At 34.3% G+C, this 72089-nt stretch overlaps 2 protein-coding genes across 2 annotated transcripts; one reads left to right on the top strand and one right to left on the bottom strand.

Annotated features, from left to right (window-relative positions):
• The first annotated feature begins 28396 nt into the window (after positions 1 to 28396).
• On the top strand, positions 28397 to 36978 carry LOC113706526 (uncharacterized). Its single transcript, XM_027228449.2, has 8 exons — positions 28397 to 28772; positions 28873 to 28941; positions 29144 to 29173; positions 32427 to 32459; positions 33198 to 33268; positions 34421 to 34502; positions 36419 to 36511; positions 36623 to 36978. Exons 1-8 carry the CDS (start codon positions 28665 to 28667, stop codon positions 36671 to 36673), a joined length of 537 nt encoding a protein of 178 aa, XP_027084250.1. The 5' UTR covers positions 28397 to 28664; the 3' UTR covers positions 36674 to 36978.
• A 9622-nt stretch (positions 36979 to 46600) lies between these two features.
• LOC113705553 (abscisic acid 8'-hydroxylase CYP707A2-like) lies at positions 46601 to 49296 on the bottom strand. Its single transcript, XM_027227446.2, has 6 exons — positions 48957 to 49296; positions 48511 to 48829; positions 47945 to 48331; positions 47566 to 47844; positions 47311 to 47429; positions 46601 to 47163 (listed from the first exon to the last, which is right to left on the bottom strand). Exons 1-6 carry the CDS (start codon positions 49157 to 49159, stop codon positions 47070 to 47072), a joined length of 1401 nt encoding a protein of 466 aa, XP_027083247.1. The 5' UTR covers positions 49160 to 49296; the 3' UTR covers positions 46601 to 47069.
• Positions 49297 to 72089: the final 22793 nt, after the last annotated feature.

Below are 72089 nucleotides of genomic sequence, written 5' to 3'. Positions count from 1 at the left end.
GATCCAGTTTTCTTGTGCGTCCGACAGTAGTTTCAGCATCCTTTGTGCTTAATCTTTGAACCTGTTTTACTTCATTTTTGAAAAGATCTATTGAGAGATCATTAGTAACATCCATTTGTTTTGTAATCATCAAAAGTTACGGACTGAGATAAACAATCTCCCTCTTTTTGATAATGACAAAATAATGGATGAAGGAAAATAATTGAGGCACAACTCCCCCTTACTTAATACATTCAAGGAGTAAATACTCCCCCTTAGAATAAGGTCCTTTCACAAATAGATTTCTGGATACTCCCCCCAAAAATGACTCCCCCTCACGTATAGTTTACATGTCCATTTCTCCCCCTTTTTGTTATCATTAGATCAACCTGAAACTAGTATTCAAGAGACAATACTATCAACAATTTATCAATCATTGACAATAAATCTCAGAAATCAGTGACCAAACTAAATTAAGCAACATTCATCCAAAACCAAGGGATAATCCACAAAAGCAACATTCAATCAAAATATAAAAAATAACCAAATAGTTTTACAGACCAGCATAGGAAGAGAAGTAGAATTCTTAATACAGAACACACGAAATGTTTAAAGTGCAAAAGATACCAAGAACCTATTATGAACTAATATTCTAATCATGAAGTGCATTTGCCTAGAAGTGCCTAAATGGTGATCTTGGACGATTCAGGCCTCTTCCTTGCTAGGCGAAACTGAGCAGGATCCACTTCTTCCTCTTCAGCGTCCTCATCATCATCCTTTTCAGTTTCTTCTTCAGTTGCTGGAGTTTTTCCATTGTCCTGTGGCTGAGAACTGGAGGCACGATACACTGGAGTAGTTTCAGTAGTTGGCTCAGTTCTAAACTCCTTTTGGTGTGCATTCTCATTGTCTTGAGGAATAGGAGGCACAAGCAAATTTCTTTTGTCAATGAAGGTTGCCTGTTGGTCGGGTGACATGGTCATCATCAGACCATCTTCAAGGAGTAAGATGTGTTGTTTGAGATCTTCAACCAAGGAAATGACCGCAGAGTTGGATAAAGAGGACTTAGAGGCTGTCTTTCTAGGTGAATAGTAAAGGGTGACATATACATGGACTGATCTCGAGGAGTCCTAGAGGTGACAGGAGTTTCATGATAATTCTTTCTCCTAAACTCCATGACACTTTTCTTGTACCACCAATAACCCTAAAAAAATTTCAGAGAAGTTTTGGAGAAAACAGTTGATGTACTTTTTTTTTGTGATTTTTCAGTGAAGGGAATTTCAAAATGAGCAAAGATAGGAGTCAGAAATTTTTGATAGAAAAGTTTCCTACCGCTATTAGTGCTGATTTTGAGCAAGAATTTGCACATAACAAAACCAAAATCAATTCTAATTTTTTCAAGAAAGTAATAGAACAAGTAAAACTCCATTTTGTTGGTATCAGTCCTATGATCATCAGTAAGAACTAACAGATTTAAAATTATGAAAAAGATGATCAAATTTTGAGAACTGAGATCCTCTAATCTTGCCTCAGCAAGATTATTAAAATGAGTTTAAAAATAAGTCATCAACTTAGCAACATGAAAATGATGATAGGCAGAAGGAAATTCTTCATATGAAAAGAAGTTTGTAATTTTTTTTTTAAAACCATCTTCAATTTTAGTTTCCAGAACAGTGTTGACAATGTCAGGGTTCAACTCTATATCAACAGAATTGGCATGTGAGATTAGATCAGTGTGTGATCTACCCTTCCTAAGGTTGGCAAAAAATGGATAAAGCATGTCAAGATAGTATGTGTTTGGAATGGTTAGAAAATGAGTCCATTTTTTGAATTCAAAAAGCTTAAGAACTGGTTCAAGATCAAGTTTACGAAATTCGTAAGGGATGATAGTCCTCTGAGTGATGAAACATTTCTACGAGATCTATTCGAATCTCTCCCTGGCATCATCATCAATGAACTTGGGTAAGGGGGCAAGTTCCTCTGCAATTTGAGTCTCAGGTTGCTCTTTGGCAGGACACTTTCTCTTTCCACTGCGTTGAGCGGTTGGCACAGTGTACTACACACTAGACCTTGTCCTTGATGACTTCCTGGTAGAAAGTTTAGCAGTTTGCTGTTCCCCAACATTTTGCTCTTCAGTTTGATGATCCTCCATCTGCTCGACAGATAGCTCAACAGATGGCTCACCAGTTTACACATTTTGCTTCTTCTTTGCAGACTGTTTCGTCTTTCCACCATGAGTTTCAGTTCCCTTTTTGGATAATTTGGTGGAAGGTTTGACAATCTCAACATCTTCATCTCTAAGCCTGAATGTGCGTCCGACTCCAGCAGATCCACCCCTCACTCTCACCATGATGCAATACAGTGTGTTTTTATTGTAGAGTGTAATGCAAATATATAATGAATTGAACTTTGAGTGCAAATAAACTACAAAAAATACTTGTAACGTCCACAGAGAGTGAATTTTGAGAGGTTAGGGTTTCGGGTAAGAATTGGGATTTATGGAGTAGTTGGCAGTTAAAGAGAGTTATGAGGGGTAATGAACGGGCAATAGGAATATAATGGTGCTGGACAACCCAATTTCTTGGAACTTATTTTAGAAGAGAGATGAATTTGCATTTTGAAAGTAGGAGTAGATGAAGAGTTGCATCCGAGACAGGTAAGAATTATGAATTGAATGAACTAGAGGACTTTCTTATAAGACGCAATTTTTGAGTGTCGAACGGCCGAATGAAGTGAATCGTCCGACACAACCGTCCGAACCAGAATTTTCTGAAAAAAATGATCAAGAACACTGTCGGACGTCCGTTTTAACACATCGAACGTCCGATAAAAAGTGACCGTAGAAGTTTTAGAATATTTTTTTTGAAACGCCCAATTTTGTTCTCAAAGACACAAATTGATCCAGTGGTAAGGCTTTTGGGAGAATATCACCAATTTGATCTTTTGAACAGACATATTAAACACAAATTTCACCATTATGGACAAGATCGCGAATGAAATGATACTTTATGTCTATATGATTTGTCCTAGAATGTTGAATGAAATTTTTTGTCAAATTTATGGTACTAGTGTTATCACAATACATAGGCACACAATCATACATTAATCCAAAATCATTCAATGTGTTTTTCATCTACAATAATTGAGCACAACAAGCTCCGGCGGCTACATATTCTACTCGATTGTAGACAACAAAATAGCATTTTGTTTCTTGCTAAACCAAGATGCTAAGTAATTTTCAATAAAGTTACATATACCCGTTGTACTTTTTCTATCTATCCTACAACCACCAAAATCAGCATCCGAGAATCCACATAAAGGAAATTCATGACACTTAGGATACCATAGGCCAAAATTTAAAGTTCTTTTAGGTATCTAAGAATTTTTTTTACAACATTCAAGTGAGATTCCTTTGGACAAGACTGAAAATGAGCACACAAGCATACAACAAACATGATATCAGGTCTACTAGCAATTAAGTAAAGCAAACTACCAATCATACCTCTATAGTTCTTTTCATCAACTTTTATATTTTCTTCATCCTTGTCAAGCTTTGTAGATGTGCACATAGGTGTTCTAACTTGTTTTGAATCTTCCATTTCAAATCTTTTGAGCAGCTCCTTAGTGTATTTGGCTTGATTAATGAACGTTCCTTCTCGGGTTTGAACCACTTGGAGTCCAAGTAAGAAATTCAATTCTCCCATCATGCTCATTTCAAACTCATTTTGCATAATTGTAGAAAAGTCCTTGCACAAACTCTCATTAGTAGCACCAAATATAATATCATTCACATATATTTGCACAATTAAAAGATCATTTGAATTATATTTAGTGAAAAAAGTGGTATCAACAATGCCTCTTTTAAAACTATTTTCAACAAAAAAATCACTTAAGCACTCATACCATACTCTTGGAACTTGTTTTAATCCATACAAAACTTTTGAGAGTTTAAACACATGATTTGGAAAAGTTTCATTTTCAAAGTTAGGAGGCTGATCAACATATATTTCTTGATCAATAAAGCCATTTAAGAAAGTACTTTCAACATCCATTTGAAATAGTTTAAAATTCTTGAAACATGCAAAGGTCAAAAACATCCTAATTGATTCTAGCCTAGCCACGGGTGCAAATGTTTCATCAAAATCTATTCCTTCTTCTTGAGCATATCCCTTAGTTACAAGTCTGGCCTTATTCCTTACTGCCTCACCTTTGTCATTCATTTTGTTTCTAAAAATTCACTTGTGCCAATGATAGGATGATCTTGAGGTCTTTCAATTAATGTCCAAATCTTGTTTCTTTCAAATTAATTTAGTTCCTCTTCCATAGTTAAAATTCAATTTTCATCTTTCAAGGTATCAACAACATTTTTAAGTTCAAAATTATCTATCAATTATTTAAAGAAGGAACGAGTTCTGACTTTCTCTGATGGATCACCAATGATGAGTTCTTTAAGATGGTTTTGAATAAATTTTCAGGCTCTTGGAAGATCGCTAGGTGTACTAACATTCCTGTCATTGTCTTTCAGCGTTGGACTATCTTGAGATTCATCTTCCTGTGAATCATTTTCTGATGAAGTAGTGCCTTGATCAGTGATTGTGAGCTTCTTTAATTCTTCTTGAACACCTGCATCATTATCTTCACCACAACTTTTGAAAATATCACTATTAGATTCATCAAAAGTAATGTGTATAGTTTCATTTATAATCAGAGTTCTTTGATTATAAACTCTAAAACCTCTTTTATTTTCACAATACCCCAAATAATGTGAGTATGTACTTTATCACACTTGTTCTAAACTCGACATTGTTTACATGTGAAATGATATACGTGTGCTTGACTTGAATGTCGATTGGACATGTTTTTCATCGGCTATATGATGTACTTGGGATACCAAACTCCATTGGCTAGTTGGTCAAATCGAATCAATAAGGGTTTGATCGAGATAATCGATGTACCATGGGTCCTGTATCTTGCTACTAGCTCTGGTATACACGAATATTACCCCACTTGATACTTGTTTGATGTACAGGCCCGATAAAAAGGGGATGATCAGTGGACGGAAACTGGTGTAAAGTAGTGTTCTACTGGATCTTGATATTATATTTTAAGGTTGATGGAGTGTCAATGGTTGCGAGACAAGCGGCCAATGCAAGAGAAATTGTATCCTTTCACTTGAAAGTGCTACTTGTTCCTTGCTTGTCTGCTATTGATTTGCCTAGTTATTGTTTTCTTACTTGCATTGAGATTGCTACTTTGTTTACATGTTTCTTGGAACGTCACTAAGTTTTGACTCACCTTATTAGTTTGTTTTCCTTACAAGGGGCATGAGAACAAGGACGTGTGATTGGGAGAAGACAGAGATTTTGTCTAGACCCCTTGACTTTTGTAGTAGTACTAGTATTTTTCTAGAGTTAGTATCTCAACTTGAGTTTGAATCCTTTGTTACATTTTAAGTCTATATGGATATTCGTAGTAATCGAATGTATATATGTTAAATTTAACTGTTGCTGCTCCTCTTATTCTTGAAGTTATGATTCAAGTTTTTAAAGGTTGTGATTGAGTTCTGACGAGAATTATGCAGACAGTTTGCTAAATCCAAGGGTACGCATCTAGGGGGAGGTGAGTCATCATAGGTGATATCAGAACCTAACTTTGAATTAGTCTGAAAGAATTGAGTGAGGGCCTTGTTTAGTGACGGTTTAAGTATGAGTATTTAACTGTGAAACCCTAAAGTGTTAGGTGGTGAATCTTGTTTCGTTTGCCTCAGTTTCTTATTGTTTTGGTGCTTGGTTGTAATGTAGGTAATGGAGGGAGCCAGTGGAAACGAGAGCCCCGAGCAATCTCGACGAGTTCTTAGCTACCAAAAACATTCAGGAGAGCCTTTTTTCTATGGGTTCCAGCGTGTAGGGTTTAGCATTGTAATTGTTGATGAACTTACTCGTATCCTAATAGGGGGTCCTCGTCATAGCAAACGAGAGAAGAAGGTTGGCTAATGCCAATCGTAGGGCCCAAACGGAGATTGAGCGCCTGAGGGCAATGCTAAGGATGCAAGGGGATAGAATTCAAGAACTTGAAGTTTCTATTCTTGAGGAACATGAGCGAATTAATGCTTTTTGAGAGCAAATACAAGAGGTCAATGATCGTCTCGTTTGGGTGGTGAGAGAAGTGAGGGACCGAATGGAAAACATCTTAACTGAGAGTGGGGTGCTCGTTGACGAGGTGGTACAAGTGAACTTAGTCAAGAAAGGTTAAGGGAATGTGCCCCCTAATGAATCTGACCTTGAACTTGAGAAAGGTCAACCTGAACCTGAATGGGAGGTGGAATCGGCTAGTTCAGTGATGAACTAAATAAGAGATCTAGGTTTTGTGGTTTTGTGCAGGGCAGTTAGGATGTGTTATAAGGTAGTTGAGACAACACATCACTTTTCTTATTTTGCTTTTGTTATTGACGTGTTAAGATTGATGCGTATAGCGCTTGTTTTTGTTTTGTGTACTTTGATTTTGCTATGTGTCCTTGACTTTATTATGTTGACATGTACAGTATTTTATAACCTAGTATTTAAGTTTGTTATGGTAGCTATATATATAGTGTGTTTTATTTTAAGTGTGTTTCATTATTTTGATTTCATAGTTTGGAAATGCCTTTTGCTTAACTTTATAGCCACTTTATTTTTGCTTATGTATATGTAATCTATTTTAAAAAGGGTATGGAGGGTAAACGAAATCGAGAACGTGGGACTAGTCATGGGCGTGGGATTTGACAACTATCGGAATCGAGGGATGAAAGAGAAGAGGCGGCCGAGCAACAACGTGAACCACAGGCCGAAGCAGGGGATCAAGTAGCGACGGCTATACAACGAATGACCAATCTCCTAGCACGGTTGGTAGAGCAATAGGGTCAAGTTCCTGTTAACCAACTTAGGGACTCCGAGATAAGAGAAGATAGGGTCTTAGAACGTTTTCAAAAGTTTTCTCCTCCTAAATTCTCTGGAGGGTCTGATCCAAAGGTGGCCGAGAATTGGTTGAAACAGATGATTAATATTTTTACAACTTTGAACTATACGAAAGAAAGGCAGGTGACCTTTGTTGTATTTCAATTTGAAAGATTGATCCAAATATGGTAAAACATGATTAGGGCTAAGTGGAAGAAGGAACAAATGGCGTGGATTTGGTTAAATTTTGTACTGTAGTTTAATGAAAAATATCTCCCACCCTTAGTCCAAAAGAAGAGAGAGGACAATTTTATCAAGCTGCATCAAGGAGCCTTAAGTGTATCCTAGTATGAAATCCAGTTCACCAAATTGTCCAAATTTACTCCTAAATTGGTGGTTATGGAGTCGAGAGTGCCAACCAAGGTATATGCCTTAGACCAACACCAAGTGCCTGATTAGTCTGAAGTGGTAGAAGGTACGATTCCTGTCTTCCATCGTCTGGCTAAGATTTTGATAAACCTGATGCAACTCATTCTTTTGTGAATCCTAATTTTATGTGTGGGATTAATATAAAAGTCGAGAGACTATCATATGACTTAGAAGTGAAGACACCCACATATGATCAATATTTGCTTGCTAGTGAAATATATAGAAATTGTGAGATTTAGATTGGCGAGCAAAAATTGGTAGTATATTTCATAAGTCTAGTTATTAAGGGATATGATGTCATTATAGGAATGGATTGGTTGGCCTGATATTATGCTCGGTTAAATTACAGAACAAAGGTGGTTGAGTTTTACATATTAGCTGAAACGACCTTAAAGCTAGACGTAAGAGGAACTTTAGCCTTATCTACCCTTATTTCAAGAATTTGGATTAGAAAATTATTGAGTAAGAGGGCACAGGGATATCTAACATTTCTAGTTAACATCCCAGAAGATAAGATTAAATTGGAGGATGTGCCGGTAATAAATGAGTATCTCGACATTTTTCCTGATGAATTAGTGTCATTGTCTCTCGAGAGAAAAATAGAATTTAAGATTGATTTAGTATCTGAAACTACACATATTTCGAAAACTCTTTATCGGATGGCACCTACTGAATTTATGAAATTGAAACTGTAACTGTAGGATCCGTTAGAGCGAAGATTTATACAAGAAAGTGAATCACCTTGGGGCACTCCAGTGCTTTTTGTTAAGAAGAAAGATGGGAGTTTGCGATTGTGCATTGATTATTAAGGTTTAAATACAGTGACCGTTAAGAACAAATATCTTTTGCCCTACATTGACGAGTTATTTGACTAATTGCAAGGGGTTGTGGTATTCTCTAAATTGGATCTTAGACAAGAATATTATCAATTAAAAATTAAGAAGAAAGATATGCCAAAAACTACTTTTAACACTCGATATGAGCATTATGAGTTTGTAGTGATACCTGTTGGATTAACTAATGCTTCGGCAGCATTTATGTATTTAATGCATTAGGTGTTTAAACCCTACTTGGACCAATTTATCGTGGTATTCATTGATGATATCTTGATCTATTCAAAAACTAAAGAGGAACATGAGCGATATTTGAGAATGGTATTGCAAATCCTAAGAGAGTATCAATTGTTCACCAAATTTAGTAAGTGTGAGTTTTGATTGGAGAAAGTATCATTTCTAAATCATATAATTTCAAAAGATGAACTCACTGTGGATCCAACCAAAGTAGAACCTATTGCCAAGTGAAAACAGTCAGAAAATCCTACTGAGATTCGTAGTTTCTTCGGTCTAGTGGGGTATTACCGTCAGTTTATAAAGGATTTTTCAAGAATTGCAGGATCTCTAACAGATTTGATGAAGAAGCAAGGTAAATTTATTTGGGACACTAGGTGTGAAACCACTTTTCAAGAATTTAAGAAGCGATTAACAATGGGACCAATGTTAGCTCTACCGAATGGGAAAAATAGTTATACAGTATATACAGCTGCTTCGAGGGAAGGTTCGAGGTGTGTTTTAATGCAAAATAGAAACGTAATTGTCTATATCTCTCAGAAGTTAAAACCTCATGAGTAAAATTATTCGACTCATAATTTAGAACTCACAGCTATTGTATTTGTTTTGAAAAAATGTCGGCATTACTTGTATGGGATAATTTTTGAGATGTATACGGACCATAAAAGTTTTAAATATCCATTCTCTAAAAAAAAATTAAACTTGAGGCAGTGTCGGTGGATGGAGTTTTTAGAAGATTATGAATATACTATTATTCATCTTGGAAAGGCCAACGTAGTAGTTGATACCCTAAATCGAAAGGCTCAACTAGCAAGTTTAATGATAAAAGAATAAAACCTATTAAAGGATGTTAGTGAATGGAATCCTCATCTCGAGCAACATAAATTTATGTTTGAAAATATTATGGTGAAATCGATATTATTGGACAGTATTAAAGAGACTCAAAAGAAATAACCAACGGTCCTAAGATGGCTAGAAAAGGTACAAAAAAAGGAACTACCTGGTTTCAATCTATGTCCTGATGGAATCTTAAGATTTCGAAATCGAATTGTGATGTTAAGGGATAAAAAATTGAAAAGGGAGATTTTAGAAGAGACTCGTCATTCTAGGTATACTGTGCATCCTAGTAGTGGCAAGATGTACTGAGATCTTAAAGGATTATATTGGTGAGATAACAGGAAATCAGAGATTATCCGATTTATTCAAACATATCTTACTCGTCAACACGTAAAAGTCGAGTATAAAAAATCGTCAAGATTGTTACAACTTTTAGAAATACCTGAGTGGAAGTGGGAGCATATTACGATGAATTTTGTGTCAGGTTTGCCGCGAACTCACGGAGTTCATGATGCGATTTGGGTGATAGTGGACCGATTCACTAAGTCGGCACATTTCTTGTCAATTAATATGAAGTATTTTTTGGAGAAACTTGTCAAACTCTATATGGATGAGATTGTGAGATTGTATGGGGTACCAGTTTGTATAGTGTCTGGTAGAAATCAGCAATTTGTATCTTAATTCTGTCAAAAGTTACAAGAGAGTTTAGGGACTAAAATGAATTTTAGTGCAGCCTATCATCCTCAAACCGATGGACGGTCATAGAAAACCATTCAAACCGTTAATGATATGTTAAGATCATGTATCGTGAATTTTGGAGGAAGTTAGGGCCAATACATTACATTGGTTGAGTTTGTTTATAACAATAATTATCACATTATTATTCAGATGACACCATACGAAGCGCTTTATGAACGAAAGTACCATACACCAATTTATTGGAAAAAAAATATGAAAGAGAAAAATTTTGGATTCAACAGCAATATCATGGATTGAAGAAGCATATGACAAGATAAAGTTAATCCGTCAAAGATTTCAAACAACCCAAAGTCGACAAAAGAATTATACTAACCATCGAAAAAAGGATTTAAAATTTGAATTGGAGACAATGTATTTCTTAAAATCACTTGTGACGACCCCACTTCTCCCAATGGCGAACCCAAGGGTATCGGCGGGCCATCTGCCTAACTCGCGCCAGGACTCAAAACTTAAAACAATAAAAGCTAGAAAATCCAATAGTGTACTATACATACTAAATACAATCCCAAAAGAGTTATAATTACATTCCCCAAAAGTGCCTGCTCATACTATTACATCCTTATAATTACATCCTTATAATTACAACCCAAAACCAAAATGTAGACCCTAAGGAGGGTCCTTGTACAAACCACCACAACAAAAACAAGCATCCTAATTGTCCAACTATTACAAGCAAATCTAACTATACTAGTGTATGTGCCAAAAGTCCCCGCGTCGGCCCCTGCTAAGGAAAACAAAAGGAAAGGGGTAAGCTATATGCTTAGTAAGTAAACAGGGGCAAAAGCGTAAATTTCACGTAACCACAGTTATACAGTAAGAGTAAAGCAAAAGCAGAAAAATAACATTCGATAATAAGGATACGGGTGGCTCCAAAGCCAATTCATGTGCCATGCGTGACCTCCTGTCGACACTCCGTCGACCACAATTAAGGTCCGTAGAACTCCACTTGTACACCCACCGAACACCTTATCACCCTCACTGGCCAGTCACCTCACAAACTTGCCCGGGCGAACGAAATCACAAACTTGAGCTTGAGTCACAAGCTCGGGTCACAAACTTGGTCCACATACTCGGGGAACCGGATTTACAAACTTGGTGACCTCAAACCAGGTTGGACTGACTTCGACCAAGCCCTAACCGGCTCGAATAGTCCATCTAGGTCATGAGATCGGGCCTAAACTCACAAACTTCACGAAATTATTCAAAAGTCACCCCGAGCAACAAGCTCAAGGGTTTTAGTTCCAAAATTGCTCATATACACAAGAAATGGACAAATATGTGCGCAAGTTAGGGGTTAGGTCGAGTGCGATAAAGTACACCCTCGCCTAGGTACCCTCTTCATACATATCGAAACACATAAGCAACTAACACCCAAGAGCGGCCTGAATACTTACTCAACGAACAAAAGAGCAAAATACGAAATTCGTGCCGCGAGGAGTAGCTAGTAGGCCCCACCGGCTCCACCTAACTCACCAATGTCTGAAATAGAAGATTGTGTCACAATATATCACAAACGGCTACTAACATATTTAAAACAAGCAAAACGACAAAATCGGCACATACGAGTGCGGAAACGGCACACGGAAACGGGAATGGCGGCCTAGCCATTTTGCCGTCAAAACTGTTTTGAGCCTAATCGAAGCTATGAGTGTCGGATCAAGGTACATGAGGTACCGTTGCGAAGCTAAGAGAAAAGTCTATGACTTTCATGAAGACTCCTAACTCCGGATCTGAACAGAGATGGGTCGAAAGTGCAGAAAACCGTTCCAGGAATTCGCACTCCAAAGTAACGGACAGGGTAAGTTTGCTGAACTATAACTCCCAGCTCACAAATCCAAATCAGGAAATTCCAAAGGCATTAGAAAGCTGAGACACAAGGCTAAAACTTTGATGTTTTGGTCAAGACCTGAATCCACTCAGAACAGAACGAAATTTGAGTGTCAAAGTACCCGTCAGAACTGTCCAGATTCAAAGGCAGTTCTGACGATTGATCTTGTTTGGGTCATAACGGATGCTACGGAACTCGGATTTCGACGCACTTTATACCGTTTCGAAGCCAAAACCAAGATCTACATTTCTTATGAAGGAGTCACCACCCAGATCATACGGTATCAAAACCGAAAAAGTCACGGGCAGAAGCTAAACTAAAAACGCACAGAACCTGATGTTCAAAACAGGCTTGAGTATTTCATCTATAACTCATGATACCCTAATCCCTTTGACCTGAAATTTTACAGGAATATTCAGGACTTAAGGGGATACAATATTACAGAAGGCCACTCATCCCAGTTTCGAGTGTAACAAGGTCAAAAATACCATAGACTACACCAGAATCGCAAAAACAGGTTTACAAACCGTATTCTGGTTCAAACATCATAAGTTAGGCTACCTAAGTCCAAATCAAGTGATTCCAAAGTCATATGAAAGCAAAGATACAAGGATACAATTCATCAGAAGACATAAACAACCAAATCAGAAGCATTCCTGGTCAAATTAGCCAATTACAGAAGCAATACTCAAGTTCGGGTAGAAACAGGGCAGCAGGGGTATTTCGGTCTTTTCACAGGCTACGTTACTCCGATTGAGCTGAAATTTTGTAAACACCTATAAAATACCATTATCTACAACTTTCATGTTTCGACATAAGGCCAATTCGGCCTCTAACATAGGGATACAAAACCGGACAGAAAAGAGGGAAAAATTTTCCAGATTCTGGAATTTTCAATTTTCAATGCAACCTTCCTTGATTTCTTACTTCCAACACTACCAAAACCCCTTATATAACCTTAATTACAACATATATTAACCATACACCAAGTTGGGCAGCAAATCATCAAACCCTAGTTCATATAACCTAAAGGGAAAAACCCCCAAAACATGATAGCATCCATTATTCACCACCAAATTTGAGTTGCTAAGCTAATTTACACAAGATTCAAAAGATCAAAGACCATGATCCGATTTCATACCTCAAAGACAAGCTTGGATGAGTGATAATCAACCCCCTTGGAAAATTTCTGGTTCCCCTAGCTTCCCAACTCACAATTAGCACTTTGATCGGTTTGGAAATTTGATTTTCTCACTTGGTTTGGCTAAGATTCAAGAAGAAAGAATTTTTCATTTGCTCTCCCTTTCTCTCTCTCTTTTGGTCAGCCAGCAGCAGAAATAATGAAGGGAAAGTGCAGAAAATTGGTTTAAGAAGGTTAGTTGCTCACTTGGCCAAGAAACTCTAGGATGGCGACAAGTGTCGCCACCTCCACCTTTCATTTTTCTCTTTCTTTCCTTGCTATTTCTAGCCTCTAATTTTCGGTCAAACAAGCTGACAATTAAGAGGATATTTTGCTCAAATATCAATAAACTTGTATGGTAAGAAAGTGGTGGTCAATTGGTGCGTTCAATCGGTAATGCGCGGGACCCGCCGGTTCGCGCCGTTTTTCTTAAAAACACACGTACTAGGGTCTTTACTTCCTATTCACTAACCTTATCTCATTGCTCCTAATCACATATTATTTCTCACTTAAAAGTCACTTTTAATCACCAAATTGATCCTTGGTCAGTACCGAAAATTCATCCGGCGAAAAATCGCGAAAACCCTAATTTGCCCCAATCTTGAAAACGAAGAATGAAACCCTACTTTCTAGGCTCATTTGTACTTATTATGGAATAGTTGGATAGTAGGGTTTTAATACATGATAATTTCCAAATAAAAGGAAATTTTTAAGAAAACGTGAGGAATTTTCCAATTCCAGTGATTAAAATTAGGGTTTCAATTAAAATGTGAGAGATTTAAGAAAACCGGTTAGTCACAAGTAAACTAGGGTTTTTGACTAAAATATTAGGGTTTCTAGTCTTTTAAAACAAAATAAGGTTTTAATCAAACCCAAAGAAATACACTTTAGTATCTTCTTTACCAACAACCTCCTTATTATTATTATTATTATTTTTTCGGGGTGTTACAATCTCCCCTCCTTAAAAGAATTTCGTCCTCGAAATTCATTTATTTATTCGTAATTATTCATAAATAAGTATAAGCAAAATCAAATAGCTATACGGTTCAATAAAAGTATTTTCAAATCATAAAACAAAAATTAATAAAAGGGCAAATAAAAGGCAGATAATCATATACACAAATATACCAACTAATTTCATGTCATAACGATATAAGGCAAATCAAAAGAAAAGGTGATATCGTCCCGGTCTCAGTTAAGATAACCCCGTCCGGTCTCTCACGTCACTTTCTATCCAAACTAAGCATCTGTCGACCTCTTGTACTCATTCTAGCCAAACGAAGCCTATTCATGTTCCCAAAATGCAAGTCTCAAGTACTTAACGCCGCCTCAACTTTGGAGTACTCGGGCACGAGAATACGAAATAAAACAGTTCACATCTCGAGCTGGCCAGTCCCAAGAGTAAACTATCTACAATCGAAATTCCTGCCCGACGTACATATCTATGATCCTCAAATACCACGGAAAAGATTAAAAACCCATAACATTCGCAATTCATAGCTTATGCTCGAACGGGCACTTAGTCCCTCATACTTATTCACCACTTAGTCCAGGGTCACTCCGCGCAGAAACCACGCAAAGCAGGCTCTAGGTTTTATTCCTCAATTGCTTAACTTTCAAATCAAATCGAATCCCACAGTCCGGCATCCTAAACTTCAAGCCTAGGATACACTATAGGAATCTGAAGCCTAAGCTCTGATACCAACTGTGACGACCCCACTTCTCCCAATGGCGAACCCAAGGGTATCGGCGGGCCGTCTGCCTAGCTCGCGCCAGGACTCAAAACTTAAAACAATAAAAGCCAGAAAATCCAATAGTGCACTATACATACTAAATACAATCCCAAAAGAGTTATAATTACATTCCCCAAAAGTGCCTGCTCATACTATTACATCCTTATAATTACATCCTTATAATTACAACCCAAAACCAAAATGTAGACCCTAAGGAGGGTCCTTGTACAAACCACCACAACAAAAACAAGCATCCTAATTGTCCAACTATTACAAGCAAATCTAACTATACTAGTGTATGTGCCAAAAGTCCCCGCGTCGGCCCCTGCTAAGGAAAACAAAAGGAAAGGGGTAAGTTATATGCTTAGTAAGTAAACAGGGGCAAAAGTGTAAATTTCACGTAACCACAGTTATACAGTAAGAGTAAAGCAAAAGCAGAAAAATAACATTCGATAATAAGGATACGGGTGGCTCCAAAGCCAATTCATGTGCCATGCGTGACCTCCTGTCGACACTCCGTCGACCACAATTAAGGTCCGTAGAACTCCACTTGTACACCCACCGAACACCTTATCACCCTCACTGGCCAGTCACCTCACAAACTTGCCCGGACGAACGAAATCACAAACTTGAGCTTGAGTCACAAGCTCGGGTCACAAACTTGGTCCACATACTCGGTGAACCGGATTTACAAACTTGGTGACCTCAAACCAGGTTGGACTGACTTCGACCAAGCCCTAACCGGCTCGAATAGTCCATCTAGGTCATGAGATCGGGCCCTAAACTCACAAACTTCACGAAATTATTCAAAAGTCACCCCGAGCAACAAGCTCAAGGGTTTTAGTTCCAAAATTGCTCATATACACAAGTCATGGACAAATATGTGCGCAAGTTAGGGGTTAGGTCGAGTGCGATAAAGTACACCCTCGCCTAGGTACCCTCTTCATACATATCGAAACACATAAGCAACTAACACCCAAGAGCGGCCTGAATACTTACTCAACGAACAAAAGAGCAAAATACGAAATTCGTGCCGCGAGGAGTAGCTAGTAGGCCCCACCGGCTCCATCTAGCTCACCAATGTCTGAAATAGAAGATTGTGTCACAATATATCACAAACGGCTACTAACATATTTAAAACAAGCAAAACGACAAAATCGGCACATACGAGTGCGGAAACGGCACACGGAAACGGGAATGGCGGCCTAGCCATTTTGCCGTCAAAACTGTTTTGAGCCTAATCGAAGCTATGAGTGTCGGATCAAGGTACATGAGGTACCGTTGCGAAGCTAAGAGAAAAGTCTATGACTTTCATGAAGACTCCTAACTCCGGATCTGAACAGAGATGGGTCGAAAGTGCAGAAAACCGTTCCAGGAATTCGCACTCCAAAGTAACGGACAGGGTAAGTTTGCTGAACTATAACTCCCAGCTCACAAATCCAAATCAGGAAATTCCAAAGGCATTAGAAAGCTGAGACACAAGGCTAAAACTTTGATGTTTTGGTCAAGACCTGAATCCACTCAGAACAGAACGAAATTTGAGTGTCAAAGTACCCGTCAGAACTGTCCAGATTCAAAGGCAGTTCTGACGATTGATCTTGTTTGGGTCATAATGGATGCTACGGAACTCGGATTTCGACGCACTTTATACCGTTTCGAAGCCAAAATCAAGATCTACATTTCTTATGAAGGAGTCACCACCCAGATCATACGGTATCAAAACCGAAAAAGTCACGGGCAGAAGCTAAACTAAAAACGCACAGAACCTGATGTTCAAAATAGGCTTGAGTATTTCATCTATAACTCATGATACCCTAATCCCTTTGACCTGAAATTTTACAGGAATATTCAGGACTTAAGGGGCTACAATATTACAGAAGGTCACTCAGCCCAGTTTCGAGTGTAACAAGGTCAAAAATACCATAGACTACACCAGAATCGCAAAAACAGGTTTACAAACCGTATTCTGGTTCAAACATCATAAGTTAGGCTACCTAAGTCCAAATCAAGTGATTCCAAAGTCATATGAAAGCAAAGATATAAGGATACAATTCATCAGAAGACATAAACAACCAAATCAGAAGCATTCCTGGTCAAATTAGCCAATTACAGAAGCAATACTCAAGTTCGGGTAGAAACAGGGCAGCAGGGGTATTTCGGTCTTTTCACAGGCTACGTTGCTCCGATTGAGCTGAAATTTTGTAAACACCTATAAAATACCATTATATACAACTTTCATGTTTTGACATAAGGCCAATTCGGCCTCTAACATAGGGATACAAAACCGGACAGAAAAGAGGGAAAAATTTTCCAGATTCTGGAATTTTCAATTTTCAATGCAACCTTCCTTGATTTCTTACTTCCAACACTACCAAAACCCCTTATATAACCTTAATTACAACATATATTAACCATACACCAAGTTGGGCAGCAAATCATCAAACCCTAGTTCATATAACCTAAAGGGAAAAACCCCCAAAACATGATAGCATCCATTATTCACCACCAAATTTGAGTTGCTAAGCTAATTTACACAAGATTCAAAAGATCAAAGACCATGATCCGATTTCATACCTCAAAGACAAGCTTGGATGAGTGATAATCAACCCCCTTGAAAAATTTCTGGTTCCCCTAGCTTCCCAACTCACAATTAGCACTTTGATCGGTTTGGAAATTTGATTTTCTCACTTGGTTTGGCTAAGATTCAAGAAGAAAGAATTTTTCATTTGCTCTCCCTTTCTCTCTCTCTTTTGGTCAGCCAGCAGCAGAAATAATGAAGGGAAAGTGCAGAAAATTGGTTTAAGAAGGTTAGTTGCTCACTTGGCCAAGAAACTCTAGGATGGCGACAAGTGTCGCCACCTCCACCTTTCATTTTTCTCTTTCTTTCCTTGCTATTTCTAGCCTTTAATTTTCGGTCAAACAAGCTGACAATTAAGAGGATATTTTGCTCAAATATCAATAAACTTGTATGGTAAGAAAGTGGTGGTCAATTGGTGCGTTCAATCGGTAATGCGCGGGACCCGCCGGTTCGCGCCGTTTTTCTTAAAAACACACGTACTAGGGTCTTTACTTCCTATTCACTAACCTTATCTCATTACTCCTAATCACATATTATTTCTCACTTAAAAGTCACTTTTAATCACCAAATTGATCCTTGGTCAGTACCGAAAATTCATCCGGCGAAAAATCGCGAAAACCCTAATTTGCCCCAATCTTGAAAACGAAGAATGAAACCCTACTTTCTAGGCTCATTTGTACTTATTATGGAATAGTTGGATAGTAGGGCTTTAATACATAATAATTTCCAAATAAAAGGAAATTTTTAAGAAAACGTGAGGAATTTTCCAATTCCAGTGATTAAAATTAGGGTTTCAATTAAAATGTGAGAGATTTAAGAAAACCGGTTAGTCACAAGTAAACTAGGGTTTTTGACTAAAATATTAGGGTTTCTAGTCTTTTAAAACAAAATAAGGTTTTAATCAAACCCAAAGAAATACACTTTAGTATCTTCTTTACCAACAACCTCCTTATTATTATTATTATTATTTTTTCGGGGTGTTACATCACTCCTTTAAAAGGAAGTATTAAGGTAGAAAAAGGAAAGAAATTAAAATCGAGATATATAGGGCCTTTCACCGTTCTCCAATAGGTAGAAAAAGTGGCATATCGATTGGAGTTACTAACAAGTTTGTCCTGAATTCACGATATTTTTTACGTATCCTTACTTAAAAAATGTCACCCAGATCCGACTCATATATTGCAGGCAGAAGATATTGAGTTTGATGAGTCTTTAACCTATGAAGAGCAACATGTTCGACTTCTAGATCGAAAGGTGAAAGACTTGAGGAATAAGCAAATTCCGTTGGTTAAGATTCTGTGAAAATGTCATGAAATAGAAGAAGCAATCTGGGAGTTAGAAATGGACATGCAAGAGAAATACCCCGAGTTATTTACCAGTAAAAGTATGAATTTCGAAATCGAAATTCTTTTGAAAAGAGAGTGTGAGAACTCGAAAATTATTTTATATTTTTCTTATTTTTGAATAAGTTAATTTATATTTTCTTTTGGTTTAATTCACTTGTCTTGATTTCTTATCTACTTTAATGATTAAGTCAACATTTTATTTTATTTCCTTCTATAATTTGGTGTATGTTAAGTTTCGTAGTGTATTATGATAGTGTGACCAACTAGTGGGGTGTATGCAATAAATTTGATAGACAAGGATGAGTGTTAGGCAAGAGGGATTATATGTGATTAGAAGTGTTAAAAGTGTATTAGAGAAAACAAGATAGATTAGTGATTAGAAACAAGAGAGACAAAGAGATAGAAATGAAATTATATGCCGCCAAGTGTCATACCTCTATGCATTCTTGACCAAGACTTTTCTTTGTGTTTATCTTTCATTTTTCACCCAAAAAAACCTTTCATTTTCTTGTTCATTTGGCCGACCAAGAGAGAAAAAAAAGAGAGGAAAACCACTTCAAATTTCATCTTGATCTTTACTTGATTTAGTAAGGAAATCAACAAAAAATTCAAATCTAATCTATGAAATGTTGCAACAAGGGAGGAAGTAACTTGTGGTGAAGTGATTTGAGAAGAAAAGCTCTTGTTTGCTAGGGTTTGAGATATTATATTAAGAATTTCTCTTCTTCCTCTTATCTTGTAATTTAATCCATGTATGAGGCGATTTTGTAGAAGATTTCATGGCTTTACTAGGGTAGCTAGTAATTTCCAGATTTAGTAGTAAATTTCCACCTTTGCTATGTTATTTCCAACCTTGGGATGCCATTTCCAACTTTGTTATGTCCTTTTTAGTTTTGACATGAGAATTTTCAGCTTTGATATGAACTTTTAGCTTCAATATAGGATTTTCCAGCTTTCGTTTGTAATTTTCAGTTTAGGGTTCAAATTTCCAATTTTGATGTAATGGTGGTGAGCTATGTATATGCCAAATTTGATATCTTTTGTGGCCCAACATGTTGCCTTGATTGATGTCGAATTGCCGTGAAACTAGGATTGGAATTTGGAGGGTTAACTTGAAGAAACTAGGGGATATGCTGCTGAATTTTCTCTCTAGTTGGTCATGTAAGCAAGAGTGAGGATTGATATGTGAATTTAGGATGGTTTGCACTTACTTTATTTGAAGTTGCTTGAATCCACTTTGATTGTGACATACAAGCTGTATTTTTGCGAAAAACATACATTTTACAAGGAGGAAAGTAATGGTTACTTCAAATATATTTTCTAGTTGCGTGTGTCAGATTTTAAACTTGAAGGTTTTGATCGTTGTTCTTCCAAAAGTCGTGCATATACCTCACATACGTTTTTGCTGAGGTTCATGAGTTCCATTTGCATGATTTTTCCTTTGATATTTACAAGCAAAGGTTGTGTATGTTGAAACCCTGTTTGATTACATTTTGTTATACGATATTTAATCACAGATTTCGAGAGTGACCAAGGAGTTGGGTCTGAGCTCAACATTGATAAATAGTGAACCATTGGTAAGTGTTTCACCTGTATATTGCGACTTGTTCCTTGATTGTAGTGTATACTTACTTGCTTATGCTCTTTTGTCTTGAATGAGTGGTTGAATGATCTTGACTTACTATTAGCAAGGTAAGTGTGTGCTTTATTAACTTGCCCCAAACTTGACACTGTTTACATGTGAAATGATATACGTGTGCTTGACTTGAACATCGGTTGGGCATGTTTTCCACCGGTTATGTGACATGCTTGGGACTACAAATCTCATCGGTTAGTTGGTCAAATCGAACCAGTAAGGGTTTGGTCGAGATGATCCATGAACCATGGGTCCTGTATCTTGCTATTGGCTCTTGTATACTCGAATATTACCCCACTTATTACTTATTTGGCGTGCGGGCTTGGTAAAGGGGAATGATCGGTGGACGGAGACAGGCATGAAGTGGTGTACTACTAAATCTTGATATTGTATTTCAAGGTCGACAGAGTGTCAACAGTTGCGAGACAAGTGGCCAATGCGAAAGAAACTGTATCCTTCCACTTGAAAGTGCTACTTGTTCCTTGCTTGTCTGCTATTGATTTGCCTAATTACTGTTTTTTAACTTGCTTTGAGATTGTTACTTTGTTTACATGTTTCTTGGAACCTCACTAAGATTTGGCTCACCCCATTAGTTTGTTTTCCTTACAGGTGGTACGAGAGTAAGGGCGTGTGATTGGGAGAAGGCAGCGATTTTGTCTAAACCCTTTGACTTTGTAGTAGTACTAGTGTTCTTCTAGGTTAGCATCTTAGGTTGAGCTTGAATCCTTTGTTACATTTTGGATCTGTATGGATATTCGCAATAATCAAATGTATATATGTTAAATTTGACTATTGCTGCTCCTCTTGCTCTTGAAATTATGATTCGTATTTCTAAGGATTGTGAGTGAGTCCTGACGAGAGTTAGGCAAATGATCCGCTAAACTCAGGAGTACGCCTCTAGGAGGAGGTGAGGTCGTCACATAGCCACTTAAGGCCAATATAAATGAGTAATCTTCACTTAGCAAACACAGTAATTTGTAGGTTTAACCCCAGTATAACTTTCAAAAGGGCAAAGTTTTCTTATTCAAATCAAAGGGCAAATCACGTGCATGCTAAATCAATGTCTCGCAAAATATGGAGTAAAAGTATGTCGATTATAATCAAGAGTTTGGAAGAAAACTGGTCAAGACTTTCGATGTTCAAAGTTGAAAATTTCTAACTATAAACTGGTTTAGAAAAAACTCATTTCCTTTCTCTTAAACTTTTTTGTTTTGGCTCAAAACCAACACACATGTGAAGATCAAAGTCTTGGCAAGTATCTTGAACAAAAAGATGTCAAAACTAACATACAAATTCTAGCAATAAAGCTGAAATTTCCAACTATCAAACGTTTTGTGTTACATCATTTTTCTCCTCTTAAATCACCTTGTTTTGGTTCAAATCCAACCTATATGTGAAAATCAAGTGTTTCTCAAGTAATTTGAGCAAAGATAGATCAAAACCGGCCCAAACCTAAAACTCAAAAGCTCCAAATCAACATACATGTAAAGATCAAAATATTAGCCAGTATCTTGAGCAAAATATGTCAAAATCATCCCACTTCCAACTCAAACAAGAATTTCCAGCAACTTGTACTTAAACTCCTTTCCTCTCATTTCAAAGTTTCAACCTTATTTCCATGGCAAAAATACAATAAATCATGACTAGCATAACATGTGTCATATCGTATATATTCTTGGCAAAAAAAACCATAAAAATCACACATATCTAATTTGAACCTAGGCTATGCACTTCATGTATCAAAGCTGAAAAATTGACAACATAAATTGAAAAACATGCAAGCCTCCATAAAATCCTTCATTTTCATCAAAATTGCACATATATAAAGCTCTAGACTAAGTTAAATAGATTATACACCAAAATTGGAAATTATAACATAACTTGACAAAATCATGAAATCTTTCATAAAGATCCGTCCTTTAGTTTCCCTAACATCATATCTTAAATAAACTCAAAGATAAGGGAAGAAAGCTAAGGTTTCTAGTCAAGTTCACCTCTTTACCTCCAAACCCAAGGATGGCAAGCAAATCAAGAAAGATGCAAGACTTTCTTACTCCAAGAACTCCTCCAATAGCTTCCTTCCAAGCTTAACTCAAGGATTTATGGAGTAGATTAGGGTTTCTTTCTTGTTTTCTCACTAAATAGGCAAGAATCAAGGCTTGAAATTTGGTGTTTTTCTCCCTCTTTTTTCTCCTCAAAATTTCGTCCAGCCATACTCCCAAGGAAGAAGAAAGTTTTGTAATAAAATGAAACTTGGTTATAAGAAAAATTACTCTTGGTCTTGGTCAAGATTGAAGGGATGATTGACAAGTGGCCAAGAAACAAGTAATGTCTATCTTAATTTTCCAAATATCTCTCTTTCTCCCAATTATATCTTGACACCTTTTTCCAACAATCCTTTTTTGCACAAAACTCGCTCTAATCCACCAAATTTATTACACATACCTCACTAGTTGATCACATTAACATAATGCACTATGAAATTCAACACGCACTAAATTAAATAAGGTAAAAGGATAAAAATCATGACTTAACTATTAAATCAACCAAAAATTCAAGGTAAATAGATTAAAATACAAAATATAAAAATAATTTTTGGGAATGCAAAATATATAAAAATAATTTTCGGGTCCTCACATTATATGAGATAAAGATGTTCCAAAATCCTTTTTTTTTATATTATACGAAACTTTTTTACGAATAACACCAAGAATCAATGACTTCAATTGTATAACCATAATGATACTTGGTGAAGATACATTTCTTTTTTAGTTACCCGAATAGTGCACGACTAAATTATTATGTTCTATGAATTTTTTTGGGTGGTGAAACACTATGTATTTAACATGATATGGTCCTATAACGTCAAAGTGTTTTTCTTCACTGCTTGCATATATAAAATCATTGTATTTTTTTGGCCTTTTGACATCTTTTCTTTCAATTACATTTTGTATTTCTTTTTTTTTGGGTACCTCTTAGAATTGAATATCCTTACATTAATTTTTTTTCTAGAATTTATCCTTACTTAAAGTGCAGAAACTAAAAAAATCTTTGGAGGTTTGGAAGATCTATTTTAATTTTCTCCAAATTTCTGTTACATTTAACTAAAATGTAGTTTAACTTGTTATGAAGAATCTTAGAAATTTTAACGCTAAGATAACACATTAGAGACAAGCTTTCAAGAGCAGGACATATATTGATTAACTTGAGCAGAAATTCATCTCCAATAAGAGCATTTTTCATGGAAAGAATTCTTAAGAAATGGAGGTTCAAAACTTTGTAGAAGTATCCAAAGTTGATGCCTACCAATCTAATGATTTCATAGATGAACCATGAGAAAAGATTACGTACATACAATGTCTTCCAACAACAGGGATGTTTTCTATTTGAAAACCTTTGGTCAAGAGCTTGCACATGACCCTTGGTTACTTCATCAAGAACTTTGTCTATGAGTTAGTAGATTTCACCATTACTAGGAAATGTCATTAGAAGACTATGTTTTAAAAAATGAACTATTTGGCATTACACCAAGCATAACTGCAAGCCTTCCACAAACTTTTCTCTAGATGGATAATTACTTTCATTAAGATCAATGATAGGAAACGTGATGAAAAGCCTATTTATTCTTTGGATAAAAGTAACATCCTTGAAATGTCTTCTATAGTAAGCAATAACATTGTATGGTGATTTAGGTGATATGGTAGAGAGCTTAATCCATCAGAACTCATGTCATCTTTCTCTTCTTTTGTCTCTTAATTCCTATTATCTTGGGTTTAAAATTGCTAAGATTCATCATAACAAGTTAAGTTACTTTTTGATTTAGTGTAATAGACATTTGAAGGCAATTGAAATAGATCTGCCAAACCTCCAACAATTCTTCTAGAGTAAGCCTTTTGTTTTTTCTAATTCTTCTAAAGTTGTTTTGTTTTTTTTTATCAACTATATTTATCCTTGAAAAAAATAAGGCTGATTTTGATATATAACTTTATTTGAATTAATAGTATACAAATTCGTGCATGACTTGTGGACATAGGTTTCAAATGGTTGTAGTTTATAATTATGATTACAAAAACTAGTGAAGATGATGACGAATGTGAAGTGCTTTTAGGAAATTCTTAGAAAAACTGTATTTTATTATTTCTTGTCTTTCATGCCTATTAAAAGTTAATATTCTAGTAGTAAATTTTAAAATATTATATTTAATGTTTATTAGATCGATGAATACATTGAGTATTCAAATAATTTGAGAAAATATGCACTTAAGCCTCTTGGAATTGAATCTCCTTGCATAATGTGGGATAACTGATCATAGCCGCAGTATCTAAATTGAGAGTAACAAGTTTTTTTATTTTCTCCACTCCTTCAAGAGTCCAGATGTTGAAAATCATATACATAAGTGTGATTGCATCTCTTGACATAGATATGTTGTAGAAGTCTTCGTGCAAAGATCAAGTAATTTCGGTCCAAACTTTGTTTGCCAAGAAGTTAACTATGTCCCCACCCCCTCCTCCATCACCACCAAGATCTCCAAGGCGATTACATAATTTTGATCCATCTTTAGTCCTCAAATAGACAACTAAAATCAAAGCACCAACAGTTCTACTCGGCTGACCAAATTGCCAAAATCATCATTCTAATTGTCAACAAAAAAAAGTGATGCACCTCAAAAAATAAAGCAAAAACATTAAATATTAGCAAGTTCCATAATCTTAACTCTGAACATGTTTCTATCTTGGTTCTCATTGAAGTTTTGGAACATTCTAAACTAAATATTGAGTATGTAAATTAGGTAATACTCTAATGAATGAAACCAACCTTGAATTAAGAGTGTGAATGATATCAATTATGTCAATATGATGTGAGAATCCATGGCAATAAAGGTACTATTTCACAACCCGGTGCTATATTAGATGAGCACAATATTTTTATGAAGCACAAAATTACAAAGTTTGGTACTTCCGACCTTAATCGGATCGATATAATTTCAAAGGGTCAAAAGGGCTTTTGAAAGAAGCCTTGAAGCACATAACAAATTCCATTTTTTGAGGTCCTGTTTGTTCACGGATTTTGCACAAGTCATAGGAATAAAGATCATTTTATATATATATTCGACAAAGGAAAGAAGTCTGATTACAATAATAATAGCAGTTGTTTTATTCAAATTGTAGACGTTGCTGTGAAACCTAAGTTAGCGACATTTTTGAAAACAATTTTCTTTATGTGGCTGTTGTAATTAGCAAGAAAACATAATAGGTGAAGAATATTTTCTTCATTATTTGAAATTTCAAATTCTTTACACTTATGAAATGCTAACCTTGTAGGATAAGCCAAAATTCAATTCGATATAAATATCTGAAATATGAATATAGAACAAAAGATTGCTTATTGTTCTTGAAAGTCAATGGAATCCGATGGGAGAATTAGAAAAGCCATAGAGGAGAGCTTGAGAAAAGCCTTGAAAATTCTTAATTAGCATGTTATGATTCACATATGAATAATATAGGGGGTTCCATTACGATGTTTATCAACAACATATTAGTGTTATAGATAGAAAAGAGAGATCTAACCTTATGTTACTGTGTTTAAACATACCACTAAGATAACTCTAACCTAAATAATTGACCCTATACCTTACCTTACCTATCAAACCAAATAATTGACTAAAACACACCTAAGCTGAAATTATAGTGGAAATTACTGGTTTTCATTTGATATGGTTTTCACAAGATAGAAATTAATTATTAGCAACTCAAATTAGAAAATATTTCTAACATACCTTTGAAGAACAATCTTCTTCATTTGATATGTTTGGGCAATGCTAAACTTATGAACACTCTATTTACAAGAATACAGGCTCTTGGCAGGGAATTCACTTTTTCTTAGTCATGCAAGAGGTCCATTTACGGGTTGAGTTTTGTAATATGGAATTAAGATCTCTTAATTTGGATCCTAATCTTGAAATGGTATTGAACTATTTAAGATAGCATAACTTCTTTTTGAGAAATATAAATCTTATAGATTTAAGATGGTACATTAATGCAGTTAATGTTCAACATGGAGACCCTGAAGTTCTGGATCTTGATATTAAAAAATTACTAGTGCTCAATGCACACCTAATATGCATAATAAAAAATACAATATTTATTGTCACATATTTTAAATAAAATTTTTATTACTGACGTAAACTTTAATCTTTTAAATATTTTTCATAAAATGATTTTATATTAATAGTTATAATATTTAGGGGTAGTTATGTTGAAAACATATACTTAAATAGTTAAATATAAAAATAGTCATGGGTAGTTATAGGTAATCAAAGTTTTTATAAGGTAAAAAGAGGAGGTTCATAAAGTGGCCATAAATGTTAACGCTAATGCAATGTTTTAAAACCCAGGCCTGATCGCCTGGTCGAACCGGTTGAACTATTGACTAGCCTTCTTTCCGGTCTAGGTTTGTTTAAAAAACTAGTTTGTATCAATTTTCATTTAAACTAGTTGAGCTGTTGACCCGGAACAGTTTTACGAGAACTAGCCGGTTCAATATCCAACCTTAATTAAGTCAACAATTTTGAATTTGGCCAACGAATCTTATTAATGGCATTCCAATTTTAATATTTTACCAATTACCCATGCATAGTTATCTCCAATTAATTAGACAATAACAATTATTGCCTTATTTTACTGATTTCTCTCTCTTCTTTAGAATTACATATTAGCTCTTGTTTAACATTTATAACATATAATTGACTATATTAGTTTTTTTAAATCTTGAATGCATTTCATTTTTTGGTTAATGCCTTTTAAGTGTTTTAATTTTTATAATATAAATTAGGAAATTAAAATTGTATGAAATAATACTATTTAAAATTCTTTTAACTTATAAAAGCTATTTTTGAGTTTTAAACAAATAATACTACTTAGAATAATATAATGAGAACTGAAGTGAATACATTTAATAATATGACTTAAGTTTCCACAGATATTTGTTTGTTTTTTTAGATGTTTAATATTTATTAATAATATTTATAACATCACGGGTTAATAACGGTCAGCCAAACAGTTGAACTAGTGACCCTTGAGCTATTCATTTTTCTAAGTCAATAAATGGTCTAGATTTCAAAACATTGCCCCAATGTTAACCCTAAACCTTTCCTTTGGTTTTTATATATAGTATAGAAGCCGTGTTTTGAAACTCAAACTGAGCTAGCAGGTTCAACCGGTAGGAATAGGGTAGGCATCCAGTCCGAGTTGTCTTAAAAAACCGTTCAACAAAAACTCAGTCAAAAAATCGAAAGAATCGCTTCAACCCGAGTTTTTTTCCATCTTTTCCCTTTTTACCTTTTTTGTTTTCCTTTTTTATTCTTTCTTTTAACAACTTTCAAATCCTTTCACATATCCTACCATAAATCTCGCCCTCAGGGGTTTGGTCTGGTGGTTGAGGTTGCTGAAGATGGAGCCTCAGGTCCCTGGTTCGAACCTTGCTGCCAGCAAGTTGCTGAGGGGGGTGAATAGTCTGCGGGGTCCACTCCCTGCGGGACACACCTAAAAAAAAAAAAAAAAAATCCTACCATAAATCTCTCTCAAACAACTCAAATGGAAGATCTAAGTTAAAAAAGGAATAAAACATAAAAAAAAAAGAAAGTAAAAATTCACCTAGAAATATTTTATCAATTTTATGATTTGACCCCTAGAGTACTAGGAAACTATTATTACACCTAGAAATATTTTAGAACTTGTAGCTATAGCCCTAAATTCTTGTATTACTTTTCAAATAAGCCCTCCAATTTGGTTCTAAACTTGTTGAATATGCATTAAATTGTAAATTGCTACTTAATTAAACTACCTTATTTGTATTTTCTTGAAAAGTATCTTAGAAATATCAAACATACATTACACCTACATTTCTTAGTATTAATATGTTTTTAGAAATTTTACATAATACATTAATTTTTAAAATTAAATATATTTACGACATCATGATGACATCATCCGGCTCTTGAATGGGTTCGACCCCGGTCGAATCCATTGACCCCTAACCCCAAATCTTGACTAAGTCGATGGCCAGCCTGAGTTTCAAAACATTGTATAGAAGTATAGATATCTAAACCCTAATCCTACTCGTTGAAAAATTCAATTGAATTTGACTAATTTTGTTAAGACCCTCAAATTTGTAAGGGTGATAAATGTAATTCTGAAAACCTAATTGGAGCCACGTGGAATCGGCACAATTCTCAGCGGAAGTTTGTGAAAATACGACCTTTACTTCTCCCGCCTTCTATTTCAAAACCCCATATCGGCGATCCCAACGGTTCTAGGTTCTAAACCCCACCGCCGGCGAGTTAGAAAAGGAAAAGGAGAATCGAAATGGAAAATTTCAGTGAAATTTTGAAAATTCAGGGGTCAAGGCACCTGAATTTGAAGAAATCGTTCAAGCTCGGATTACGTTCTCTCCTCACAGCTTGCTCCAAAGAGGTCATTTCTAATTTTTTCCAACCAAAACTGCATAAATCAATTTCTTTTTTCTATTTGAGTAATTAATTTCGGTTCTAGTTTTAAATTGGAATACTTCCAGGAATTCTGCAAAGCTTTTCCGAAGTTTACCGACCCCGAGAAAGACCGCCTCCATCGCCTATTCATTGAGGTATTCTCTCACGCCTAAATTGCTTCTTTTTTTATATATGAATTTTCTAATAAAAAGTTCAAAATCGAGGTAAATTTGCTTAGTTTAATTTCTTTTAAGTCGTTTGGTACTTGAAAGTATTTATTTCTTGGATTTATTTTTGAATTGTGTAAATATTTGAAGTAACTCTTATTTCTGCAATTTCTGTAATTTTTCTTTTCAGGTTATTTCTTCTTTGCATGGAAATATAGAGGTATGCCATTTTGACAGTTTTATGAGTTTCTTTTTCTTTTATCATTTTTCTACCTCACCAAGGTTAACGGATTGAGCCCAGGAAAAGTTAGAGCAAAATGAATTGCTGTTACACTATCAAAGATTAACAGTTGCTCATAAAAGTATCTGGTCCTATTTCATCTTGGTTCGTACAAAATGTGGTTGATTTTCAATACGATCAGTTTCAAAAGAATAGATGGAGAATGATAATGTTAGGGAACTGTATAGCTGGTCAATATATTAATGACAATCCAAAAGAAGAAATGGTTGTCAAATGCCTAAGCTTATTGAAGTTGTTTGCTTGCAAAAATTCTCGGTTCATTCAACTTAAATTCCTAGTACATAGCTAGATATTGAAGTATATTCTGTGTGAGTGCTTCCAACTTTTAAAGTCCAAGTGTTTGACAAAATGTATTGGTCACGTCAAATGAAGTGTTCTTTGAGGTTGTGCTCCATTATCTGATGTTGTCAAATCAATATGACATTTGCTGTTGTGTTGGCTGCTTTTATGAAGGGAAGAGTTGGTCATGCTATGCCTTAGTTACAAGTGCTTGAAAGGCATCAATAAGCTACAATTTGGAAGTAGATGCTGATGATTGCAAGCTTATTTTTCTTTGTATTAATTCCTAAGGCTTTTGCTGCTTCTAATAGTTTCCTTTTAATTTTCTTTTTTGCACCTGAGCTTTGGAGTAGACTGATATGTAGCCTATTCATAGCCACAGTTTGTCTTTTGATCTGCAAAAAGTACATAGCGTTCTGTATGGCAACCTACTGTTAGCATTTCTTTTATTTGTGAAAGCTTTATGAGTTGCATTTCCTCAAGTTTTTCTAGTATGCAAGAAATATTCTTGAGCGCATCTTAGAATTGAATCATCCAGAATTCACCCCATTCTTCACTTTTCTTTAGTTGATCGTGTGACAAGAAGTTCATAAGCTTAATCTTATTTCATGATGCTAATAGTAGGTTTCACTAGGCTGGACTGGGTGCCGAACTAGATTTGCTAGGTCATATGTCTTAGTGAACCAATAATTTCGGTGCATAAGGTGCAAAGGAAACTGTCTTAGAACCTGAGTGTATTTCATCTCATGTTCAAAAATTGATCTGCTCTACCAACTCACATTCAAGCTCTCATTCCAATAGTAGTTGGTTGATGATTTAATTAAACACAGTCTGTGACTTTGTTATTTATATATCATTTTAAGGTTGTTGCAGAGTTTTGTAATGGGTAAAATTGGAAGCATTTCTGAATATCTACTAACTAGTTACAGTAAAAAATGTGTTGGAATGGGCTAAGTGGTATTATGTTATCATTTCTGGGTATATATCTATACATTAAGAATAGACAGCTGGGTGCTATCAACTGAACATGGTTATAAAGTGCATTCAGTTCTACGATGGAAATAGCAAATTAATGAATTATATAGGTCTGAACTTGCAAATAGACATCAGTCTTTAGGACTTTTAATTGTAAAGACAATCAAGTCTTGTGCACATTAAACTTCACTGAATGTCTTTGGATGTAATCATTTTGCTTCTAGCCTTTTGTTTTCTATTATATTGTTATAAAATCTTTAGTCAAGCTAGTTCCCCTTAAAATAGTTTTATGTGAGTCAATTATGTGAAACATATTTTTTTTCTTTTCAAGATGGTATAGTATGGTAGCGTTATAGTTCCTGAAGAAGTTTTGTGCTATATCAGATTTTCTTCAAATGTGGTACATGTTGCACTATGCACATTGGCCACATTTGCACTATTATATGCTAAGGGCGTCTAACAATTTATCTTTTACCGTATGTAAAGACACAAGATGATTTTAGAGAATTTTGATTTTCAATCCAAACTAAGCTGTTGGGGATTTTATATTGATGGCAGAAAGTGAAGACTGCAAATTGTTGTACTCCACCCATTTCATTTCTCTTCCTATTCTATTGGCTGTGGCTGATATTGATAATTTATCAAAGAAGGACTTAGCAATCAAATGATAGAATAATTTGCAGGAATTTATTTTTCTCCCATACCTATTATGTTGGATAATGAATAGTGTTTTCATTAATAGCATTCAAATAGCTGGGCAACCAGTTGGCTGCACTTAACTTTAGTCTACAATTTGAAGATATAGAAAATGAATCAGTAAAAAACGTATGACTGGATCAGCTCCAAGAGAAACTGAATTGTGTTGGGCTGATTCTGGACCAATTCTGCAAGATCACCCTATAGAAATTGAAATAAGTAATATAAGAAGACTGCGCGTGTGCATTGTTCTGGACCTGTGGTATAATGACTCCACCGAATCCCTTAAGCCTTAAGCCATTCCCACACGGACCAGGGTGGGTGTTTAGTGACTCCTACCCCTAGTATAAGGAGAACATAAAATGGTTGCATGCTTCGTCAAGTGAGAGAGAGAGGATCTTATGCAGAACAGATCACCGGCTCCAAAGGCTCATTTAGGTGCCTAGGGTCTCTTTGGTTCCATGGGTTTCGAAGGCTTCTAGAAAGCTCTCCCAGAGCTTCCATAACTAGCTATATCCCACCTTCCTTGACTGCTCTAGACTGCTTGGCTTGCTCTTCTGCCATCCTTTTGTGGGTTTTAAGGAACCAGCCAAACAACAGTAACAGGCTTTGAAAGCGGATTGACTCTGCATATAGCTCAAAGAAAGGCTTTCTCTGCAGGGGTCATGGGAAGAAACCTTCTGTGATCCCTTGATTCTTGCCAGTCATTTAGATGGGGAAAGAGAATCCTCTGAGACTCCGTGAAACTCTGAGTTGTAATATAGCACACCTTCTGCATTTGCCAAGTGTTTTATTTGTCCTCTCTTTCACTTTCTTTCTTTTAGATGCGTTATGCAAGTCATTTAGAACATTTAAGTTGGCAATTTTGGAGAAAACACATATATAGTTGTTTCATGAGTAGGATAGGTATTTGCTCTGTTTGCATTTTTCTAGTACTTAGACTTAAACCATCTTTGGTTGCAATTTTCTGTTATTTCTCGGATTATATCCAAAGGTGCTTCTGTTAGATGTTTCCTCATTACTACATCAAACTTGCCAGAGATGTCTTGATGAGAATGTGGATCACCAAGCACTTCTGCAGCTTTGTATCTGGTTTTGATATCTAAACTCGTATCATTTGAGCTGTCTTCCTGTCATGGTTTCAATATCTTGTTTTTTTCATACATTAGGAAAGAGAAAGGAAAGGATCATGTTCTAACTGTTCTCTGTTTCAATGATGCAGGATCAGTTCGAGTCATTGTGTCTTGAAACACAGGTATTCTTTGATTATGGTTTCATCATATGGACCTGTGCCCTCATAGTAAATGTGCACAAACAGAAGTTTATTTAGTCTTAATCTAACTCAAAAAGGTGGTAAGAAAATAGAACGGTATAATTGTAATAAGAAAATTAAAGCATTAAGATGTTTCGGATGAAAATTACTATGACATATTTGAGCTCCATAGCGTGACTGTCAATTCTAGGAAGAGGCAGGCTGTAACTAGTTTCTAGACACTCAAAATCAGACTACCATTCATCCTAACTTCATTTTGCTATTATTATCCTTAACTACTGGTTCGATTCAATGTGGGAAGAGAGCGTCGTCGCTGTATGAGGGTATCTAAAACCATGGACTTACCCTTGTCTCTGGGGAAGAGGAAGCATTTATTATGAGCCATGGCTAGTACATTACTCTAGTGATTAGTTTCTCCAAAACTGTAAATTGTTATGTCATAAACAACTCCTCTCTCTCTCTCTCTCAATTCCAACCCTATTCCTCCAATATGTATCCTACACATTAAGAGGACATAATCTGACAACATCTTCAAATTTGGATACATTTTCTTTTCCAGTTTGTAGCTTGATAGTAGACAATTTGTAGAAATTTTATCTGCTTGTCTCTTATGACTAAGTTCTTTAATTGTGTACTTGTCATCTTTTGTTAGACTTCAACTTGTTTTCGAAGTATCTATGTAGTGATTGTCAATTTCTGGTTCATACCATTTGCTTGCAGGCAGGAACCATACTTGATACTGTTGAGCAGCATGTAGAAGAACAACAATTGGACCTGTTATTTGCTGAGAAGTAAGCTTTCAAGAGAATAATAATGCTTGCATCAGCTTTGTTGTTTCTATAACATTATGTTAATAAGTTGGGTGCAGCATGCAAGAGAACTGTAATGGGTAAGAGAGGGTATTTGATATGCAGGCACTGAGAAAACATAGATGCCTAAATGGTAGCCATTGCATGCTTTGAATGCCATAGTCAAATAAAATGTGCATTTAAAAATACAAGCATGCAGTAAGAAAGAGAGTGTGCATGGGAGGAGACAGTCAAGGGGGGCCTTGCCTGTGTGTATTAGTGATTCGGTTCCTGACTGTACGTCTTGATTACTTGGATAAGGTATGGAGTAGTTTATGATAAAAAGATACTAGTGGGTTTGTTTGGATAGGAGTTTATTTGGATGATTTATTTGAGATAATTACTGTAGCACTTTTTGTGATGTGATGTATGTTAGATAAAAGGTGATTGGGAAGATAAAAAGGTGATTGAAATTTGTGAAGCAAATTATTTTATCTGAAATTATCTCAATCCAAACAAAGCCACTTTGTTCTAATGTTAAAGAAGGGAGAATTGAGTGGAATAAGAGAATCAGTCAGGGTGTTCTCCCAGTAAGCAGCCTGATGGATAAGTGGAGTTTTATTCCAGTCTAATATGCTGACTTGAAACACACGTCAGAAATTCAAGACATGAGCAACCTAACAGATAACTTGAGGTTTGGTCCATTCTAACGTATAGTGGTTAGCAATTCAAGAGATGAGCAAGTCAGAAATTCAAGACATAAAAGTACTCCCTTGTTCTATATTGTAATGCTCTGTAAACATGACTCTTTTCAGGGAGCATAGCATTCTGCTTTACAGTTGTTTTAACGTAAGAAAATTGTTATTTTTGTCTATTGATGCCAATGTTTCTTGTCTTTAGAGATCTTGCTGTTTCAAAGTGGAATCTCTTGTGGCTACTAAGTTTCTTTTGTGTATACTAATTTCTGGATTCTACATCACTAAATATAGATAAAGGGTGTGTTGGTGACTATGAGCTTGAACAGACTATATGTTTTAAAGATGAAAATTGTAGTTTTTCCTTGAATTAAATTTAAAACTTCTGCATTTGGCTTTCTTGCCTATCTTCCATAAAATATTCTTATCTTGGCTAAGTAGAATGCATGACAAAATGCAGGAGTAATATTGGAGCAATTAGACCATCTTTGTTAGAGGTAAAAAAGAATGAGATCCACTACTTGACAGGTATTTTGGAGAAGGTGAGTAAAATGTAATGTTTTGGACGTGCAATCATCTTGTTTTTTGTTTGTTCTGAATTTGTTTAAAAAATAGTTACCTGTCAGTTCAGATTTCTAGATAACTTATGATGAAAATGTACACATTGTGATTTGCATCACATATTTCCTAGGTTCTTCAGTTCTAATTAGGATGGATATCTGGTGATAAGTGAATTCATATAGGTTACATGGTGCCCGGAAGGATAGAAGGGACATATACCGGGCAACATAATGAATAGGATACTGGAGATTTGTTTCATATTTCTGTCCCAGTGGGACCAATCCCTTTCATCTTTTTTCTTTTTAAAATTTTTTATTTTGGAGATATAATTAAATTTGTTTTTGATAAATCTAGATTGGTTGGCCAACTAGGTCCCGCCAATGATCTGAAAAGGTGGTTGATCAATGGGCTTGTTGAGTTGGCTGGTTTTTTTAACTAGTCTAAAATCTGGAAGAAGCAAACTTTTAGAACATGTAAGAGGCTTAAAGATTCCATACTAACTTTGTGAGGTTGATTAAGATTCTTCAAGGTAGAGTTTGGATTTTGTTGGGAGCTATAGGTAGATATTGATGGTGAGGGTGGAAACAATCATAGCACTAATGAACAACGTTTTGCAAAATACCAATGCCTGGTTCCAGAAGACAGGTTTGGGTTGCCTATTTGTTCTAGGCCTGTAGAACTGGTTTTTTCACATCCATATATCCTGGAGGAATGTAATGGGCTCCAAGGGTTTATGCTAGACAGAAAATCGTAGTGACAAGATAAGTTCCTTTAATACTTTTTATGCAAAATTGTGGCACCCATATTCCTTCGTCGTTTCCTGTTACTCTAATTTTGTTTTACAGAAAGTTTCATTTTGGTTATTATCTTTTGGTCAGACTCCAACTTCCTCTATTTGCGGTGCAAAAATAGTTAAATAATTCCCCATTTTCTGTTTTTATTCATCTCCTTAGCACATTTATTTCGAGTTGGTGTGATTAAGATGTTAGACAATGCTTGTATAGGTTAACGTTGGAAAGACGTAAAAAATGCTAACTAAAGGAACCATATTGTTTTCTAGAAGAATCATAACAGTGGATGTTGGAGTTGAAGTGCAAACTTTAGTATTAGTATGAGATAGCCAGAGTAAAAGAGCTACTGACATTATAATGCTAGCTTAACTAAAATATGGTCATAAATGCAGAAGTAATGTATGTAAATCTCCTTCTGTAGGTTGATATACTCAGATAAAAGGAGAAAAAGAAAGACCATTCTTGAAATAACTGTTGGTACTTGCAATCCAAATGAAACAAGCCTTATAACTTCAGATATTAGTCTATAAGAGTGTGGCAAATGTCTATGGCTTAGAAGTCTAGCATGATCTGATGTTGTAATATTTTTGGCAAGGTCAAGTACAGTTAGCTGATTAATGGGTTTCGGATGCCTTAACCACATTAGTAACAACATTTCCTTCATGAAGAATATTGTTTTCCAGGTATAGTAAAGGTTTTCCCCTCTCTTCTGCCACTAAGGTTATCTATTTTCCTACAGCCATAGCAGATGATAATTCTAGATAGTTTTCCTGATCTATTGGAACCCAAAAGCAAATCAAAAGGCATTGAGTCATTGAAAAACTTTTTATGGATTCCACTACTGAAAAATTAATCTTGATTATGAGCAACAAATGATGCTGTCTATCTGGTTGATCAATGACTTGATTCTTCTCTGAGTTTATCTATAAGCTTCTTGATTTTCAGCTAAGGAGGCATACATACATCTGTACAAAATAATTGTTCGTTCTGGTGCAGCACCTCGTTTTTTCATAGAAGCCTTTTAATTTTCATGGTTCTCTTTTTTTTCCCAAATGTGAGCACACAGGAAAGTTGTATTCTAATTATGAAAAGCATGACTTTGGCAGGCAGAAGAGCAAAATCGTCTCATGAGTTCTCATCTTGATCTCCTAAAGAAAAAAAAGCAAGATGTCTCAGGTGTTGCAGATGTTGTTGACAAGGTAATGTATTGTTTCTGTTCTGATTATCTTCTGCTTTTCAAGCCTCTAGTGATTTTCTGACTGATGCATATCATTTATTTCAATGAATAATCATTTCATGGAATTTTGCAGTTGTGGATGGATATTAGGAGCTATGAGATTGGCAACAATACTGGCTCGTGATCCTCACTAACTTCCAGCTTTAGTTTATTGCATATTGCCTTTCAACTTTTGTGCAGTTCTCGACTTTGCTGAGCATTGGAGTTGATCTTTGTTGCATATACATCTTGGCAGGGTATCATAAACAAATAGCTTAGGCTTGTTGATAAGGTCCTGCATATTCCCTCTTCTGAGCTGCTAATGAGGTTAGCAGATCAGTACTGCAAAATTCTGTCAAGCACCAACTGATGGTTGATTTTCTATTATGACCCTGAATTCTCTTGGCTTTTAAGATAGCAATGGAAAGATTATTTTGCTATTTGTTAATATTTCTCTTTTGTGGCTGTCATAATTTTCTTCTATCTAAAATTTTTGATGCATGCTAATTAACTTAGTTGCTAGAAGGCTCTAGTTCAGTTACCCAAAGAATGCAACTAATTAGAAAATCCAACTTTAAAGTGATGGTGGTGAACAAAAAAGGTTTCGCTTGTCATCTGTGGCTAAGCATTAAAAATTTAAAAATCATGATGTTTCATATGTTCTACTTGCTCCCAACCTAGAACTGAATAAAGTTAGTATGTCTTAAAACATAATGGTGACCTACTCCAGTCTTCATTTTAGAGCTAATATCATACCTAACGCTTGTGTAACTGCCCTCCCTCATCATACAGTCATGAATGTCAATAATTATGATTGTTCTTAATAATTTTGGAGGGATGAAGAAGGAATATGTATTCCAGAAAAGTTATTTTCAGAGTCTAATAAATAATAAGAGGAAATACTGGACCTATTTAATAATGCTTTGTGCTTTAAGGTTTTCCCAGACTTTGAACTAATCATCTTAATTTGCTCTTTAATTGTGATGCAGTTTTTCTACAGTGTTTTCTTTCTAAAATTCTTAGTTTTCCTCAAGATTGTGATCAGAATTTCTCATGGTTCTGTTTTCAAACTAAACTTCGTACGCCTTCAGAATTTTTTTTTTTTGTTATGTAAGTTTTGCTCTAGATTGTCATCTTTCTCCTTACACTGATATTTTCAAAATTATGCTGTATCTTTTGTCAGAACATTTTTCACAACTCAAATCTTGTTTGGATATCACTATCTCAATTATGACGGATACAGCAACATCTAAAGAGATATGCTTTGAATCGAGAGAGAGACCTCATAGCACTGAATTACTGCACATGGTCACAGAGGGAAAGTAAATAGCTACATCCTACATAGAGTAATCAGAACCCTTCAATGCTTGATTTCCATTAGTGGTATCACATGTCTGAGCCCCACCTGGGTAGCTCGGTTGGTCACGACCCCTCCTCAGGGTGCGTTGTCCATCCCCCCATCAGGGTTCGAGTCCCAGGGTTAACGTGTTCAAGGGAAAGGGGCCTCTCCTCTTGAACCGCAGGAGGATTAGTCGGGTCCGGCTTATCCGAAGCCCAGATACCTCCTGCATCCGGAAAAAAAAAAAAAGGTGTCACATGCCTGATTTTTATCTTAATAAAGAAAACATATAAAAGAGCTGACTATTGTCTCCCTCTCCATCTGTGCCCTAAAGGCTACCCAAATAATTCTTATCAAAGGTATCTGATTAAAACACGTGGTTGAACTCATAATGAGAAGTTGGTAATGGGTTGTACAAAGAAGACTTGCCTTCTTGGCTGTTTACTCGGGCTAAGATATGATGGAGCCCTCGAGAATTTTAAGGGTGTTGACTTTATTTATCCATATATTCGTCCCTTGGACTTGATGAAATTGTCAACTAGTTTAAAGTATACATATCACTTCAAAATACATGCATAGTTTGACTAGTAGAGGATAGGTGCAGAGCATTGCATTGTTAGTCAGGTCATTCAAAAGGTCTTATACACGAATTGCTAGCTTACCTGCTTTACTGCCATAATTTTGCTGCAGAAGAAATTTATGGTACCAACAATAGAAGATACTTAGAATGCACAAGAAGTTTAGACATGTGTCCTCTTCATGTTTGTTGCTTATAATATTGGACAAAACTTCGTTGCCAAGTGCGTATATTTCCCATCCTCCTTTTAGTTTAGAAATTCACGTTTCTTTGACATGAAAACGATGAATTTCAGGCAAAGTTTCAAAATGAAGAATTGTTCAACTGGATTTCTTCCATTGTATCTGGTGTTTTGGGTCTTTTTCAGTAGGTAAGTGCATTCTGCAGATGGGGTCATCTCTAATGCAGAGAGAATCAAGACAATAATAATATTATGGTAAATAAGGTCGATGTATCAATAATTCAACCATCGAGATGACAGCACATAAAAAGTTTTTTGACAATTTATTTTCTGGGCCATGATGACTGCATTTTGGACACCTGGATAGTCTGCTTGCAAATTTTGAATAGAAACTTCAACTCTCTCTCTCTTTAGATAATGAGATGAAAGTGCCAGAGGTATTACTACTATCTTCATATGCTCATTCGTGACGAATTCCAGTGAGCCTCGCTGGTACCTAATGAGATCAGACATGACACAAATTGCAAATGCACTTTCTAGCCCTAATTTATTGACAGCCTGCAGGCCGAATAATTAGCCTCCATTTTTGAAATTTGTTCTTCTGGTATACAACAAACAGAAGAAAAACAGCAAATGTAGATACATATTGGAGGAGTTAAGATTGTTCTAGGATAGGTGGGATAATTGTTCCCTTCATGTTGTTGCAATTATTTAGCATCCATCAATATACTACACTCTCGAAATGAATATATGCGTTTGAAGGAAATTCGAAACCAAACTCGAACTTTTGTATCTCTACCATAGATATTTTATCATCTTGTTTATAAATTCAGGAAGAAACAACTCTGAACTTTTGTGCCTCCTCAACTATAGGCCTTTTCCTAGTCCCTTTTTTTTTGGGGAGGGGGGGGGGGGGTTTACTTCATATTTGGGTAGAGATTTTTTTTTTCTTAATGTTAGAACAATTTCGTAATCCTGCACCCTTTGGATCCATCATTCGTGGACTTGGTAGCTGTGGCTTGACTAATATGCAAGATAGACAATTTTTTTCCCTACGTGTCCCTTTGACTCAGATATTGTTTGTTTTTCAGTTGAACTTTCCAACCCCTAACGTCAGATTTGATTTTGGATCCAAACTTTCGAGCTGGAAATTAATATGTCATTGAGAAATCTGATGGAAGAGGGAAGCATTTATAGCTCAAAACCTCATTATATAAACCATGAAGCATGGGACCATTGCTAGATGAAAGACAAGTGGACATTTTAAGATATGTTGGGAGATAAATGCCCAAGTCAGCCACTTTGTTGAGCTATTAAATTCAAGCAAAGTCAAATGGATAAATATTGGATTTGGACCTCTTTATGTGTAGGATTGAGACAGATAGTTCTTTATTTTTCTAGCATCTATTTTGACATTTACCAATTCTAGTAGTATATACCAGAAACGTGTGGTACACCCTTATTTTCCATTAATATCAATTATTGCAACTTATGCTAGACTAATATAGTTTGAATTACAACTGAGTGAGTCTTAAGATAAAAAAAAAAAAAAAAAACTAAAACTGAGTCTTCATATTTCTTAATTTCATGCAGATTTCAAAATATCAATTAAAAAAAAAAAAGGGTCTTATTTGCTATTGCAGAGCATGTGCTTAAATCACATAATCTATAATTCGGAAGTTTCATGGGAAGAGGCAAAATCAACACTCTTTCATACTAAATTCGTATCTTGTTCATGTTTTAATAAAATGCTGTGGAATTCTCAATGCTTTAAATTAAGATCATGGGAGGTGGATTTAGTCCCTTCGATTATTTTGAAGTGATAGCCGAAATGATGTTAGGTGCCAGGAAGGGCTGCCATCCTCAAGTCTTCTTGAGTTGAACATTTGCCCCTTGAAAATTTAAGGGTCGCCCTTTCAAACTGCTCTGGAAATTTCAGCTGACAATCTTGATTTATACTAACTTGTTGAACCTGGCAACCAAAACCGATTGCTTAATTCTATGATAATAATGAGTTTTAACCTTGAAGGGGGTAGGAAGCTGGTCAGTCAAGTGAGGCTAAACTGTCAAACTATATTATGTTCATGACTATGTTGAACTATTGTATTTTTTGACAAATTGGTTGCCATCAGCTTTTCGCAAAATGCATGAATGTCAAGGCACTCGGTCATCAACTGCTGCAGTCTATGAAGGAAAAGTTAAAAATAACCAAGAAAACAATCAATTGCAGTGTGGCCCCTAACAAAGAAATCAACTATGAACTTGCAAATCTTTTTTCTTGTCCATGGCATTTGAGAGGGAGGATCTCCCAAATGTTGAAATGCTACTGGTCTACTTGTTGATATCAACTACAGTTAAACCAGAAACGAGCCACGGAAAAACGAAGACAGAAGGAAAGGATTCATATTTGATATTAAACGCAACCTTGATATTGAAAAAACGAAGACAGAAGGAAAGGATTCATAGTTGATACGAGGAAACTTCAACGGGCGTAGACAAGACGCATAATATATGAGCATAGTTATTGTCAAATACTGATCTCTGTGGTCACGCTACTGTTTTTGTCAGAAAAAACTGCCATTCTCTGCCATGATTTTGAGTCACAGAGTGTTCCCAATTTGCACGTAGATTTTGCAGATGTTAACCATAGAGGAAGTATGCAGGGTTGGCTTGTTAGTTCTTAGTAACGGTCTTGTGTACGTAATTGAAATTGCCTAACAATTAATGATGATGAAAATTGAAACCTACCAGAGAAAGATACATTTGCTAGGGGAAAAATACCGGTTTTCGTCCCCAAACTTTGGACACAAGACACATTTCGTCCCTCATCTTTCGGGCATGACACATCTGGTGTCTGAATTAAGAATTTTAGACCAAATGTTATCCTCAAACGGCAATTTATCCACCATTTAACGAAACCGGTCACGTGAGATTCACGTACCGTTAAAGCTTCTGTCCGAAAGAACCCAGGTGGAAAAGGACGTTGTCTCCACTTTCCTTGTCCAAAACCGAATCTGAGCTCACTCTCTCTCTACAAGCTCACTTTCCCCTTTCCCTTGCCTTTCACTTTCTCTTTTCCTTTCACTTCAACGACTTCCTCTGCAAATTTCCAAGCCTAAGCTCAAGCTCCATCTGAAAATTCTGCCGAGAGCAAATCCCCTCTTCCAAATCAAATTCTGCCAAGAAATAAAGTAGAAACTTGCATAAAGCAACACCCAGCATTGTGGCTGTATTTCCCTAAAATGAGATCTAGAAATCTTGAGTCGTCATCGTCATCGTCATTAAACAGCATTGTTAAGGTTTTATAAATGACTGTTTTAGTTCTTGGATTACACCTTACCTCCAAAATTTGGGAATTTACCCAAATTTTTCATTTTCTAATATTCCTACAAATATGCAAAATTATGCATATCCCTCAAAATTCCGCCTGCATAATAACGTTGAAACCCGCAAGCAAGATTCTGTGTTTTTTCTATTTCAAGGTTAGCTCGCATGCGGGTTAATGTTATATTTGAGCGCGAGAAGAAAAAATTGGTAATTAGGCTCTTTGGGCATTATAAGTAAATATTTAAATTAATGGCAGTTTTATTACACCAATATTATTGTATTATCATTATTATGATTATTGTATTATTTCTTAGGCAAATATAACATTTAATTATTTAAATTTGATTTTATTTTTACAATTTATAAAATTTTTATCACTTATATAATATTTTTAAAACCCTAATACATCTAAATTTGATTTTATTTTTCAAATTTATAAGATTTTTATTTAAAAAAATGGGATACGGATAAGATATCCGGTTGGTTCGATTTGCATAGGTGCATATGAGAATATCCGAATACTCTTTAAACCCGCATGCGGGTTTAAGGAGATTATGGCAACTCTCTGACACACTAGTTACCCGTCCAACTTGTGTGTATTAAAATATATTTAAATATTATATTTCATATTTTTGTTATTTAGAGTTTAACAAAACATTAATATTGGGTAGATTTGAGGGATATGCATAATTTTGCATATTTGTAGGAATATTAGAAAATGGAAAATTTGGGTAAATTCCCAAATTTTGGAGGTAAGGTGTAATCCAAGAACTAAAACAGTCATTTATAAAACCTTAACAATGCTGTTTAATGACGATGACGATGACGACTCAAGATTTCTAGATCTCATTTTAGGGAAATACAGCCACAATGCTGGGTGTTGCTTTATGCAAGTTTCTACTTTATTTCTTGGCAGAATTTGATTTGGAAGAGGGGATTTGCTCTCGGCAGAATTTTCAGATGGAGCTTGAGCTTAGGCTTGGAAATTTGCAGAGGAAGTCGTTGAAGTGAAAGGAAAAGGGAAAGTGAAAGGCAAGGGAAAGGGGAAAGTGAACTTGTAGAGAGAGAGTGAGCTCAGATTCGGTTTTGGACAAGGAAAGTGGAGACAACGTCCTTTTCCACCTGGGTTCTTTCGGACAGAAGCTTTAACGGTACGTGAATCTCACGTGACCGGTTTCGTTAAATGGTGGATAAATTGCCGTTTGAGGATAACATTTGGTCTAAAATTCTTAATTCAGACACCAGATGTGTCATGCCCGAAAGATGAGGGACGAAATGTGTCTTGTGTCCAAAGTTTGGGGACGAAAACCGGTATTTTTCCTTTGCTAGGTAACCATGCTTTTTCAATCAATATCCAAGGAAAATTTTGTGGAATGGACGTTGAAGAAGAACACGTTTAAACTTAAGCAGGCTTCGATTTCTTGCCCGTTATCTTTTCATTTTTTCCATTTTTGGATATTGTAAAATACGAGTTATGTTTTCAAAATTAACAAAAAGAAAAAAAATTATTACTGAACAACCATTTCTGCCATTGTAAAGAAATTCAGTACACCCCACACCATTTGCAGATGGTAAGTTTGGGATCCAAGCGCGAAATACACTATTATTGAGACATCAAGAATATAACAATTTAATAACAAACAAGCCACAGACATAAAAGATTAATGACACACAAGACTTACATAGTTCAACTCCATCATTAAGGCTACGTCCGTGGAAAGAAAATCACTTTTTTATTATGAAAGGAAAATCCTATACAAGAATACAATTTGAACTCAAACTCATACCATCTCTCATCTTTCAATAACCTGCTCTCACCCCATATATAAGGTTACATGTTACCCTTATGTGCCCTCGTTATAGTATACCATCCCATCTATTTATAGAGAACATTATTTGGCCAAGAGTCAAATAGAAAATTTCTTGGCTACAACTACAAATAATTAAAATCAATTAAGAAATTAGTTACTTCCATAAAAACAAAAAATCTGTTTAAAAGAAATTAAACAAATTTCCTAATAAATCTCCATCTTAGCAAATATTTCTTTTACCAAACACAATAAACCATCCAAAAAATCTCATTTGCCTTTTTACCACCAAAAACCTTGGTGATTAACTACACACTCGAATCAATACTTGTTTTCAATTGATTCAATTGGCAAATGAACATGTATAACTAACTGAGTCCAACATTTAGTTGACTCATGAGAAGGTATCTTAGAATTTCTTCTCACCACAACAAACCATCCAACAAAAATTCCCATTTGTCTTTTTACCACCCAATACCTTGGTGCCTAACTACACAATCGAATCAATACAATCTTATTTTTAATTAATTCAATCGAGAAATGAACATGTATAACTAATCGAATTCAACATTTAGTTGACTGGTGAGAAGGTACCTTAATTCACCGTCTCCCTTCGCAAGATTTCTTCTTACGACCACTTGTAACTCGAAATTCCCTTTTTGTAAGCTCTATCTCTAACCATTGAAACAATCGAGTAGTAAAATTATCATATTTCTCCCCATCCTCAGAATTGTCTCGCCATGTGTGGTTTTCAATACTCTACCTGTAATGTAAAACTTGTAGCCATCAAAGTCTTCTGGCACTTAAAAATTAGATTCCTTTGTTTCTTTGAAACACATGTCATACTGCCCAAAGAATATAATTTGAATCTAAAAACTATCGGGATGAAATATCAACTGTTGGAATTGTGAAAAACCTCCACTGACTCATGCCCAAAATCAATAATGGACTCCACCTTTTTCTTAACCCTTGAAACACCTAACTAAATTCACCGTCAAGTATTTCTATGCTTTTCGAGTTCTCATCCTTCACTTTCAAGGTTTCTTGTCAAACCATTGAAACAAGGATATCACTCATTAAATTACTGAATTGGTAAAAACCATCAACCCACTTGATCTCAATAATTAACCAGGATCCAACCATGAACCTCGCTTTGATATCAGTTTATTGGAATCCAAGCGTGGAGTACACTATTATTGAGACATCAAGAATATAACAATTTAATGACAAACAAATTACAAGCATGAAAAATTAACAACAAACAAGATTTAACGTGGTTCGACTCTATGATTGAGCCTACGTCTATGGAGAGAAAATCAAATCTTTATTATGAGAGGAAGACCCTATACAAAAATACAATTTGAACTCAAACTCCACCCTTATATACCACCTCTCATCTTCCAAGAACTTTCTCTTACCCTATGTATAAGGTTAGATATCGCCTTTGTGTGTCAGTTTTGTAGTATGCCAACCCACCTATTTATATAGAGCATTATTTGGCCAAGAACCAAATAACAATAGGAAACCAATACTAATTCCTAGACTAATATAGAATAAGAAATAAGTTCTAATTTCTAAACTCATACAAATAAGAAATTTCTTAGCTACTATTTCAAGCAACTAAAACTAATTAGGAAATTAATTACTTTCATACAAAACAAGAAACCTGTCTAAAAGAAATTAAACCAATTTTCTAATAGTGAGCACCAAACAAATCAAGGATACCGAGAACAAACATATGTTGATAAGAATCGTTTTGATTTATTTGTTCCTGAAAATAGTTTATCGACCAGGTGCGGTACAGAGTTGAGAATCCTAATTTGTTTCACTTCAAAAAATAGGAATAGTGTTGATAAAAATTCAGTATTTTGTACCAAGAACAACTCTAGTCAACTTCCATCTGTAGTATAGTTCTGTATTTAAATTCACCTAATGCCACCACATCAGGACACAATGGCTACTTGTATTCATAAAAAGTTAAATTCTTGAAAATTGACTGCAATCTTCGGACAGAGGGAATATGTAAAGATAACACATGCTGAAAGAGTTATGCTTTAATTGTTTGTGAAAATTTTACATTCCAATAGCTATTTGTTTCCCGTACGTGTTAGCTATCTGAAGTTTGATGGGTATTTTCATGTTTCTAGGAGAGACGTGTAGTAAAACTTTAGTTAATCGTCTTGAAATTAGTTTTTGCATCCCTAGCCAGTCTATGCTTTTGAGATGTGATTTGAAACAGCATGCAAGAGGCTTTTACCAGAGCGATACAAAAACAAAAGCCACCATATGTTATTTTGCCAACCAGCTTAATTTTGAACCTTCCATTACTGATCCAATTTACTAATGTAAGAAAGGAAATTGAAGACCAAATTGCTGAATAGAGGATTTGGCTCAGAATATTTAGATAGATTAGCTGAGTTTCTGATACAAGTTTGTCAAGGTTGTTGTTCCCAAATCCAACACTCATCTGCATGCAACCATTTTTAACAAATTTGCACATGCACGTATAGGCCTACTCCTAAAACCATCCTCCATCCTGGCATGCCATGATTGCCAGTCCCTTCTATTGAATTCTACACCTGGAAACTAATATATATGCAGGAATTCTATGCTGGTAATGAATGTGTTATGGTAATACTGCAACTTTTTAGGTTTGTTACTTCAGTTGAATTCATTCCAATTGACATGCCATGATGGCTCTTTTGAAAAGACCTGCTGCAATGTGTATGATATTAATGCTGACTTCTGCATTACGGCAATATTGCACCCCTTTTGTCCATGTTTAGTTTACTATTCAACAGCAAAACTGAGCAGAAGAAACATGTGTTTTTCAAAACATATAAGCTCAAAAGTGAAAACTTTCATTAACAAATTTCAAATTATTTTGCCTTGCGGACTTTTTACACGTTAGAATAGTAGAAACCAAAACAAAATGTAATTGGAACTGAACTAACTATTTTACAATAATTTCTCTATGCTGTCTGATTTTCCTATACTTGTCTTGAAAATGAATAGGACTTGCATCTTTCAGGTCCTCTCTGGATTTCCTCTAGTATGTTAAAAACCTCTTTATGTACAATTTGCTTTCCCTGGTAGAATTTTGACATCCCAGTATTTTACTTCTTGTGGGATATCTCTTATTTCTGACGAGCTTGGGAGCAGGTTGATGAGGATTTTGTTCCTTCCTTGTGTTCATGCCATATTATTGTAGAGATTTCTCCCGCAAAAATCTGGTTTTCTCAGCATGAACAATTACGCAAATTGGAGTTTTGGGAAATGGTAATTTTTTGGATGGACAGCCCCCTCTTCCTATGACTTGAGAGACAGCTTGATGGGCAAACCATTTTGGGGAAGAGCAAAAGGGCCATACTGAATTCCATTTTGTGGGCCCATCATAGACCACCTGCAGTATGGAGACAAATAAAAACTTAGTTATACTATAATTGGAAACTATATTTCACCTAGTTGGAAATGTAATTCAGACGGTATATGGTAAACAAAATTTAAGTGGAATTTTGACAGACACACACACACACACACAAACACACACCTGTACTTTGTGGTCAGGTGATGTACTAGGACCAAGATCTCCAGCTTGGCCAACTCATTCCCTGGACATGAGTGGGTTCCATTGCCAAATGGCATAAATGTATTGGGTTTTGGAGCAGCCTGTCACATCAAAGGAAAAGATTTGAGTGAGCCTCATATTCTGTTCTGGGGCGATTCAAAGGTTTACTTAGTAAAACGTAACAGTAACAGAATTGACCATCTGTTGCAGAAGCCAATCATTTCTACTGATATTTACCTCAAATCTTGAAGGGTTGAACTTCTCAGGATCTGGAAAATTGTCTGGGCTGTGGTGAATGTTTCTGAAAAGTGGCATTACTTTCCATCCTTTTGGTATCAGATAACCTTCGAATTCAACATCTTCGACAGCTTCTCTGAAGGTGAAAGATAAGATTGAAGCAACTCTGAGCGTTTCTTGAATCACTCTGGTGGTGATTGGCATTTTCTTGGTGTCAGCCCAACTCAGAGCCTTGTCTTCGCATTCTTCCTTGGTCCTCATTATGGCCTCTTGTTCCTTCTGTACGGTCCAAAACAAGCACGAACTTTTCAGTGATTTGAACCACCAATTTTTGCTTAACATATAGTAAATTTGATCGTTAGGGGAAGAGAAATCTTACAGTGACAGCTTCTAAAACACTGGGATTCTCTCCCAGATACTTGAGGATCCATGTTAAAACACTGGCTGTGGTGTCACGGGCAGCAAAGATAACACCAATAATGTTATCTGCAATTTGTTCATCAGTTAGGCCTTCTTTGTCTCCCATGAATGATCCGAGCAAATCGCAGTAATCTTGCTTCATTTCCCTCCTTAGCGAAAGGATTTTAGCCAAGATCTGAGCCAATTCCTTCCTAGCTTTCATGGATTTGTGGAAGAGCGTTCCGGGAAGATTAATAGGCATTGAATTGTATCCCTTCTCAAGAATGTAGTAGCACCTCTTGAGATCTTCTCTGTAGTGAACTTCATCTTTTCCAAATATGGAAAGTAATGCAACGTTGAAAGTATACTGCACAATCAAAGAATTTAAACCAATTTTCATTAGCCAATTCAATCACATATATGTGTAAAAAGAACAAACAGTTTACTGAAAACAGAGCAAAAGCAGGGGAAGAAAAACAGAGCAGCTCTGTTTTCCTCTGTTTTGCTCTGTTTTCCCGTGGAAGAGTGGATTGACAAAGAACTTACTGTCTTCATTTCTTGAAAAGTATTGACCATTCTTCCTTCCCAGGATTCAAGAGACTGAACAGCAATTGATTCGATGTCCGGCACGATGTTCTTGATTGCTTCCGGGGTGAATGCTCGGAGTACTAATCTTCTCAACTTAGCATGATAGTCTCCCTGGTGAAAGAAGATGGCTTGTTTGCCCAACATCCTTTCCTTGCTAGCAGGAAATGTAGGCTTGAAGAGATGAGCCTTTGTCACAAGCACAAGCTTCGCCGCTTCAGGACTTGATATCATCACGCAAGGGCATCCCAAAATATGAGTCTTGAATATAGAACCAAACCTATAGGAAAACAAAACACAACAAAACAGCGCCCAATTCTCATTAGCATCACAGCCTAAAACAGCCTTTCGAGATAAAACAAAGCAAACATGAAGTCAAGAATTTTTGCTAAAGAATTTTCACTAACTTCTTCACTTTTGAAGCAAAGAACACATTGGGATTCTGTGAATATAGTTGAAAGGTCTCGCCGATATAAGGCCACCCCAAAGTCCCTGGTGGGAGAGGCAGTTTTCCGCGGCCAAACGCGGCGAATTTACGCATGGAACTGGTGAGAAAGCAGAAGATACCAACAACAGCAAATGATAAGCAAATCATGGATAAGAACTCCATGCTAGGTCTGTACTTGCACAAGTCCTACTTCTCAGTAGTAGGAGCAATAAGCAGTTGTTGTTATGGGGAGTGCTTGTACTTGTGACAAGCGATGAATATGTTTTCTTGATTGATTGTTGTGTGGAAAAGCAATAAATTGAGGGGTATATATAGGTAGAGGAAGCAAAAGAAGGGGGCCTTTCAGCTCCAGCTTGAATCCCACACACGGAATCTCCCTACAGCTCACAATTTTGCCACTGAAGAAGAGAGAGAGACTGGAAAACGGGTTACGCCTTATAAGGCGTAGCAGCAGTCACAAAAGGGGTAGCATATTTTACTGTATCATTGCTGCATGACATGACCCTTTGCTTGGTTGGACTGAGGAGGGTTATTTATTTTAGCGTGTGTAGTGTGTGTGAGAGAAAGAAAGAAAGGAAGGGGGGAAATAAAAAAGGGCCCTTCTCTTTTCTTGGGTTTTTGAGGGGTTAATCAGCGTGTGTAGTGTGTGAGAGAGAAAGGAAGAAAAGAAAAGAGAAGAAAAAAATGGGGCCCTTCTCTTTTCTTGGGTTTTTGAGGGGTTAATCAGTGTGTGTAGTGTGTGTAGTGTGTGAGAGAGAAAGGAAGAAAAGAAAAGAGAAGAAAAAAATGGGGCCATTCTCTTTTCTTGGGTTTTTTAGGGGTTAATCAGTGTGTGTGAGAAAAAGGAAGAAAAAAAAAGGGGGAGGGGGGGGGGCCCTTCTTTTCTTGGGGTTTCAGTGCGTGTAGTGTGTGAGAGAGAAAGAGAGGAAAATGGTTCTCTGGATAGGGGAATTAGGGGGGGGGGAGAGGGGAAAGGGCACGTGTCAGTTGGGATTGTGCAAAAAATGAGCGTGTGGGGGAGGGGGGGTTTAGTTGACTGTGACTTGGTGTAGTTATTATCATGAATGGAAGGGAAGAGGTGCTAGGAAACAGCTCCGAGCAGAGGATAGACAAAATATTAAAGAATTGATGGGAACAGAGGGGATGAATTTGCTGCTACTTGCTTATCCGTACCTATACAGACAGCAAATATTATAGGCAGTTTTTTTGCGTTTTTCAACTTCTGGTTTCCAGTTTTTTTTGTGGGGTATGATTCATATTTCATTATTATTAGCATACCACACAACTTTATGCATTCATTGAAGCCTTATTGTGCATGTATATGAGCATAGAAACATAAAGGTATGTTTAGGAGCTATTGATATAAACAAACAACAAGTGGGATTTTCTTTTTTTAGCCTAGTGTTAGCAAGTTGACATAGGGGGATCAATTGAAATTATTATTATTTTTTTTATGTGTGATTTGAAAGCTTGACCTCAGAGGAAATTATCCCATAACCAACTTGACATCAACAACTGTTTCAAACCTATTTCTGCTTAGTGATTTTAATAATAGTGAGGAAGATGTTTTAATTCCCTAACACGAGCAAAAAAAGTTATTTGAAACCTCATTTATTTAGGCATCCTTATATTCAGTTTTCTCTTGAATTGTGTTGGAAGACAATAGAAATGTTGAAGATGTGTATATACATACATACATACATACACTTGGATGTGGACTAAATAAAGCTCAAAAAGCTAAGAATGTTGAAAATTTTGCATTAGAAATAACATCCTGAACATCCCTTTAAAAGGCCATAATGTTCCAAATTATTATTTTTTCTTCTTTCTGTTGGAAGGAATAAGTAGATAGGCATCTGGTACACACAATAAAATGTTTGTTGGGGAAATATTTTGAACTGGAAAATGCTGGAAGTGTTTGATGTTAATGTTGCTTATTTCATTGCCAACTAAATGTAGTTTGATCATGCAGATTACTACTTCAAGCTAAGTTATATTAACTAACAGAGTTACACTCTTTCCCTTGGCCAACCTCTTGATTCTTTACATGAGACCTCACAAGGAAATGTGACTCACACCTATTTGACTACCAAATTTTCCTATGTCACTAATAGGAAATTAATAGCCACAATCAGATGGAACTCATTAATTCTTGAGATCGAAGAGACAGTCATATTATTCAAGAAACATTAAGTAATGTGTGTGACTAAGAGATGTGATTTGTTTCTCATCTTTTTAATTGGCATATCAAGTTATCGAATGATATTGTCAACTATAAAACACTATCGAATCCATCTTTATTCTGTGCCCCTTTTTATTTTGAGTAAATCTTATATACACTGACAGTGTATACAGTATCACCGTTTAATTCATAACATGCATATAAAAGTTGAATTTCAAACTCAAATTTTGTGTAGTTGTCATTCATCCAACACTGACATACTAGGAAAGATTAATCCTTTATTATTTTTTTTTTTACCTTAGCACTAATTGATTATAGCTTATTGTTATGAAACTGATTGATGTCTCATGGACTTGTCATTTCTTAACTACTCAATTTCATTTTTCATACCTTGTTTGTGCTTTTCATTTTGAAACCTTAATGTGATTAGCATGAGCTAGCTATATATGCTGAAGTCATTGATTTATGCATATGCTTCTTAAGGCCTCTGTGTGTGCGGGTCTGTCTCTGTTGATGAGTTGTCTTGTACGTAGCACAACCATAACTTCAATATATAGCATCATTATGAATATTACAAAACCATGTTTATAACAATTTCAAATGTAGACATTCGTATATAGCCATTCAAAATTTGACAAAAATTTGCTTTGATATTTTCAACACATGAATCATTTGTATAAGATCACTTTCAATCATCTAGATGTTTTAAAATTTTGCACATTTTGAAGTTAGTTTACTAACTTAAAATTTTCTAAGAAGCCAAAAGAAAAAATAAAAGGGCTAAGGAAGAACACCAATACACCTTGTTGACTTTGTAACAAAAAAAGATAGAAGGGGAATTGTTTTGCTGTGTTTTGCCTAGTCAGAAATTGTTTATAAAATAGCACGACTACATTTAGACATGGCCATCATTCAGATTTGATCAGGAACTAGACCAACGATTTGCCAGACAAGAATCAAAACTAGCTTATTAGAGAACCTAGAACGGGGACTAGAACCGTGATTAACTTAAAAATTAGAACCGTTTTAGGTCGATTTGAACCCTCCAGTTTAAAAAAAAAAATTGATACATTTTTCCTTTTCAGATTAAATTTCAATGAGATGATTATGTATTTCTTCTTTTATTTAAAGCGGTCAATAAACGTATGGTGTTTTTTTCACAAAATTTGTATGAATTTCCTTGTCACAGTTAATAATACAATAATTTTTTTCTTTTACATTCATTTTCTTTAGTTTCTCCTTACTTTAAGTTCATTGTCATAGTTTCTTATAATTGAGTTTGTAATCATAACTGATCAAGTGTAACAAGAAGGAACTATGCCGTAATTGAAGGCAATTGGAATCAAAGATTTCAAAACCGAAACCGTAGCCGAAACCAAACAAAAATTGACTCTATGTTCAAACCACACATAGCAATTCTAGAACTGTGACCACCCAAACTACAATTACATATCAATAAGCCAATGGGTTTCACCAAATTTTTTTTTGGTTTTCAGCCCAGTGTATGTTGTTTCTTGATCATTCAAGATCCCATCATATATATTTCTGTTTTCCTTGTCAAACCCTTAATGCACGGAAGCAGAAACTCATCTGTTGAAACAGCAAGAAATGGCCTAATGATACTTCAAGCTCAATCAACGGAAGGACAAATGATCTTGAGAAATTTTATCTTCGTTTGGATCAACAACTTAACAAGCCTAGTAATTAGTTTGTCCCTTGAGTTGGCCGAAATGGTAGAGTTGGTAATTTTGCATAATTAGATCTCTGATACGTTGAGATGAGAAAGGCATTCAAATATCTGAGCAATTGAAAAATAATAATTTTTACTACAATGAATCTATACAAGTTAAGAAGTTTTTTGAGTAAGAAAAAAGAGTACTTCAAAAAGAGTTCTCAAGGACGTGAACATGGACCAAATGTATGCCCAAATAATTTGTGTTTTGAAATTATTCTATGCCCTCACTTTGTATTAAAATGTGATGCCTATTAGGCAAAGAAACAAGAAAGTACAATGTCTGTAGTTAAGTGCTGCGTTAGCAGATGACGAGGTTCCTCCTCTAAACTTAGCAAATCTAGAGTTGATGATAAGCACAAGAGGGATGAGAATGGGCCTTTTGTCATTGCAAAAAGTTTTTTTTTTTTTTTTTGGTCATTGGAAAAAGGTTGACAAACATATATATATATATACATATATATATATATATATATATATATATATATATATATATATATATTTTGACAAAGCTCCACCAGATTAGCTAGGTCATGACACAAGGCACATTTATGATAAATGCCAAGTTACAGCCACCTAGGAGACGTATGACATTGCTTCATTGTAGTTTCAGTTAAAAGGCATGGGATGTATTAATTGAAAAGTAGAGAAAATAGACAAAATGCTCAACATCTAAACTCTAAACAGTGTCAAATTTGGTGATGCATGAAAGCTTTACACATTAAGGAACCACAACAAGAAAGTAGTAGAAGAAGATGATGAGAACAAATTGTTGGGTTGCTGACTGAGAGGTATCATCCTAGCTAGGAGCACACACACATTAGCCGTCGACGCATCAAAAGCTAAGGGAGTTAATGGACTAACGCCCTCCCCATATCACAAACGCCATATTAAAAAAAAAAACTGAACTAGGGTAGAACTAAGGTAGTAAGGTTTCATTATTTTATTTAGGGTTCTTTTACTCTAAATTAAGGGATAATTTCAGAAACCCTCCGAGGTTTCTAACTATTTCACTGGCCTTCCTTAAGATTTATTATCTTGTAACATCTAGGTCCAACCAACAATTAAAAAGTGATATTAGGAGAGAGAAGATAATATGATTTCAATATTGCCCCTCGCCTACTAAATTGTTTAATTAATTTAATACCAACTCAAACATTAAAAAAAAAACACTAAAATTTACTATTTATCATCAGGGATTAAATCACATATGGCATCAAAATTAAAATATCATTCTATACATTTCACTTAATGTAAAATTCAAATTGCTCTTTTCAGTTACAAATTCATTGTCAAATATGGTCAATAACAAATAATTAGAAAATCTGTACCCAAAATATTATAAAGAGCGAATTTTAATACCATAAAAATCTCAGCAACTAACCTTAATATGTTGACAAGAATATTTATAATGTTAAAGTTTGTTCTTTGTAATATTTTGGTTGCAAATTTTTTTATTATTTGTTATTGACCATATTTGACAATGGGCATGTAATTGAAAAAGAGTAATTTGGATCTTATATTAAGTAAACAAATATAAAATGATACACTAATTTTTGATACTATATGATTTGATCCCTAATGATAAACAACAAATTTTAGTATTTTTCTTTAATGTATGGATTAGTATTAAATTAATTAAATAATGTAGTAGATCAGGAGTTATGATGGAATCATACTATCTTCTTTCTGCTAATATCAATTTATAATTATTGATTGTACCTAAATGTTTCAGGATAATTAACCTTAAGGAAGGTTAGTGTAATTTTGCAAACTTGGAGAGAGGCTGTGAAATAACTAAAAATCTCCTCAGTCATTCCTTTAAGCAAGCATTTCGAATAGGCATAAATATTGCATCTATAGTAGTACAACTTACAATCTTGAAAGTTCTGTGGTGTTTTTATAAGATATACTCAATTTCTCTCGATTTCTAATCCAATGCACAAATTGACTAGTTCCATCAATCCAGCTATATTATCAAAGATTTTTACGCAAGCAGGTAAGATGATATCTGGAACAGTTACACATTCAGGACCCCTAACACAAATAGATGCCCCACAAGCTCCATATACATTACTCTTGGATATAATTTCTTTCAAATTCATTAAGATTTCATGCAGTACAAGCTCTTGCAAGGACTTGTGGCCTACTCTGATTTTGGAGCTTGTATTTTCCGACACGAAAGTTAATTCCGCTGACATCTGGATGAAAACCAGTCAATGAGGGTGACAAAAGGCCACATCGCAGTCCGTCGTTTCAATAAAAAGGACTCAATAACTACTTACGGAAATATTCAAGTTGCGTGGAATGAATGCAATAATAAGAATATAATGGTAAAAATTCAAAGAAAAATTAATCACTATTATAACATTCGATAATTCACACGGAATGCAAAGCGTGATCACAATCGTGATTTAAAATATAGGCCTCACGTGAATTTATGTCAAATAAAATCTGCATACAAGTTTCTGAAAAAATTTATCTCTGAGCAGACCAACTACATTTTTTTTTTCCTGACGGAGTGGGTGTTCGGGTCATTTTTTACGGGGCCCGACTAATCTCACTCCGACTCGGGAGGAGAGGCCCTATTCCCCCGAACACGATAACCACAGGACTCGGATCCTTGTGGGCACTGGACACCAGCTGCTAAGGAGGTTTGATGAGACCAACTACATGACAGGTTCAATAGTTGGCTTTTGACCAATTGCACATCATCAATTAGAAAAGTAAAGAGTCCATAATTTTATTTGAATTATATTTAACGTGAAATGAGAGAGTTACGCAATCTTATCTGGAACATTTTCATTGGTCCAAACCGAAATAAAATTCTTCGAGTTTGTGGACAATTCCTGACTTTGGTAAAATTTGATTCATCTTTTGACAGGGTGTATTGACTTTAAAACGTTAATTAGCTCTGCAAATGCACATAAATTTATTCCATGACGTTTGATTTTCAAGTAAACAACACGTGTCTTGACCTTGTAGAACTTGATTTTGAAGTTGATGTTTCATCTGATTTATGATAATGGCCTCCCCATGAGAACATTATCTGTTTTTGATTCCTACAGGCTTGATGGCAGTCAATTAAGACATGCATGGTACTACGTGGACTTGGGGCTTAATTAGCTTTATTTTTTCTTTCTTTTTCCCCCTCATTTCAATCAATTTTTTTTCCTGTCGGCCGAGGGCAAGTCATTATCCACATACTACTACTGGTACAGCTTTTGGTGACTTTTGAGCGCAAATATTTTCTATAAAAGGACTATACCACCCATGGTATTACAATTGTACTATACCACCCATGGTATTACAATTGTATTTTATCATTTACACTTCGGATAAATTGGTAGTTAATAATTGATTACCAACAGGGACATATTCTAAGTTTAACTTGTTATTTTAATCTTATGATTTATTCTCAGATAAATTTGATGGAAGTGATACTAAACATTTGCTAATTTTCTGAGACGGGCTTTTGATGTGCAGCCTTATTTATAAACAGGATAAAATTTAAGGCTATCTGTACAAGGGAAAGGTCTTGTGGTTGTACAAAATTTACCACTAACTTTAAGTAGCAATGGAGATTTAAACACAAGAGTCTTTACAAACACTTTCTACAGTAAATAGCCTAAAATTGTGCGCAGTTTGACGAATTACGCTTCCAACTATGCACCTTGCACAAGATTTGACATGTCATATATGTATATCATCTCAATACACACACACACATACATACATACATACATAAATGATATGAAGTCTAATTACTGTAGGTGCAATGTAGTATTTACTGACTAAGTTGAATCGTTTATGGGGGATTTGTTGATTTTGTAGAAGAATTGCTGCTTGTGCAACTCCCCTTCAAATAATCATTTTAGCATAAAATTTGAATGAATCTGTTATATATTGACAGTATATATATAATTTCAAATATATATTCATAATAACTAGTTTTAATTTGAAATTGAAATCTAATTTTTATACATGTAACATGCATTCAGACTCAATGGTGTATATGATTTCTGTGTATAGGTTACTTTCTCCTTAATTATTATAATGTGTGTCTCTTTTTCTTTTTTCTTTTTGGAAATGTAATACCCAATAAAATCTAGGGATAATTTCAAAAACCTCGAGGTTTTCAATATTACACATACCTCCCTTGGCCCTACAAAATGACCATAATAATCTTAACTTATTAATATTTTTTTCATGCAATTAAACAATTCACTCCTAATCTTGTTCATATGAGTGCATCATAGAATTAGACATTTAATGGAAACAAAAATAAAATTCGCTCGTGGAATAATCGACCATATCTTAAATACAATAATAATATATTAAAAATTAATTTTAGTTTTGTTTGGAGGATCTGAAGATGAATAGAAGAATATGTAAAATGAGTTTAAAAAGGATAGATTTGGTATTGATACTCCAATAGTTGAGGGATAGGATGTTATATTGATGCAGTTATTAAAATTTTTTAAGTTTAATGATACAACTTTTTTTAATCTCAATTGAGGTTTTAGAATTTAAGGATTGATGGTGGCAATGGTCATGGTGATAATAGTACTAATTTGAGATGTGGTAATGTGAAAAGAGTCAAAATAGTAGAGATGAGGATTGAAAATGAGTTTGAAATTTTGTGCATATTCCATAGTTTTTGAATAATTTTATAAGAAAGTAAAATAAACTTCACAATTTCATGAGGGCATTTTGAGTTATTCATTCAAAATTTTGACCATTAAATAGTTTTTGTTACAGAAATGGTAAACTTGGGGGAGGTATATGCAATTTTTCAAACCTCAAGAGAACTAGGTGAAATTGTTAAAAACCTCAAGAGTGGTTTCTGAAATTATCCCTAAAATCTATTACTCAAAAGTAATTTAGGAATCAAGCTTTTAAGCTCCTCGTGAGGTTCTCTTTCTTTGGGATGCAAATATATATATATATATATATATATATATATATATATATATATATATATATCAACAACACTATTTTGCCCTTATCCATTCTCATCTCATAAAAGATGAAATGAGGTAGCATGTAGACAAACATAGCGTGTTACAAACTATGCCCTACAGCTTCCGCGTTTGCATCAATTATGTACATCGACTTTCAGATTTGTCAATTCAACTGACAGCAAGAATATATGAATTGTCATTTTTTGTTATTCATTTTTTCCTCCCTTGGCTTTGAAGAAAAACAAGCAAGTAGACAAATCGTCACTCAATTTCTAATAGTAGAAAATTCGTGTCTTTTTCCACGTCTTTCTATAATAGAAGATTGAGAATTTGGGATAATAAGCTTAGATTCGTGAATCATTTTAGATATAGACACCAAAACGGTCCCTTTAGTTTTGGCAATATTACTTGGGAGATTGTCAATTAGTCATCAGAAATGATGGAATTTTATATTCACAACACCTAATCTTGGATCCAAATTCAATTCTTCTACTTACTTTTCACGTTTTCTTACCAGGAACTGATATAATCATTTTATTTCTTGTCTCAAATTATTTGATCCAAGAAATTGTTTTGACGTGATGCATTATGTGTTTGGTACAATTTCTATTTCTAGTCAGGGCCTACGTTAAATCAATAACATAGATAGATGTACTAATTAAGTGGTTGGCTCATTAATAATTGGTCTCCATAGTTTTTAGCTTTTTTGGATAATACAATATATGATAATTATCGAATACAAATAAGAAAACAGTAGAAATAAGTTTAGTTCTTTCATTAAAAATTTTTTTCTCTTTTGCTTTTTACCATGAAAGAGGTGAAATTTAAGAAGAAAAAGGAAAATTTAAACTCACAACCTCTAATCCCATTAATAAGGTTCTTTCTTTCATAGTCTTGGGGGATTATTTGGACTTGAATATAAAAGCATTTTTGTCTTTCTTCAAACTTTATCGAGTTGAGTTCAAGTTTTTCTGCTCTCCCATCGAGTCAATATCGATCTCCACTAAAGCTATTTTTTTGAATTTGAGCTTGAACCTGAGTATGACATCCATGCATCGACTTGAACTCGGCTGGATTTGATATCACCCATAGTCTTCCTTTTGTGCCTTCTACATTCAGAAAGCATATGCAAAAGCTACACCTTTCTACACCTTCAAATGGGTACGTAGTGTTGCATCACATAGAGATACAAATGCATGCAAAAGGTTTAAGATGACACATATGTGTGCCACAATCACTCTTCCCATCAAAGTAGTAATTTTGTGGCAGTCATGAAACTAATCGGCCGAAACTTTTCAAGCTATCTTAAGCTATACGTATATATTGATGAAGAAAAGTTTTCTGATATAAAATATGCTTTACATATACATGTTTATATATATTAGGGGTAACAATTTCCGACACGACCTGAAAACACGACACGAACCTAACACGAAATTAATGAGTTTGGGTTGAGATTTCAGGGTTCGGGTCAGAATCGAGTCGAACCTGATGAACCCGAAAAGAAAACAGGTCGATTTCGGGTCAACCCGTGGGGTGATCCGATATGACCCGTTTACGAATTAAAAATAATTTAATAAATTTAAAAATTATTTTATCTAACTAAACTAAGTTATTCCTTTTTTTCAAAGCATTAATTACTTAATCCTAAATGAATGTATTTAACTTGTATGAATTGAAATTATTATATTTGGATAAATAATATATTATATTATTTTTTACTTTTCTACAGATTTAATTTAATTTATATTTGGTTTGGGATAAAACACTTTTACGGTGTTTAATTTATTTTAGATTTGGTTTGGGATTATTTATTTAAATTTTTATTACTTGATTATGTAATTAGTTTTGTGAGAAATTGATTTTATTAGAAATTATAGTGGTAAATTAATAAATTAAATTTAAGTTTCGGGTCATTTCGAGTCGACACGCCAACTCGAAATTTTCGAGTTCGTGTCAGGTATCCTGACCCATTTTGAGTTGACGGGTCAAGTTCGGGTCAACGGGTTTTCTGTTATGCCTGGATCTCAACCCGCCCCACTAACCCGAATTCGACCCGATTAACACCCCTAGCTCAAAGGATTACTCCACAATCCACATCAGACGTCAATATTTCGAACATAGATACAACTGCTTAATGCTGAACTCTTCGCCACTAAAGCTCCCAATCGTCCAAATACTACTTTTTCAATGAGTTTTATTTTGTATTACGTCTGACATACAAATTTGATACTGTTTCTTTTTATCTGATACAAATTGCCTAAAGAAGCACCAATAGTTTTTATGAGTGTGAATTGATTAAATGTTGAAATATGGTTCTCAAAATATCCCTGTAATTGAGGACTATATAGCAATTAATTTTGCCCATGTAAGTTGTTGGCTGAAAATTACCGACTTTTTTTGCTATGATATTTTCAAGGTTAACATATCATACTGAATTAGCTAATAAAATTAGACAGAATAGGTAAAATGTAACATGGTGAAAATTGGAGGATCGACTTGCAATTAAAAAAACAAAAACGTTGTATTGATTACAATAAGACTATTTTGAAAGTTTAGTAACTGTTGTTGCACTTTTCCTACTATTTTACCTTTTTTTTTATTTTTATAATGTAAGTGGAAGATACCAAATCGGAACCTTTATCTTTTTGTCTAAAGGCGTTATTGGGCATTTTCAATTTTTCTCCAACACTATTATGGCATATTTACAAATTCCAACAAACGGTGGAAACTTGGAGAGAACAAAAATGCCAAATTAAGATTAGAGAAATCAGCCTAACATGAAAAAATTTTCAGTTTTCTTATAGGAGGATAAAACTGTGGAGAGGACAACAGACGGTGGAACCCTGGAGAGGACAATAAGAGGATAAAACTTCAAAGAAGGAATAAATGCTTAGTTGAAATGTACTCATCTGCAACCACCAAAAATTCCAACATCTTTGGAGTATGCAAAGTTTAATTATCAAGTAATTTTTAGGCTTTTCGTTGAAGTTGTAAAAAGAATAAAAATGTAAAGGTACCTTGCCAACCAAAAAAAATATTGTTGGCAAAAACTTTTCATAATTTTTTTTTCATTTTTTTAATGTCAGTTGAAGATTTTTCAATAGATTAAGGCCCTTATTACCACCGTGGCATAACTTAAATTTAAGCAATAGAAAGACAAACCTAAATACCTAAAGAAATACCGAAACTTAGATTCCTTTGGCTACTAATAAACTGAAATTCTTTCGAACGGAAGCACAATTGTTATATTTTCTCTCTAGAAATAGCATTGCATTGGAATTTTGAAATAGCAATTACACTGATCTGTTTGAAAAAAACTATCTATAACTTAATAGTTGCGTGTCCAATTAAGTAGTAGATTACAATTTCTTGATAGGATTTTTATCTATTTTAAATTTTTAGTCTGCTTAATCCAAAGCATTTCGCTAATCACTGCTTGCTTGTGCAGGTTCACTAATGGACCTTTAGTTAAAAAGAATAAATTAATACTATAGGAATCATCGTGATAAAAGAACTGATTAATATTTTAATAATCTTAAAAATGATAAATCCTTTTAATAATCTCTACAAAATAATTCTTTTAGTGATGAAAGAAATGATAAAGCTTCTTCTCTATGTGCAAAAACCAACTGCAGAATCTCCATTCAAAATAAGCTATACGAATATAAAAATTATTCTAGCCTTTAACAAAAAAAACATAATTATGTTTGGTCATATTTCCTTCTCTTTATATTTTGAGAATATTGAAAAATTCTTATGTATTTTAAGCAATTTTCTTCCCTTCTTCCAAAAAAATTTTAAGAATTTTATGTTTGAATTCAAAATTTATATGTTCATGTTTTTCGCCTCTGCAAATTAAATTTTTTTAGTTCCGTCACTGTCATAACATAAGGATCCCTAAATTATTTACTACGTGTCTAAGACCTTTTATGAGCAAGTATAAAAATCAACACCTGTACGAATAAACACAATTCTATATTCACGTACATGATCTCTTTATTACAAAAAGTCTGAGCTTGCAAGGTATTTGTAGGTGCATGCATGTACAGTTGGTGTTGGTCGTCATCTGTTGTTGTCATCTTATACGCAAAGGACACAAAAGAATTTACGAGGAAGGGGACAATTAGTTTGTAATAGTTAGTGAAAAAGAATGTGCCATTTAGTAGTTAGTGAACATGGACCGAATGTATGCCTAAGTAATTTATCATGATTCAAATTCATTTTTTTTTATTTACATAAAGCTTAAGGTTTGTTTAGTTAATTGCGATTCTTTTGGTAATTTGGAAATTGAGAGAATATGGAGTTTTGTGTAAGTAAACAAGATTTAGACTGTATCTTGTGCTGCAGAAACATGATGATATAGGAAGGAATTGTACAAATCTTTGGGTATTATGGGGACACAAACGAAGACACTAGAAATAGAAGAATAAGTAGTGTGTTTGGATAGGAGATTATTTGAAATATTATTTAAAATAATTATTGTAGTACTTTTTGTGATTTGATGTATATGAGAAAAAAAAAAGTGTTTGAAAAAATAAAAAAAAGTGTTGAAAATTGTGTTTGTCACGCAAACAAATAATTTTTGGCCAAATAATGGCTAAAGCGGTGTTTACTCTAATCTCTATTCTTGCATTGTGGATTGTTTAGGTTTTTTTAAAAGATTTTTTTCCTGTAGGACAATGGTGGGATTTAATCTAGGGCATCAACTTATGGATTGTTTAGGTTATTAGGTGATTATGACAAATTATCTTGTGTCGTAAAAGATTGAGTTAAGAATTATGCCACCAAATTTTTTGGGTTGCTGATAATTTTTCTTCGGCTTGTGTATAAGGGTCATTCCATAACAGAAGTACTGAATTCTTTAGAAAACGAAAAGTTAATTTAGAAGATTTACTAATTGTAGGAGGTAATAACCGTGAATATGTGCATTTAGATATTAAATTAAAAGTGTTCCATTTTCTAGTAATAGATTAATTTCTTTATACTATTCTAAATAGGGTTTGTCTAAGTCTTTCAGTGGAACCTAGATGATAATCTTTCAAACAGCAAATAGATCAAGATATCCAAATACAAATTTGAACATTAAATGTGATGTGTGCTAATTAAACCTAGAAAAGTCCATATGTTAAACCATGTTAAGAGGAAATTGGTAAAGAAAGGAAGGTCAAGTTGCGTTGGGTGATAGGTTAGGAGGAGTTGTAAGTAAAAGGTTTTGAATTCAAAATCTCCCACTTATTGGCTGAAAAAAAAAACTGGTAAGAAAAATTTATACCAAAGTAAAATTGACAAATTAACTCCTCATCACTTTTCCTTGGTCCAAGAAAACTTGATCTCAAAAGGAAATCTTTTTAATCTTTACTATGTTTCTGTTGGTGTTTAATACTCGTTAATGCACAAAATTTACCATCTGAGTCGACGTACTAGCATATATTTTTGCATTGCTTTTAATTTTTTTTTTTCAATTTAACCTTGCTTTTTCTAAAAAATTAACACTTGTAATTAATCTGTTGATGAGTGCTCATTAGTCTTTAGTTAGTCTAACCTCTTAATCTAATTCATGATTTAAATCTATTTTGGTTGACGAACATATGACATGGTTCCTATGTTCCTTGCTAGTTTGTGATGTCGTAGCTCTCTGTTTTATTGGAAACAAAGGCAATTAGGCCAACTTCCTCGATTTAACTGATATAAGAGCTTTCAAGTTTTAAGTAGGTGTAAAATAACTTGAAATTTGTCATATGGTATACGAACATGTTTCGATAAGAAAATATTTTATTGTTCCATTAAAAATGTTGTACTTTACTTTTTTGATATGTCTCATATTCTATTTATGGTAAACTAATTATCCTATTTTTTTCACTTCTATCCTTTGTTGCAGACCCGCGAGCTCGAATAGGATATGTAAGTGTATCCCACAAGTGGTAACATGCAACATGCGAAGTTCATTGGCCCCAGAACTGAGCTTTCTGTAGTTTTTCCTTTTTATAAATTTAAAATACTAATAGCCTTGCCCCACACACTTGTTCTCCGTTTGTCAAGTGAGTTTTTTGGATGTTTGTCTAAAATTTTACTGTAACTTACTGTAGAAGTTTTTTAAAAAATTTTTGAATATTTTTAAGTGTATAATTTAAAAACTTTAAGAAGTTTTTTGAGGTTATTGTATCTAAAATTTTTTTAAAAAAACTTGTGGCAGACAAACTTGGCAAAAAACGTAAAGGTAATGAAGGAAATTAAGAAGAGATAAAGTTTTTCACTGTTGATTAAAAAAAAAAAAAAACCTCTCCCTGAATGTGACAAAATTTTTGGACCGTGGAAACATTTATTTAACCTACTCTATTACTTTTTATATATGAATCACGATGCTGCGCTTGCAAATGTAGCAGGAGGGTCACGTACCAGGAATTTCGTTCTTTTAACCTAGAACAAGTAATTAGAAACACCTTTCTAAAACTCATTCACTTAGTACACAAATTTCTTTAGCTATATTTCTACAAGTGGCCATATGAGACAATTCTTCTTTCATAAGAGGCGGTAAATTCTTAAAAATTGTTCACAATCTTTTTGTAATTCAAATATCTATCATTCTATCCATATGCTAATGTTGTAAGCATTCCATTTACGGGAGCAATGATATAATAAATAGAGTACAGCTATCCATACTCAAGGTACCATGATAACCTTAAATCTAAAGATCACTTACATTAAACATAATTTAGAGATTAATTCTTTTAGTACAAAAGAAATCTCTATGCGGATCAATCTAGCGAATCTGATTATATTATCAAGTACCCATATACTAGTTTATATGTCTCACACACCATAGTAAATAAGTTCTACTACTTCCCTAATGGAAGTGGGCTAGTATATACTAATCTAATCGTATTAATAATGTCTCATTCTTGTTAATACTTTGACTAGAAATATTTAAGAATAAACTTTATATTTAATCAAATGAACCTCACTATCATAACACTTATAAGCTTATTGGTTAAGTTTATTCTAAGGATTTTATCATACAAATATAAATATACAAACAATTAATATGATAAAAATGTCATTTATTAATGCATAAATAGTTCAAGTATGTATAAATTCCCTAAAAATGATTGTGTTTGACACATATATACTTTCAATCTCCTATTTGCACTAAAGCCAATTACTCACATATCTAAGGTCATATGAGTTCACATGACTATCATGTTATTTTTGTGACAATTGCTTAGTTAACAGATCTGCTATGTTTCTATCCGTAAAGACTCATTCTATCTTTACATCTCATCTGCCAATGATTTGTCTTAATCAGGTGAAAATGCTTTAATTAATACATGCTTTGACCGCTAATAAGATCTTGGTTCCTTTACTTGAGCAATAGCATCATTATTATCACAATACAAAGGTATTGGATCTTTAATAGATTGAACCACTCCAAATTCAGTGATGAATTTCTTGATCTAGATGGCCTCTTTAGCTACCTCAGTTGCTACGATGTATTCGACTTTAGTTGTAGAATCTGCTGTGGTCTCATATTTGAAACTATTTAGAGTAAATACGTATTCAAACTGACACTTGCTATCATGCTTATTAGATTGAAAGTTGGCATCAGTGTATCCCTCCAATTGCAAATCGTCTCTTCCATATATCAAGATTATAACCTTAGTCCTTCTCAAATACTTGAAGATATTTTTGACGGCCATTGAATGTCCATCATCCGAATTTGCTTGGTATCTGCTTGTAACATTTAAAGTATGTGAGGCATCAGGCCTAGAACACATCAGAAAATATATCATAGAATCTATTGCCGAAACATAGGGCATTCTATTCCTGCATGCCTTTTCATCTTCCGTTTTAGAGCACATATCCTTGGAAAAATTGAAATCATGAAATATTGGCAATAATCCCTTTTTAGAATTTTTCATACTAAACTTCTTTAGCATCTTAGCTATATATGTGGATTGTGAAAGGTCTAGCAGTCTTTTGATCTATCTCTATAAATCCTCATTCCAAAATGAAGACTGTATGTATCTCCAAAATCCTTCATGAAGAAATTCTTGGACAGTCATACCTTTACCGTTTTTGAGCATGTGCATGTCATTGCCCATGAATAATATTTCATCCACATATAATACAAGGAAACGTACTGAACTTTCACTAACTTTCTTATATGTACAAGATTCGTCTTGATTTTGTAAAATTACAAAATTAAACTCTTTGTTTATTTTATCGAAATGAATGTTCTAACTCCTAAAAACTCGTGTAAAACCATAAACAAATCTTTGCAAATTGAATACTTTATTAGCATCATTAAATATAAAATCTTTAGGTTGTGTCATGTATACTTTCTCTTGAAAACTTTCATTCAGAACAATGATTTTAACATTTATTTGCCATATCACATAATTAAAGTATGCAATTTTAGCAAGCAAAATTTGAATGAATTTAAGTATGGTTACTGGCGAAAAAGTTTGTTCAAAATCAATGCCTTGACTTTAATTGTAACCTTTAGCCACCAGCCTAATTTTATAGGTAATCACTTTACGATCCATGTTAATCTTTTTCTTAAAGACTCACTTATATCTTAGGGGTTCTATCCTTTCAGGCGGATCAACTAAAATCCACACGTTATTGTCATACATGGAATCTATTTCTGATTTTATGGATTCAAGCTATTTCATAGAATCTTTACTCTTTAGAACATCTGTGCAAGTCATTGGAGTATCATCTTCCTCCAGAATGAACATGTTGTCATATCTCTCAGGTGCACGACTCACTCTACTAAGTCTAAGAAAATCTTGTGTATATGGACCTTCCACCTACATCTCATCATCATGAGTAGCTTGCTCCACTTCTATCAACTGTTTATTATCTATTTGTCCATTTTGAACTTCTTCAAGATTTATCTTACTTTCACTATCTCTTTTTAGAATAAACTCTTTTTCTAGAATTGTGGCGTGCCTTAAAATAAACACTTTTAACTCAAGTGGATGATAGAAATAATATCTAATTGTCTCTTTTGGATACCCCAAAAATAGATATTTATCAGATTTTGAATCAAATTTGTCCGATATGTCACGCTTCACATAAATTAGACTCCGAAACCTTCATATGTGACAGATTTGGCTTCCTACCTTTCCACATCTCATATGGTGTACAAGAAACAGTCTTAAATAGAACCCGATTTAAAGTGTAGGAGATAATATTCAAACTCTTCATCTAAGTATTTTCCACCTCTATCAGATCTCAAGAATTTAATACTTTTACCAAATTACTTCTTTATTTCATTCTTAAACTCCTTAAACATCTCAAAAGGCTCAGATTTGTGCTTTATTAAGTAAACAAATCCATACCTTGAATAGTCATTAGTAAAAGTTATGAAGTATGAAAAACCTCCTCTAGCCTGTATTGTCATAAGACCACATACATCACTATATATTAGTCTTAATAATTCACTTACTATTTCACCCTTACCAATGAAGGGAGATTTGGTCATCTTTTCTTGTAAATAAGATTCATAAATTTCAAATGATTCATAATCAAATGAGTCCAAATATCCACTTTGGTATAATTTGGATATGCATTTCTTATTTACATGGCGTAATCTACAATGCCAAAGGTATGATTGTTTTACACTCTCTAATTTTTCTATTGAGAATTGGATTTATCATGTTTAAAATATATAAAATGTTTTCCATAGGAGCATTCCTATAGAAAATTCCATTATGTGAAAAATAATAACTATTATTCTTACTACTAATGGAAAAAATTTTCATGTTCAAACATGAAATTGAATTAATGTTTGCAGTCAAAACTAGAACACAATAACAATTATTTAATTTTAGAACAAATCCATTAGGTAAAGATAAATGATATATTTCTACAATTAAGGCCACTGCTCTTGCTCCATTGTCAACGCATAGTATCACTTCATTCTTCTTTAACATCCTACTTTCCTTTAATTCCTGCATATTTAAACAAATATGAGAACTATTTATGGTATCTAATACCTAGGAATTATGAAAAGTAGAAAAATTACATTCAATCATATACACACCTTAAACAGAAGTTTCACCAAACTTCTTCTCCATAAGGCTATCAAGGTAATCTTTGCAATTGCACTTCCCCTGTTCCTCTTTGCCACAATGGAAGCATTTGCTCTTTGTCTTGTCCTTCTTTTATCTCACACCCCTGGAAGGCTTTGTAACTTACTTGTTCTTTTTGGACTTAGATTTCGACCGTCTAGTTTTAGCGCTGTAGGAACTCGAAGAAACTATTAATATTTGGCCCTTATTAAGGTTAGTCTCAGCATCCTCGAGCATATTCAATAGTTCGAATAACATGCTTTTCAGTTTGGTCAAGTGATATGCTAACATGACATGAATATGCATTAAGTGGTGACTGCAAGATCATGTCAACATTTAATCCATGATCCATGACAAAGTCTAATTGGATTAATTTTTCAATATAGCCAATCATCTTTAACACGTGTGTAGTCACTGATATGCCTTCAACCATCTTACACTTGAACAGTTCTTTAGAAATTTCGTATCTTTTGATCCTAAATGGTGTACCAAACAACTCTTGTAGGTGCATCATCATGTCATAAGTATTCATGTGTTCGCGTTACTTTTGCAATTCAAAAGACATGGATGTTAGTATGATACAAACAGCAGTATCGTTGTCCACATGATATTTGTTGAACTGTTCAACTTCATCAATTGGGGCATCAAGTGGTGGTGTATCCAAAGGGGGAAGAAGCGCATCAAGAACATAGGCAATTTGCTCATGTTTGAGAACAATTCTCAAATTGTATTGCCAATCTAAGAAATTGGGATCAGTTAATCTGTAATTATCAAGAATAGTGGTTAAATTCAAAATAGTAGTCATTCAACAACAAAGTAAAGATAGAATAAGAATCGATATTTATGCAACACAAAACTAAATAAAATGACATAAAATAACTTTTATTTATTTTTGGTCAAAGTATAGTACTTTTATTCAAACAAAAGGAGGCATTACATTTTGGAATTAGCACTTGTGATCCTAAATCTGCAAAAGGAAGGAAATGCAAGCTTATCCAACCGATATTCACCCCTAGCCATTGTGGGCAACTCACAATTTTAATACAAATTCACAACCCTCAAATATGGATTCGAAAATTCAAAATTTCTAGTGGGCTAGAATTCTATTTAGTTATTCTGCTCTTGAATGTAGTCAACAAACCAAAATAATTTTAATTAGGTAGATACTTATTACCAATTATAACTCTTATAACTTCTAGATAGTTGAGTTATCAATTCTTGATCAAGTCACATCATAAATGTTACCCAACCTTGACCTCTAAACTTTTATGACCTTGAGTGTACTCAACAAGTCACAAATTTTAGTTAAACTATGCTCATTATTCTAAAATCACATCTCATAGTAAAAACTCCTCATGGTAGAGCAACCTTGAGTGTACTCAACAAATTAATTCTAACATAATTTCATTTTTACTATAATATGGAAAGCAACTTTAATCTTGACTTAATATTTGATTTGAGAGATTTTAGACTCGTTTTAGTTTGTTTGCATAAAGTCTCATCATATTAAGTATAGCATGCATATTCATTCATCAATATAAATAAATAAACATACTATAAAACATGGATGATTATGGACCTTTTCTAAACTAGTTTTCTTGAGTCAAAAGAAACTAGATGGTCAAACAAGGGGACAAAACATCTCCATACCTATACGCCTTTGTATATTTGCCACAATGTTTTGGTGCTATCTCCATCTTTATTGTAAATTATAATTGTAAATTCTAATCTATACAATTATATCCTTACCTTCTCCCTATTTATAAATAAAGTACATGACAAATATTTAAGAAAATGTTGAATTACATTCAAGGGTAGTGAGATGAGAAAAGAAATTGCATAGAGAATCAGGATATACAGGCCCTATTTCAAAGATACCAATGATCCAAATCATCTATACATTCAACTATACACAATTATATTGGTTTTAGTTCACAATCATCCATCATTCATTCATGTAATACTTTATTAAATGAAAGTATAAAATTTATTTAATTCTAATCATATATCATCAAATGCACAAGTCTTTAATTTCAAAAGACTTCAATTCAATAGATTTAAAAATTAGTGGAATCAATTTTCAAGTGATAATTTTTTTATTAAATCTGCAAAAAATTCTTTAGCAGCAGACAATCTGTCACAAAGGCTTAGCCACAGCTAATGACATTTAGCGATAGTCTGCCCTAACAATTAATGACAGACTGCCCAACATCTCCCTCCCCCCTTTTTTGAAATTCTAGATTAAAGCATCAGAACCTTTGGTAACTCTAAAATCTGGAAATCTATAGTTTATTCATAATAAAATTTAGCTATAGTTTCCAAATATCTCAGAAGAACCAAACTTACTAAAATAAAATTAGAAACCTTTAGTCCTTAGGAAATTCTATTTCTTAGGAAATCCTTCTTGGTTTCTAATTTTACTTTAATTTATTTTGTCATCAAATTTTCAAAAGCTATTTATTTTTTAAATAACATTTTTCATCATCTAATGAAAAAAATTTTGGATCAAAATCATGGCCAAATTTTTGACAAGAGTTATGCCAAAAATTTTTGTTAATTGGAGAACACATATTGTTCTTAAAAAAATTTCCAACAATATCAATCCGTAAAAATCAGCCATAATCATTATTTAGAAAAACAAAATTTCAGCTCGATTAATTATATCATAATTAACCATAATTGTCAAAGTGACAATTTCATGAAACCGAAAATTTGATCCAATGAAAAATCTAATTTTTTCATCAAATTTTCAGCCATGAAAGTTGTTCAATTTTTTTAAGAAATTTAGAAAACATAAAAATCATATTTTTATGATAAAACCAATGAAAAACTTACTTTTTTACAAAATTATCCAATGAAAAATTTTTAAAAATTTGAATCCTTTTCAAACTTTTAATTTTTCATCAAAGTAGTAATTTTTAAACAACTCTTAAATCACATATAATTAAATCTAATTTAACATATATGACGACAAAATAAATAAGTCACATGTTTTTATCAAGATTGGCTCTGATACCACTACAAGGAATCGTAGAGATAAAAGTAGCAGAAAATTAAATTTTTTAATTTCTTAGAGGACCTTTAACCTTGATAAAATACATGCAATAAAAAGGGTGTTCAAGTGTATTACCTCAATCAAAGAAGAAGCATACAAACAATAAGAGTGTTTGATGTAGAGGGAGGTGAGAGATCTATGTAGCCGCCCAAACGTCTGGACTCTAAGAGTGATTCACATGAACCCTTTAGCCAAAACCTCCAAGGCCGAATTAGCTTTTGCTAGATGTAGTGTTAGCTAATTCTTAGATGATCACACGCAAAAGATGGCGGAGAAAAACTTGCTCTAATTCACAGTTAGGGTTTCAGCAATAAAAAGAGAGAAAAGGACCATTTTTTTTCTTTTCTTTCTTAGCCAAAATTTATGACATATTTTTTCTCAAATTTTTCATTAAAAATCTCACCAAATATTGCATGTCAATTATCTTTTAGCAAAAGTTTAAGAAGCTATATATGTAGACAAATAGGTTGACCCAATCCTAATGGAAACCTAAAACTATTTTCCTAAAGAATTGATTTCCTTACCCCAATACAGCTCCTATATTGGAAGAATCAACCATAATTGCAACATTAGTCCCTCAAGTTTAATTTACCACACAAATTAAAATTAGAAGTTATAAAACTTATCTTTCAAGTCCCTGCTTGAAATTCATTTAATTTAGCTAAAGGAATTTTTAATGTGAATGATCCATTAGGTTCTCAAATACGTTGGCAATAAGAATGAATTATAGTTATTAATTAATACGAATTAGATAAATTAAAACTTTTTAGTTTATCATTAATTCTACTAATCAATGAACTCATTCTTATAAATTAAGATGGGCATCTAGCAATGCATCATGACCACTCAAATAATGAGAAAAATCAAGTGGATGACTTCACATTTCAATGAACATCTACTATGTAATTAATATCCTTTTATCGCACTTATCTCACATTAATCATCAAAAGAGTTGTGCCAATTCCATTATGTGATTAATGTTCTTTTGTTGTACCAAAATATAACTCCAAAGAATAAGTATTTAGAAGCACCTTTTTAAAACTCGTTCATTTAGTACTAAGATTTTTGAGCTATATTTCT

Source organism: Coffea arabica, chromosome 8c, assembly GCF_036785885.1.
Source record: "Coffea arabica cultivar ET-39 chromosome 8c, Coffea Arabica ET-39 HiFi, whole genome shotgun sequence".
Lineage (NCBI taxonomy): Eukaryota > Viridiplantae > Streptophyta > Magnoliopsida > Gentianales > Rubiaceae > Coffea > Coffea arabica.
The sequence above is the reverse complement of the archived record's forward strand: the minus strand, read 5'-3'. Positions and strand labels throughout refer to the sequence as shown.

Bases quoted from the DNA above. Each gene is read 5' to 3' on its own strand.
- LOC113706526 (XM_027228449.2), top strand. From the start codon at position 28,665: ATGGAAAATTTCAGTGAAATTTTGAAAATTCAGGGGTCAAGGCACCTG. The intron at 28,773-28,872 runs GTCATTTCTAAT...GAATACTTCCAG, and splicing joins TCACAGCTTGCTCCAAAGAG to GAATTCTGCAAAGCTTTTCC. The intron at 29,174-32,426 runs GTATGCCATTTT...TCAATGATGCAG, and splicing joins CTTTGCATGGAAATATAGAG to GATCAGTTCGAGTCATTGTG.
- LOC113705553 (XM_027227446.2), bottom strand. From the start codon at position 49,159: ATGGAGTTCTTATCCATGATTTGCTTATCATTTGCTGTTGTTGGTATC. The intron at 48,332-48,510 runs GTAAGTTCTTTG...TTGATTGTGCAG, and splicing joins CTTTTCAAGAAATGAAGACA to TATACTTTCAACGTTGCATT. The intron at 47,845-47,944 runs GTAAGATTTCTC...TGGACCGTACAG, and splicing joins GTGTTTTAGAAGCTGTCACT to AAGGAACAAGAGGCCATAAT.